Below are 72,089 nucleotides of genomic sequence, written 5' to 3'. Positions count from 1 at the left end.
TCGAGGTCGGCATTATCAGCCCAAAGTTTGTACATGGCTTGGTCGACCGCTTTCTCCTTCTGCTCCTTAAACTCATCCAGGAGGCGGGCCTTCTCGCTCTCCATGATGTCGAAGGTAGCAGATTTCTCCTCTTCGAGCTTGGAATTGGCCTTCTCAAGACGAGTCTTCGCCTGTTCAAGCTCGGCATTCGTCTTCTCCAGCTCCTCGAGATGGGTCTTCATTTTTTCAAGTTCAGACTTCGAGTCCTTGAGTTCGTCAGCCATCTTAAGCTCGAGATCCTTCAACTTTTGGGCCAGAGACATGCTCGTGTGCACCTCGTTAGTCAGCTTATAGTTAAGCTGTGCTGAGACGACAAGGGCCTGAAATACAAAGAACGAATTAGTTCGCGAGCTGATACACAAACATTTAAAGGAGAGTTGTGAAGGCTACCGCGGCAGTGAGTTTGATACTCTTATCATAAAGAGTATTGCAGTTCGAGGCATTGTGCACAAGGTCCCAATGGTCGGCGCCGAAGCCTGAAAAGCTTTGACCCACTCGAGAGAGGACATCCGAGCTGAGCACAGCCCCTTGGGTCCCAGCGGTGCCATCAAGCACGAACTCCTCAATATGAGGTCGGGCCGTCGGCAGCTGAACCTTGGAGACAGAAGGTTTCTTCGGGGGCTGACCGACTGTTATTTGAGTACCGGTCGGAGGAAGCGAGATGGGCGTGGTTTAGCCAGACGCATCAACCTGAACAGTCAGTTCCTCGGTTGTGCTCGCAGTAGTCTGGGCCGTTGGGGTCTTCTCGTGGCGTCTGGGGATCTTGGATGGTCGGTCGGACCTCCGCGGGATTCTCGGATGTTTACTCTTCTGAGCTTCGGATCCCTCATCGCTAAAAAGCACAGCATCGAGGTCGGAGTCCATGGCACCTGCACAATTCCAATCAGAGTCAGACATAATGATAATAAGCTTGGAAAAAAAAAAAACCAAGTGAAGAAAAGACCTAACTGGAAATCTTCCCCGAACTAGAGCTCGGGGACCATGAAATTCCCCCATCTTCAGAAGAAGCAGGGGGAGTGCCTTCCCTATAGGTGGGTGATAACCTCGAAAGGTCCCTATAATCGTTGGTCCCGTATTGGACAACTATCCCGTTCCACATTTCGTCCGAAGTATACATGGTGCAAACTTCCCGAGCCCACTATCAAACCTATGGACACAGTCGTCTACCCAACTCCATATGTAGAAGTGGTATCTATCATGTGGGCATGAGACTAACCTATTGGGCTTATGCCATAGTAAGGTGGGGGACCACATTCTCGAAGTATGGAGGGCTTTACCTTCATCCGAGTCTGAGCTCGAGGCTTCGTCATTAGCCTCGTTCCCCGACGGCGGACTCCTTATGCGAACTGGAAGTGGGGACCTCACCTCTCTCCTCGGAGGGAGGACGCTTGTGGGCAACGGCACCTGCTCCCAGCGTTCATACTTTTTATTGGACCAGTCTGAGGTAGACTGGCCCTCCCCCAAAAGTCCGCATTTTCGGAGCTTATCCTCATGTAAAAGGTACAGGAGAGACCTCCTACCATGAGGGAGTTGGGGCAGGGTCTCCTTATGTCCCTTCATTGTCTCGTCAGGAGTGGGACGCTGAAAGTTGGCTGAAAAGCAAGATACATTTCAACTAAGTATGGATCTAAGAGCTAAAATCTCGAGCACAGAGATAAAGATAACGGGAATACTTACGAATCCGACTGAACGAGTAGTGTCGAGACGGGGATAGACCGTCTGTCTAGAAGAAGGCCTTTTTGAAATCAGGCGGATGATTGGGAAGATCTTCAAAGACCTTCTTCTCTTTGGGATAGCTCGAAAGATAATAAAAGCCATCTCCTCCCCGAGCTCGGGAGGGGTTGCTTTTCAGACAAAAGAGATATAAAATCTCTTGAGGTGAAGGCCCTTCCCACGTCAGCTCGTGGTATAGCGACCTCAGGGCAGACAGCACCCTGTAAGAATTGGTGTTGAGCTGGAACGGAGCCAACCCAACGAAATCCGTGAAGTCCTTGAAAAAAGACTTCAAAGGCAGCAGTGCCCCCGCCCTCATGTGTTCCTGGCTCCATGCCGCGTATTTCACCTTGGCATCGCGGCCCCTAGGGGCGAAACAGCTTCGTTCGTGGTCGGCCGGAGCTCGACACTTCAAAGAACCAGACAAGCTGAGGCCATGGTGGGCCAAGATGTCAGTTATCTGACTAGTCGAGGTAATCGAGCTCCAATAGTGCTCAGCCTCGAACATTTCTTTCCTCGGCTGTGAGGAAGAAGGTTCCCCCATCAATGAAAATTGAAGTTCTCCTGGACTATATGCGACAGTGACCTTTAGTGCAGGGTCGAGGGGAATCGGCCTAGGCCCTGAATTGGGTTCTGGATAAAGGGCCTCCTGAAGAGTTCTCCTCTTCCCCTCTATGACCTCGTCTATTTGGCGGTGGTAATGAGCTCGAATATCCTCCTGCTTGCGCGCAAGCTCGTACTCCCGAATCCGGCGTTGATTCCGAGCGAACAGCGACTCCGGGCTCGGGGTTTTTGGCTCATAAGGGATTGCCAGCAACGACCCCCACCGTCTTTCTAGATTCTGTGACATCTAGTGAGAAAGAATAAATGGTGAGGGCCATGCATGCACGAATTATGAGTTCGATAGAACGAGCTCGTAGTTTAGGAACAAAACAAGCTATATACTAAAACCCTTATTAAAGAGTCAGGACGTGCGTTCCACGAGAAAGGGAGGAGAGTGGATAATTTTTTGAAAATCCCGAAAATCAGGGGAAAAAGAGTGGCGGATAACCAGAAAAGGCAGCCTTGGGTTTCGTGCATTTGTCAAAGCCAAGGTTTTTTACCCGAAATCTTGGTGTACAAGAAATGTCTCTTAAAATTTTAAAACCCAGAAAACAGGAACCTTGCTCAAACATCAAAACTGTGTGTGAACCAGTGATGTAAATTCAGTATGGAAGTCTAAAAAACATATGAGCCTATCGGATAAAAATCCCCTAACGTATTATGCTAAGAAAATAAACTAGTACATTAAAAGACACAGCAAGAACAGTACGAACAAAAATTGGCAAAAGGGAAAACAAAGATTGCATACTTACACAATAATGGCGATTGCAGGGAAATTGCTGACTGAAGGAGAGGCTGCAAATATGAACTCACGGACTCGAACAAACCGGGGGTTCTTTGCTTCTTTGGCAGAGAGAACATGCACGGGATAGAGGTTTTCTAGGATGGCCTCTGGTTTCGTCCTTTTCTTTTCTTGCTCCTGGTGAACGAAAATAAAAAAGAAGATGATGAATGGGGTCTCATATATATAGATGGAAAAAGGGGATTAATCTGGGGCGTTGAATAAAATCCTTGCAAGATCCAACGGATGGGGATTACTGATAAGATGGAACCGAAAAGGCGGCAGACGAATGATCGTGGGTATGTTTCCAAGGTACTCAAGTATCATAAGTGAGCAATACCCAACTGACGCGTGTCCATTTTCAGGAGTATGACGGTACGGTTCCCGAAGAAAGTAGTTCAAAAGTTTCCTTCTCTTAGGATTCGAACAAATACTATTCGAACAAATACTTTTGAGGGGGCAAGATGTTATACCCCGATTTCGAGCCATGTTAAATGTGACCTCGAAAGCTGGATTTGCAGCGAATGAACCCGTAAAGTTCGAAGTATGCTCCAGGATTGAATATCAAGCCTGCAAGACTCGAGACGACCTCGAATGTGGTGGCCTCGAAACGTTCACGATCTCGCAAGGTAGCTCCCGAGACGCCTCTACCCTCAGGAATGACCTCGGATCAGGGGGTCCGAGCCTGACGTACGTACGATCTCGAAGCCATGTGACCTCATGAGATGTCATTAGCTCGAAAGCTGATGAGAAACCTGGGAGATTAAGGCCTTGGAGATATATGACAATGACTTTGAATATCTATAAGTGTTGTTTATAAGGGGCGTATCCTGCTTTTATTATTGTAAATCCCATAAAATCATGGGATATTATTCGATTAGTTATACGCCCCCTAGTCTTCAGGGGACGTTTCCTTTTATATCGGATTGCAGGCATTTAAAGCCATTTAATTTATTTACACAAAAAGAGTAACTACCCAAAATATGTGGGATAGTATTCTGCATCCTTCTCTATAAATAGAGAAGTCGTGCACCATTGTAATGGACCGAAATGCTAAACCTGGAGAGAAAACTCTGAAGAATTCATGCTTAAGAATTTTCAGAGATAATCTTGAGTTTAATAACAGAGACTCGTGGACTAGGCAGATTTAACTGCTGAACCATGTAAAAATCGTGTTTTGTGTTGTTATTTTTTAATTGGTCATTACTGTTTGTTGTTTACGTGCTCTTCTTTCACTGTTGACGAAAAACGGCGTCAACAATAAATATGTTAAAGAATAATAAATTTAAATTTTGATATAAATACAAAATTTAATAATATGAAAAATTTAGAAACAAAAAAAAATCTAGTTTTAAAAGTGTTGACGCGGTTCTTCGCCAACAGGTAATTAAGAGAGAGAGAGAAGAGGATTAGTGCCAAATATAGAACCGTAACAGATATAAGATCTTAGTGAATGAAATAGGTGACTCGAGACACGTTTTTAAGTGGTTCAAAGGTTAAAATCCTTCTACTCCACTAGTCAATATTATTGATATATTCTGGGTATTTTGTTACAAAGTATATCTCTCCAGAGACTATTTGTTCCAACCCCTATCAACTCCCAGGGTCTCCATATTTATAGGAGAAGGCACCTGGAAGTTGGTAAGGAGGTCATCCCGTGACCTTCTTATTTGTCATATCAACTCTGTGACATTCATGATTAATTCCTAAACCTGACACATAAGTATGGTCAAATCGATAGATAAGGAGATAATGGGCCGCACGGCCCAACCCAGCCGTGGGTGTCTGAACACGCACGTTCCTGCAGCGTGTCCGAGAAGTCAGGGAGATATCGGACACGTGATGTCAGATATATGCACGTTTATCTTGCATGTGTTGACTTTACAAAGGGTCATGGCCTCCATATCCAGCTCGTACCACGAGCTGTGCACCTGACCCGACCTTTGGCCTTTCGATTCCTCGCTCCAGTCTTGGGAGTCTTGGCGAGTCCTTGAGGATTCCTCGAGCTAAGGGGGTACGACCTCAAGACAGGATCTCTGACCTGGGGGATGTTTATAGACTAACCATGATTAGTCCAAAGCTCGACCTGGTCATCAGCCCGTGGGAAAATCAGGGCGTACATCTGCCCCCCAAGCTCCTGCTCGTGGTATATGACGTCATATATAAGACCATAGTAGGGGCTTTTAGAATTCCCCACAACTCTTTGCATTCCACTCTTTAAGCAGGTGCTTGACACGTGGCACATCGTGGGAGGTGACAGTACGTCTCACGAGAACCGCATTTAATGGCCTAGCCTATGCCCAGCCGTTGTTTCGTATTTTGAGTGGAAGGCCTCGGATCCCTCATCAGGGCCATCCAAGAGCCTTCTACACGTGATCCTCCACGCATATAAAAGGGGGTGGCCACCCTACGCACGGACCACCCTTTCACTCGAAATTCTTCAAACCTCTTTTCTTCTTTCCTTTCCATATTCCAGAAGAACGAAACCCTTGACTCGGTTGCTGCCATTTTCATCGTTCAAGAAGCTCAGGCGCATGGATTTCTCCGAAGCTTTGGAAGCTACTACACCGACGAAGCTCCTGTCAACGCAACACTCCCGTTTACTTCCCAGTCATACACAGTAAGTTTCCTGACCCTGCGTACTTCGAAAACATGCTACTGTAGCTTAGGTAAAAAATTTCACTGTAGCCGCATGCAAGGGTTTTTTCTGGGTTTTGTGGATATGGAGGGTGACAGCCCTTTTTAGGTTAGGGTATATTTATTGTAGGAAATCGCTTTAGAATATGGGTTTCAGGATACTTTTTATGGGGAAAATTTCTGGGTAGGAGTTTTGGGAATTTTGGGTGCAAAACCGGGTAGCTTAGGGAACACGCCTTATAAGCAGTTTTGCAATTTTCTGCCTATTGAAACTTTCCCCCCAAGGAGAATTCTTTCTGAACCCCCTGACACACGAATTCCGAGTAATCTGGGATCTGTTGGGAACATACGCGCGTGTTCACTGAACCGCGTGGTTCCACTCTCCACGAGCTGGGCTTACCTCATCTCGTGCTAATAATAATTGCTTCTTCCTCCTGCTTGGGTCGCCTTTTCTAAAGTGTTTTCTTTTGTTAGCTAGGCGACCAGATGGCTCCAAAAAAGAATCTCCCCCAGAAGAACGTTGGAAGCTCGGCCTCCCAGCAGGAAAAAGGAAAGGCGGTGATGCCTAGCTCCCCGATCCCCCGTTTCGGGCCAGCAGTGGAGAAGGAGGTCGAGGTGGCCCCTGACGCATTCTTTGAGGTGGAGAGAATCGTCTCAAAGATAACCGATCAGGCGAAGATTAACAAGCTCTTCCTCACTCACAACATCGCGCTGGGGAAAGCCTCCGTCATTGCCCGACCTGCTGCGGAGGGCGAGCGGAGCTGCTCGCCGCTCAAAGAATCGTTTGCGGCCTGGAGCGGGGAACACTTTAAGGCAGGGGCCTTCCTCCCCCTGGATCAGTACTTTGCTGATTTCTTGAACTTTGTGGGGTTGGCCCCATTTCAGCTCCCCCCCAACTCCTACCGTCTGCTGGCAGGGTTGAGGTACTTATTCCAGAAGCATGAGTGGGAGGTCCCCACTCCTGCGGATATTTTATATTTCGTTTGCCTCAAAGCCAGCCTGGACCAGCGGGGGCGAGGCGACGGGTTTTACTATTTAACCCATTTTCCCAACACGGCGGCGGTCATCGAGCTACCTAGCCATCCTAATGATTTCAAGGACCAGTTCTTCATGTCAACTGGGTTCCGGAACTGCGAGCACCACTACTTCAATCGTCCTCGTAAGTGCTCCTGTCCTTAGCTCGCCTTTTTAGCATTATTTTAGCTCCTCCCATACTCCACTCTAACTCGAACTAATCTTGCAGCCATCTTCGCGAGGACCGAAAAGTCTGTGACCCTCGGGGGCCAATATGACACGCTGGCGGGCTTGCCCCCCAGCGAGAAGGATTATCGCGCGCTCGTGATGGACGAGACGATGGTGTTCTGCAAGCTAATTTTTCCAAATCAAACCTTGAACCTGAAGAGGCCCCGGGGGCCGCCCCCAGCTTGGGACACCAGACCTGTCATCGTGGAGGAGGTCGCGGGCGATGAAGACGAGGAGGACGAGGGTGACGAAGTTCCACTCGTGAGGAGCAGGAAGAGGACTTTGGACGTCGCCCAGGGCATGGGTGAGGAGAGGATCCAATCCGGAGCAGCCGCGGGTCCTTCTGGCCAAGGTAACTCTAACTTGCTTAGGAGTCTAGATAGGGCCGCTGCAGATCCCCGGCTGGCTAGGTTCAATCCTAGGCAGATCGTCCATCGTCACAGGAGCGATCCGGACTTGAACACACTTCTGCTCCATTGTGTCGACCGGCTCGTGCTGGATCACCAAGAGAGCCCGCCTAGGGGCACCGTAGTAGTAGATAATACCCTAGCTTTTAGGTCGATCCTATTCGAGGAGTATGGGACAAACCTACGCACCTGGCCTTCACTCCAGAGAGGTATCTATGCTCCGGGGCTTAGGCAGTATGTAGAAGAATCTAGCCCCGAGTCAGAACCGGACCCAGAACTTGCGCCAGTTTGGGAAATAATCGTCTTAGGCTCTTCCAGCTCGGGGGGTAGGGTTTCCCTTAGTAATCGTATACTTTTTTAGCTTTAACCTTTGTATGATTGTTAACTTGTAATAACCATGTTCTTTGTTTGACAGAAGAGATGTCTCAGCCTGAGGGGAGCTTGCGAGGCGCAGTCTTCAGGGGAAACCCTGCAGCCGGGCCAAGACTGAAGAGGCTCCGGGGGTCCAGGAACACTGCTGGGACCTCCACCAAGTCCCCGGCAAAGGAGAAGGAGAGAACCCCGCCAGCCCAGGACGCGGGAGCGATTCTTCTTGCTGCCGGGGCAGGCCAAATGCCTCCGCCCCCTCAGCGAACTCCAACTGTCACCCAGGACGCAGGGACGGAGCTCGGGACTCCGTCTGTGGTGGCCTCCGATGTACGCATCCCGGTCAACCCCCAGGACCTGGAGAAGATCCCAGAGGCCTTCTGGGGAACTGTGTACGAATCGGCGAACTACGCCGTTAACCATATCTATAAGTTCACCTAGAAGGAACTCCGGGCTATTGAGACAATGAGCCCGGTTGACGTTATGGACTCTTCAATGAGCATGACCCTAACGGTAAGCTGCCCTATTCTTTTAAAGCTTTTACCATTATATTCCTTCTTATTTTTCCTTTGAGCCAGTTTATCTTCCATTCCTCGCAGGGTGTCGTCGCCCTTCACCAGAGCATCATCAGGGCCAGAACTCAGCTTGATGACATGAGGACCGAGCACCAGGCCACCCTTCAGGAGGTTAAGGCGACTAAGGATGCCCTGACGACCTCGAAGGTCGAGTTGGAGAAGACCCAGGTCGATCTGGAGAAGACTCGCCTGAAGGTCCAGGAGTTCGAGACCTCCCTTGCCACCTCGCAAGCAGACCTAGAGGCGGCGAAGACTGAGTTCCAGGCCGCCCTGGAAGCCGAACGGGCCACATCGGAGCAGTCCCTGCAGGACCTGTTCTATCACTGCTGGGCTTTCAACTCGGAGGCTGACTTCTCCTTCATGTCACCGAGCCTTTGGGTGAACTTGGTGGTGAAGTTTCAAGCTCGCCTTGATAAGGAGGCGCCACCTTCGGAAACTGAGGAGGCCTCTGGCGCGGCGAAGTAGGGTGAAACGGCAACCTCCAAAGGGCCGACTGACGGGGCCTAGGGCACTTTTTCTTTCTGCTTTTGAGTATTTTTAAGTTCCCCTCTTTTTTTTTTTTTTTTTTGTATGTAACCTTTGCATGAGGTGTTTTCACCTCGAGACAATTTTATTTACACCTTTAACTTATATTTTTTCATGCTTTTGGCTACGATATATATATCTTTTTGATAAACTTAGTTCGTGTTAACCGCTATTTTTATCTCGAGCTCTTTTGAAAAGAGCAGCGATAAATAGATTTACATCAACTTCTAAGTTTTATGACCCAGTTAAAAACAGGAGCTTATTTGGAAAACTTAGTTCGTGTTAACTTTTATCCAAATCTCGACCAACGAAAAATGGATTTATATTAACTTCTAAGTTTTATGACCCAGTTAAAACCAGGAACATATTTAGAAAACTTAGTTCGTGTTAACTTTTATCCAAATCTCCCAACGAAAAATGGATTTATATTAACTTCTAAGTTTTATGACCCAGTTAAAACCAGGAACTTATTTAGAAAACTTAGTTCGTGTTAACTTTTATCCTTATCTCATGCTCTTTAAGAAGAACAAGGAGAAATAGATTTAAATCAACTTCTATGTTTTATGACCCGGTTAAAACCAGGATAGGACTTAGTTAGCGTTAACCCTTATCCATATCTCGAGCTCTTTAAGAAGAGCAACGATCCATAGACAAGGATCAACATCCAAGTCGTTAAGGAGACCTGGTTATATCCAGGTACCATATGCCCCCCAAGTAACTGGGAAAGGGTCTTTCGTGGTTACTTTAAGATTACCATTGCAAATATGCGTAAAAAGCTTATTTTTATTAATACATAGAAAGTAGCTTTCCAGGCCTTACAAGTAGATCATTGATAATATCTCTTTAAGTGGACGGCGTTCCAAGTCCGTGGGACGGTCCCTCCATCAAGTCGAGATAACTTATAAGTTCCCTCCTTGATGACTTCGATGACCTGGTAGGGTCCTTCCCAGTTCGGTCCCAAGACTCCATCTTTGGGATCTTTTCAGGCCAGGAAAATTCTTCTTAGGACCAAGTCGCCAACACTAAAGGCGCGTTTTCTGACCATGGTGTTAAAGTAGCGAGTGATCTTCTGCTGATAATGGGCGAGCTGGAGTTGCGAATCCTCTCGCCTTTCATCAACTAGGTCTAGGGAATGGCATAGGAGTTCATGGTTCCGACCTTGGTCGTAGGACTGGACTCTATGCGACAGAACCTTAACTTCCACGGGGAGGATTGCTTCACTCCCGAAGGTTAGGGAGAAAGGAGTATGACCCGTAGGAGTCCGATGCGAGGTCCGGTATGCCCATAGGACCTGGCGGAGCTGTTCCGGCCAGGCTCCCTTTGCTTCATCTAATCTTTTCTTAAGGCTCACCTTTAGAGTCTTGTTGATGGCCTCGACCTGGCCGTTCGCCTAAGGATAGGCCACGGAAGAGAAGCTTTTCACAATTCCATGTCTGTCACAGAACTCAGTGAACAGGTCGCTGTCGAACTGAGTGCCGTTATCGGAGACGATCTTCTTGGGCAGACTGAAGCGACAGATGATGCTTTTAATCACGAAATCAAGCACCTTTTTAGACGTGATTGTTGCTAATGGCTCTACCTCGGCCCACTTAGTGAAGTAGTCGATGGCGACCACGGCGTAACGGACCCCGCCCTTTCCAGTGGGCAAGGCGCCCACTAAGTCTATTCCCCAAACGGCAAACGGCCAAGGGGCCGAGATCATTTTTAGCTCGACCGGAGGAGCTCGGGCAACTGCAGCTAATCGCTGGCACTTGTCGCACTTTTTCACATATGAGATCGAGTCTTTGGACAGAGTCGGCCAGTAATAACCTTGCCGGAGAACCTTTAAGGCCAAGCTTTGCCCCCCAGTGTGGTCTCCGCAGAATCCTTCGTGAATTTCCTGCAGGATGGCCTTCGCTTCACTTGGAAGAACGCACCGGAGGAGTGGTAAAGAGTGCCCACGTCGGTACAACACTCCATCGAGTGTCGTATATCTCGGAGCTTGATATAGGACTCGCCGCGCGTCGTTACGTCCCTCGGGCAGCTTGCCCTCGACGAGATATTCAAGAATGGGGGTTATCCAGGTCGGCCTGGCGTCGATCATCTCGACCTCTACCCGATATCCTTCTATACTTGGTTTTTCCAAGAATTCTATTGGCACCAGCCCCAGTGTCTCTGTCTCTCTCAAGGTGGCGAGCTTGGCAAGAGCATCTGCATTGGTGTTCTGTTCTCAAGGTATCTGTTCAATCGATCCTCGCCCAAACACGGACAGCTCGGCTTTTACCTTTGCCAGATAGGCGGCCATCTTGGGTCCCCGTGCTTGATATTCGCCCAGAACCTGGTTAACCACGAGCTGGGAGTCACTGAAGCACTGGACGGAGCTCACCTTTAACTCCCTGGCTATCCTTAGGCCGGCCAGCAAAGCTTCGTATTCTGCCTCGTTGTTGGAGGCCTTGAACCCGAACCTTAGCACCGAGTGGAACCTATGTCCTCGGGGGATATCAAAATGATTCCAGCCCCGGAGCCGTTTTCGTTGGATGAACCATCTACAAAGATTTTCCATAATGATTGGGGCGAGGTGAGTTGAGATGAGTCCTCCGCTGGATTCTCCTGGAATCCCGTGCATTCTGCCACAAATTTGGCCAAGGCCTGACTCTTTATGGCAGTTCGTGGAGTATAGAAAATCTCGAACTGACTGAGTTCGATCGCCCACTTTAATAAATGTCTCGATGCTTCAGGCTTTTGCAAAACCTGCCTTAGAGGTTGATCGGTCATGACGTGTACTGAGTGAGATTGGAAGTACGGCCTGAGCTTTTGCGAGGCCGTAATTAGGCAGAAAGCCAATTTTTCCATCAGCGGGTATCGTGATTCTGCCCCGAGGAGTCTCTTGCTGATGTAATAAACTGGCTTCTGAGCTTGGTCCTCTTCTCGTACCAGTACGGTGCTAGCTGCATCCTGAGTGACAGCTAGGTAGAGAAAAAGAGGCTCGCCGGCCTTGGGCTTGGATAGCACAGGCGGTTCAGCCAGATGCACCTTCAGGTCGAGGAATGCACTTTCGCATTCTACTGTCCAGTCGAACTTCTTGTTTCCCCGAAGCAGGTTGTAGAAGGGAAAACACTTATCGGTTGACTTGGAAATAAACCAGTTCAGTGCGGCCACTCTCCCTGTCAAGCCTTGGACATCTTTCCGCGACCTAGGCGAAGGAAGCTCGAGCAATGACCTGATCTTGTCGGGGTTTTCTTCGATTCCTCGGGTATTAACTATGAACCCCAGGAATTTCCTGGATGCGACGCCAAAAGTGCATTACTGGGGATTGAGCCTCATGCCATATTCTCGTAGTATTTTAAAACATTCTCCCAGGTCGGAAACATGGTTGTCGGCAATCTTTGACTTGACGAGCATGTCATCAACATACACTTCCATGTTCTTTCCGATCTGGTCCGCGAACATTCTGTTTACTAGCCTTTGGTAGGTAGCTCCAACGTTCTTCAGACCGAACGGCATGACCTTGTAGCAATAGACATTAGTCGGGGTCATGAAGCTGGTGTGTTCCTGGTCCGCCGGATTCATCGTGATCTGATTGTAGCCTGAGTACGGTCCATAAAGGACATGAGCTCGTGCCCCGCCGTGGCATCCACCAGCTGATCGATCCTTGGCAATGGAAAACAATCCTTGGGGCAGGCCTTATTCAGGTCGGAGAAGTCAATGCAAGTCCGCTATTTCCCGTTGGGCTTTGGAACTAGCACGGGATTGGCGACCCAAATTGGAAATTTGGCTTCACGGATAAAGCCACATTTTTTGAGTCGGGTCACTTCTTCTTCGAGGGCTTCAGCTCGGGTTGTTCCTAAACGTCTTTGCTTCTGAGACTTGGCAGGAACGCTTTTATCCAGGTGGAGTGTGTGCATGATGACACTCGGGCTGATGCCTCCCATGTCCTCGTGCAACCATGCGAATACATCTGAATTAGCCCGGAGAAACATAATTAACTCCGTCTTCCTCTTGTTACAGAGGTTTTTCCCGAACTTGACCATCCGTGATGGATCTTATGGATCAAGGTTCACCACCTCGAGCTCCTCAATAGCCTGGAGCTCGGACCTGTCTTCGCCTATTCGGGGGTCAATGTCCTCACTAAGGGCGACACTTTCCCCTTTGGCGTTTCGAGGTTTTTCAATCTCAGGAGCCGCCAAGGGTTCCTGGGATTCCTCTTCACTCAAAATGGCCATAGCCAGCTGCCCGTTTTTAGATTTTCCCTTCATGGAAATGCTGTAGCATTCCCTGGCAGCGAGCTGATCGCCCTTGATGGTGCAGATTCTTGTTGAAGTAGGGAATTTCATGGCGAGGTGTCGAATGGAAGTGACAGCCTCGAAAGCTATGAGCGTAGGTCGGCCCAAAATGGCGTTGTAGGCAGCGGAGCAGTCAATGACCAAGAACTCAAGTAGTTTAGAGACTGTCCGAGACTCTTCTCCTAGGGTGATCACTAGCTCGATCATCCCTATCGCTGCCGATCCTTCTCCCGAAAAACCATACAGCATCATGGAGGTTGCCTTTAGATCGGCGACAACCAGACCCATCTTCTCTAAGGTGGATCGGAATAAAAGGTTAACCAAACTCCCGTTGTCTATCAGCACCCTTCTTACTTTCTGGTTAGCGAGCTGGACTGCTACAACCAAGGGATCATTGTGAGGGAACTGGACATGGCCTGCGTCTTCCTCCGTAAAAGTGATCGGTTGCTTCTCTAATCGTTGCTGTTTTGACTGACGCTGCTCCGGGACGAACTCCACTCCGTTGTGGGCTTTTAGTTCATTCACGTATCTCTTCTGGGCGCCTCTGCTCGTGCCAGCCATATGCGGACCTCCAGAGATGGTGGATATCTCTCCTCCGACCACGGGAGGGGGGACGTCCTGATCTATCCGAGTCCCGGGCTGACTGGCCGGGGCTTCCGGAGCAGGTCGACTTGCTGGAACCTTGTTCCGTGAGTATTGAGCCAAGGGGCCGGCTCGGATGAGAGTCTCTATTTCATCTTTGAGATGCCTGCAATCGTCGGTATTGTGTCCGACGTCGTTATGAAAACGGCAGAATTTGGAAGTATCTCTCTTTCCCTTGTGGTGTTTCAACGGTTCCAGCCTCTTCCAGGGGACCCGAGTAGAGTTGGCCAGGAAAATACTTTCCCTTGACTGAGTGAGTTCGGTATATGTCGTGAACACGGGCTTGAACTTGTCTACAGACTTATTCTTCTTTTGGCCGTGCTGATTGTTTTCGCCATTCCCCTTTCTTTTGCCTCCACCGGGCTGGTTGTTCTGTGTGACGTCTGGGGTCGCTACCACGACCTTCGTCCCCACTCCAGCGGGCTGCTCGGGAACCTAGCTGGTTCCCGTGGCTTCGGCTTCGGCTTCTTCCAAATTTATCCATTCTTGGGCCCTATTAAGGAATTCGTTGACCGAACTGACTCCCTTATTTTGTATATCCTTCCAGAGATCTCCTCCGACAAGGATTCCGGTTCTCATAGCCATGAGCTTGGAGCTTTCATCCGCGTCCCTAGCTCGGGCAGCGAAGTTCGCGAATCTGCTCAGATAAGCCTTCAGCGTCTCACCGGGCTGCTGTCTCACATTGGCCAGGGAGTCAGCCTGAACACGGGCGGCCTAGGAGGCGCGGAATGCCCTTTTGAAGTTAGCTGAGAAGGTCTTCCAGGAGCTGATCGACTGTCTTTTACTTTGCTTGAACCACTGTCTGGCAGGTCCGGTCAGTGTGGAAGGGAAGATCAAGCATCTCAGCTCCGGGCCAATGTTATGGGCCATCATCAGGGTGTTGAACATCCCTAAATGGTCCGACGGATCTCCGTCCCCGTTGAACTTTGATAAGTGAGGCATACGGAAACCAGATAGGTATGTCGTCGCTGCTATGTTGGGGGCGAAGAGTTCCATCTCATCTCCCAAATCATATTCGTCTTTCTCCTTTTCTGACAGGAGCTTCCTCAACAGTTCCTCCATCTGAGTTAGGCGCTCGAGGGTTTGGTCCTGAGATCCTTGGTTATTCCGGGGCTGTTCAACAGCTCCGGATCCATTGTACATATTAGGTGGGTTATTGCCCCTCCTATCTTGAGATAGGTTGTTTAGGGAATTCCCTCCGTTACGTACTTCGGATCGGCCCCCCCGAGCGAGCCTGACTACCATCTCTAGCTCGATCCTCTCTGTGAGAGTTGAGGTGATCTCGAAGGTCGCCTCCCTGGGTGGTCTGGTGGCTTTGTGCCGAACTTAGTCGCTGACGTAGGTCTCCTCCAGAGAGATCACTCCGGCGACTGCCGGTCCAATGACTCCTGCTGGATAGGCTTAGAGTCCGTCTTTGGTGGTGAGGACCCGAGCTTTCTTCCGGCGCCCTGCTACGCCGGGAAGGTCCCACTGATGGTGGGTTTCTCCTACTACTCCCGTAAGCTGGGATGTCTCGAACGGGCCGAGGAGGAGACGGATATCTGATCGGAGATGGAGGATGCCTGATTGGAGAAGCGATCCTGGTTCCGTCTGGACGGATTAAATTTGGTGGGGGCCTTTCGGCCCTGCCAACTTCCTGGTCCCGCCCCGGGCGATCTGAACGGGGCGCAGGACGGTCTTCGGGGACGGGCTGATGTCGTGGGCCCTCCCCGGATCTCCTCCGGGAATTTCCTCGAGCTCTCCTGGGCGTCCTCGAGGATGGTTGAGAGCTAGGAGTCGACGTCCTAACCGAACGGCTGTATTGCTGTTGTCCGGTCCCAGGCATTTCCCCGAGGTTTGCGTCTCGATGGTGCGATGAAGGGGTGAAGTTGGCTGCTGGAAGTCTATCCGAACGGCTATGCTTGGATCGATTACCCCGGTGAGACTTAGGAGCCTCACCTTGCCTCTCTCCAACGTTAACGTTGGTTGTGAGAGGGGGTAATCGGGCTAGGATATCCTGGATCTGCCGACTAGTAGTTGCTAACTGGCTCCTCAGCCGAGCGTTCTCCATCTCCACCGCAGTATAATAACACGGGTTTGGATTAGGTGGCCGGGGCGCCGAACTACCAGTATCGTCTTGGCCCGTCGGCTGCTTTCCTGGCCGCTGCTGGACTTCAGGAATTTGTTCATCAGGGATGGCAGTATGATGAGCCTCCTGCCCATCATGTTGTTGTGTCTCGTTGCCATGCCTGGATCGAGTAGTCACCATAGTTAGATGTTTGTAGCAACACTAATCGAACTTGCTCTCAATGAAAGCACCAAACTGTTGACGCAGTTCTTCGCCAACATGTAATTAAGAGAGAGAGAGAAGAGGATTAGTGCCAAATATAGAACCGTAATAGATATAAGATCTTAGTGAATGAAATAGGTGACTCGAGACACGTTTTTAAGTGGTTCAAAGGTTAAAATCCTTCTACTCCACTAGTCAATATTATTGATATATTCTGGGTATTTTGTTACAAAGTATATCTCTCCAGAGACTATTTGTTCCAACCCCTATCAACTCCCAGGGTCTCCATATTTATAGGAGAAGGCACCTGGAAGTTGGTAAGGAGGTCATCCTGTGACCTTCTTATTTGTCATATCAACTCTGTGACATTCATGATTAATTCTTAAACCTGACACATAAGTATGGTCAAATCGATATATAAGGAGATAATGGGCCGCACGACCCAACCCAGCCGTGGGTGTCTGAACACGCACGTTCCTGCAGTGTGTCCGAGAAGTCAGGGAGATATCGGACACGTGATGTCAGATATATGCACGTTTATCTTGCGTGTGTTGACTTTACAAAGGGTCATGGCCTCCATATCCAGCTCGTACCACGAGCTGTGCACCTGACCCGACCTTCGGCCTTTCGATTCCTCGCTCCAGTCTTGGGAGTCTTGGCGAGTCCTTGAGGATTCCTCGAGCTAAGGGGGTACGACCTCAAGACAGGATCTCCGACCTGGGGGATGTTTATGGACTAACCATGATTAGTCCGAAGCTCGGCCTGCTAATCAGCCCGTGGGAAAATTAGGGCGTACAAAAAGTTTTTAATAAATACATAATTTTTTAAAATATATATTTACATAATTTAGTTTATTTTTAAAAGTATACTATTCATTAATTTTTTTACAATATTTTTACAATTAATAAAACAACTCTTTTTTAACTAATACAAATTTTTTAAATATGTTAAAGAAGAATATAGTTAATAATGTAGTTAATTTTATAAATATTTTAAAGAATGATAAATTTAAATTTTGATATAAAAATTATTATAAATATAAAAGTTAATAATATGAAAAATTTAGAAACAAAAAAAATCTAGTTTTAAAAGTTTTTAATAAATACATAATTTTTTTAAATATATATTTACATAATTTAGTTTATTTTTAAAATTATACTATTCATTAATTTTTTTACAATATTTTTACAATTAATAAAATAACTCTTTTTTAACTAATACAATTTTTTTAAATATGTTAAAGAATAATATAGTTAATAATGTAGTTAATTTTATAAATATATTAAAGAATGATAAATTTAAATTTTGATCTAAAAATTATTATAAATATAAAAGTTAATAATATGAAAAATTTAGAAACAAAAAAAATCTAGTTTTAAAAGTTTTTAATAAATACATTTTTTTTAAATATATATTTACATAATTTAGTTTATTTTTAAAATTATACTATTCATTAATTATAATTTTTTATTTGAATTTTGGCGACATTTTATAACTGTCAGCATTGGACTTTTATTAACTGTCGGCGTTGGGGTCAATAGCGACAATGCTTAACTGTTGTCGTTGGTCTTGAATTAACTGTCGGCATTGGGGTCAATAGCGACACCTTTTAACTGTCGGCATTGGTCTCGAATTGACTGTCGGCATTGGGGTCAATAGCAACACATTTTAACTGTCGGCATTGGTCTCGAATTAACTGTCGGCATTGGGGTCAATAACGACAGTCAAAAGCAACGGTGACAGTTATTAGTTGTCGGCGTTGTTCTCTATGCCTACAGTTTTTAACTGTCAGGGTAGAGTCCTGCTAAGCAATTATGTTGACTGTCGTGGTTGGGTGTCGGGAAAGCCAAATTTTGTAATAGTGTTGATAAAATATTATTGGCCAAATTTAGGTATATGGTACCAAAGTATGTACGATTTCGAATTAGAGGTAAGAGATGAGTATTTTGAAAAAAATGGCATTTTAATAAAAGATTGGGTAAGGGGTATTTCCCCAAAAATAAATATGAAATATTTTTGGTATTCTTCATAATCGATTTAAAATTCAAACTTTATTATAGTCTTACTTTTAATGTAAATAATGGGTTTATCCGAACCATCTATAGTATACCGCCACCATTGATTTCAATAGGTCACAAGTTTACAAATAAATTAGATCATCTCCAAAATTTACTATCAAGTTTCTCATCAACTGATCAACTTGATCAAGATCATCACCAGCATCACTAACCGTATTATAGTTGAAATCATCCTTGGCACTAGGAATTTCCTCAGAGAACAAGTCTTGAGGGTCGAATCCCATGTCATGGAGCAGCCACACATCGTGACTTGATTGGGAAACTGGTGACTCAGCCGGGATTGCTGCTGCAGGTGAGCCCATGGGCTCGCACAGAACACCTCTTGCTCGCCAGTCAGTGCTGCTAAGCAACGCAGGACGACGTCGTTTCATATGAGCCAGCTTTGAAGCCATCTCATTCAATACTAGTACCCGAGGTGACGTGGCAGAATTGACATACTTTGACTCTTGATCCATTGATCCTGTCTCTGCGTTAGGACTTTCCATACAACTAGTATTATTGGCCCAATTAATGTTCGGAATTGAAATACTATAACTTTCACTATGATTGGTGGCAGCTTCACGCGATGGTGTGGAAGATTTAGATAGAACTGTCTTTACAGCTTCTTGAATTGGGCAACTTTGTAGTTCATTGTTTTTTAAACAAGTTGTGGCCACCTTGTTAAGTACAGTGGCCAAATTTAAGACCTTTTTATCCCTGCCTTCAGCGTTGTCGCTGCAGCCGCCGCTGCCACCGATTGGTCGGGATAAGAGTGAAGCAAGGCAATTAGAGGATTTGAGATTGGGAGAAGCAGCTAGCTCGTTGAGTATTTGATGCGCTGATGTAGTAGTAGTAGTACTAGTAGTGGAAATGTTTGAGCCTTTGGAATTTGGTGGATCAGTTAGATCATTTTTTGCCAATTGAGTACTTGTAGTAGAAGAAGAATTATTATTAGGATTATGATATGTTCCCAATTGGATCAAGCGTTTCCTAAGTCGAGTATTCCAGTGATTCTTGATTTCGTTGTCCGTTCGCCCAGGTAAATTTTTGGCTATGGTGGACCACCTGACCGGCCATGCAAATATAATCCAAATGTTTATTAGTTATTTAATATAAATATTCGTGATGAAAAAGTCACATCCATACCGTTCAAAAAGAAAAACTCACATTCACACATATATTAGGACATGTAATTACCTACAGTAGCTAATGAACTTAGTAATGTATTATTAGGAATGCCAAATCTAAGAATAATCCAAAATTTTCAAATCTAAAATCTGGAAAACAAACTAAAAAGCTAATAATAATGATAAAAAAATAATAGTTTACCTGTTGCCTAAAATAGAATGAAGTCGAATAATAGTCTGTTCTTCCTCTGGGCTGAACTCCCCTCTCTTAATATCAGGTCTTAAATAATTAGCCCATCTCAATCTACAGCTCTTTCCACATCTCGAAAGCCCTTAATTTACATCATTCATGGTATGCATATATAATTACAAATATTGATATATATATATATATATACGCAAACATATATTACAAATGAACTAATTAAATCAAATAATTACCAGCTTTATGGGGCAAGGAACGCCAGCCTCCTTCGCCGTGTTGTTGAATGTAAGAAAGAAGCTTCTGGTCTTCCTCTGGTGTCCACGCACCTTTCTTCAACCCTTCGACGTTGTAGCAAGGATTCCTTCCCATGTCCGTACTACGATCAATCAGAACGACAGCGTTTGGTGGAGAGGCTTAATGTGCTATAGCTCGGTACTGATGAGCTATCACACACAGATGATAAGATATAGCGATTTGCAAAGAGACAAATTTAACCCTTCATATAAATATAAATGTATATAAATAGAAGAAATGAAAAAGGAATGAAAGCTTAAAAATTGTAAAAAACAGAAATTGCAATCATGACAGTGACAAATATTTTTATTATTGTAGGGATTTTTGTAAATATTAAATTATGTGTCTTTTGAACAGATATGAGCTTACTGTATAGGGTTTGGACTTTGGACCACCAATAATTGTACATACAAATAATTAATTAGTTTTAGTTATATAATTGGGTTATCAATAATAGCATACCTAGAAAAACAAAAAGATAGGTTAGACAAATAAGATGTCACACACAAAAGAAAGACCTAGTTTTTACTTTTTTTATGTTATTTTGTCATGCTATTTTGTCCACATGTAATTATTTCAGAATAAAGTATTAGTGGCGTTGTTATTGTTTTCAGAAATTAAATTTTAAAAATAAAGTTACAAAAACAAAAAACTTTGAGAACAAAAGGTTTTACCTGTTTGGTAACCATTAAAAAAAAACAGTTTTTTATTTAATTAATTAAAAATTTGACAATTAAATATAAAATACTATTTGGTAACTTTATTTTTATTTTTTATTTTTTATTTTTTAAAATTTTAAACAAAATTTATTAAATTTTGAAAATAGAGAAGTTTCACCTTCAAATTTTTTTTAAATTGTTTTCAACTTTTAGTTTTTTTTTTCTTCTCTTCTTCAAATCACCACCTCATTTTATATTGCTAAACAAAACATAAAAATAAAAGTTATCAAACGCATTTATTATTTTTTATTTTTAAAAACAAAAAACAAAAATAGTTATCAAACATATTTTTATTTTTTAAAAATAAAAATAATATTTCCATTTTTATGTTTAAAAAATTCAAAAACAAAAATTTTACCAAACACAAGTTGTTTTTAATTTTTTTGTCAATTTTTTTTTCTCTTATAACATTTTTAATTATTATTATCTCATATTATTTTCTCTCTCATTAATTTATTTCTCCTCACTTTCTCTAATATTATTTTTAATCTCCTTATTTTCTCGTTCATCGTTTATTATCTTATTGTTTATTCTCTTACCACTTCTTATATACTCATTTTTTTTCTCTCCTTATTTTTTCTATCAAAAAATTCTTAGTCTCATCACTTTCTCTCCCATTTTTTTTTTTGCATCAATTTCTCTTATCTCATTTTTTCTTCTTCAAAATTTCTTTCCTTACTTTTTCTCTCCTTATTTTTCATTATTTTTTCTTTCACATTACTTTATCTCATTATTTATTACAAACTTTTAAATCATTTTTCTCTTTGTAAATATATTTATTAATTTTTTATTTAAGATTATTTTTTAATACTAAAACTAAAATATTATGTTTAGAAAACATTAACCAAACATCTGATATTTTTTTAAAACTACAAAAGCAGTTTTCTGTTCTCATTTTTATAAACATAATTTTGAAAACAAAAAGCAAAAAACAATACCAAACAGACTACTTAGAGGGTGTTTGGCACCTTAACTAAAAAACGGTTTTTTGTTTTTAAAAGCTAAAAACTGTTTTTTGAAAACAAGTTGAGGTGTTTGACGTTGTTTTCATAAAACAATTTTTAAAAACAAAGTTACAAAAAACAAAAAATTTTGAGAACAACAAAAAGTTGTTTTTTGTTGTTCTCAAAATTTTTTTGTCTATCTTTTTGTTGACGCCGTTTTTCGTCAACAGTGAAATAAGAGCACGAAAACAATAATCAGTTATGGCCAATAAAAATATGATAACACAAATGAGATTTTTTACGTGGTTCAGCAGTTAACTCTGCCTAGTCCACGAGTCATTGTTATTAAACTTAAGATGATCTCTGAAAATTCAAGGATGAATTCCCCAGAGTTTTCTCTCAAGATTACAAAAGTTCCAGTCCTTTACAATGATACATGACCTCTCTATTTATAGAGGAGGTTTCAGAATACTATCCCACATATTTCGGGAAGTTATTCTTTATATACAAATAAATTTAATGGCATTCAAAGCCTGTAATCCTATATACAAGGAAACGTCCCCTGAAGATCAGAGGGCGTATAACTGAACAATTAATATCCCTTGATTATAGGGGATTTATAGCAATCAATGTAGACCGCGTCTCTCATTGATGATTCACAAAGATATTCAAAATTGTTATCTTATATCGCCAAGGCCCTATTCACCCAGGTCTCTTGTTGACTTTCGAGCTATAGCATCTTCCCGAGACCACATGACTTCGAGCTCATACGGGTGTCAGGCTCGGAGCCCTAATCCGAGGCCATCCCGAGAATAGACGTACTTCGGGGTCTGTCTTTCGAGCTTGTGAGGATCTCGAGGCTACCATCTTCGAAGTCGTCTCTGCTTCGCAAGCTCGATGCCTAGACTTCGGACGTGTTCCAGATATTACGAGTCCATTCATTACGAATCCAGCTTTCGAGGTCACAATTCTCATGGCTCGAAATCCGGGTGTAACACTTTTTTTTTTCTCATATCATTTATTTATTTATTATTATCTAACATCATTTATTGTCACATAATTTTCTCTCTCATTAGTTTCTCTCTCTTCAGTTTCTCTCACATCACTTTCTCTCTCATTACTTAATATGTCTTCATTTTCTCTCTCATCATTTCCTCTCTCATCATTTTCTCTCTACTCACTTCTCTCTCTTCACTTTCTTTCTCATCATATTCTCTCTCATATTTTTTGGATCAATTTCTCTCTTTTCAATTTTTATTTCTTCAAATTTTCTCTCCTTACTTTCTCACTTATTATTTTTCATGATTTTTTTTCAAATCATTTTATCTCATTATTTATTACAAACATTTAAAATATTTTTCTCTTTGTAAATATATTTGTTAACATTATATTTAAGTTTTAAAAAAAATAAAACAAGAAAATCATTTTTAGAAAATATTAACCAAACACCTCTTGTTTTTTGAAAACTACAAAAACAGTTTCTGTTCTCATTTCTGAGAACACAACTTTTAAAACAAAAAACATAAGACAATGCCAAACAGACCCTTATTTTTCAGAAAACAGTTTTAAGTTTTAAAAACAAAAAACTGTTTTTTAGTTAAGAAGTCAAACACTCTCAAATATATCACATCATCAAGGCCATCCTTGACTAAATACTATATATAAGTTATTATAAATGATCATGAAGAATAGACTAGTACAATTGAGATAAATTAATTAATTGGTTATTTTCATGCATGTTCATCCAGTCTAGTGTAATATTATAAACAAAAGAAAATAACTAATTACGATCAACTAGATAAGTTAATTAATTGATTAATGTGATGCATGTTCATCGTGCTAATTTTAATCAAGCTTACAATGATATTTCAATTTCCTAAAAAAATCACTAATTACGGTCATACAAAATCTCTGAAATAGACATTTTAGTAACTTTTGCAACTAAAAAAAAAGCTACTTAATTGTAATATTTTAAATTACTTACTAACTTTTACCAGCAAAAAATCAATTTATTGATTTAAGTGCAACCTTTCAGCCTTCTTATTGATAACTATTGTAAAAAAAAACTACTTAATGACTTAAGTGCAACTTTTCAGACTACTTAATAGTTTTTGTCGCAAATTTTCCTTTAATTATTGATTAATGTAATACATATGTTCCTTGTGGTATTAATAGAAAATTTAAGGATATCTAATGTGAAAGTTCTTAATTTTTTTCGATTTGATACACTTATATCCTTAATATTTTTTTACAGCAAAATATTTTAACTTTATCTTTTTGCCACAAAAATTCATAATCTTCTGAATTTATTACACCTTATTCTTATTCTTTTTTATTTTACTTTGTTTTTTAAGGAAAAAAGTATAAGATTACGTTTGGGATAGAAACAAATAAATAAATAATTCCTCTAAGAGATAAATTAAATCTTTTTTGACATTTAAAAAAATTTAAATTCTTAACAAAAATTTATATAATTAAAAACAACATTAAATAAATCAAAATATTATTAAACTAATCAGCAAAACTTTTTATACAAAATTTATTGTTGAATTTTGTTTATTATGTTTTGTTGATTTAACCATTAATATTTTAATAGATATATATATTTAAAAAAAACAACTCTTTTAGGGTTTAATTATTTCAAAAACATTTATTTAATATTTAAAAAAAAAACTACACCTTAAATATAAAATTAGGTAATTTAGTCACACACAATATTAATAATATAATTTCTTCACAAAATTATATTAATTTTTATATGAATTAAAAGTAGTTTTAACAAAAATAAAATTGTTACACCAACAATACCGCCACATTTATTCATATAGTCGCTGCAATTGATCAATCAAATTTAAAAAGATTTTTTAAAATTATATTATGCCCTTGTTAAAATGACTTTTCGCCAAAATTGATATTATTAAAATTTAAAAAAAAAATCATAATTACATAAAAAGAATTATTGATGAATAATACTTTTGGTCTTAAAATAGTAAAATTTAGAAACATATGGTTGTTTGAGTAATTTATTAGGGGATCGCATGTGGGTTGACTTTAAAAGACCATATTTTTTTGAGTAATGATATGTGTACCTAAACATTACACATAGTGACGTGGCAGACTAGCTTAGCCAATCACATATATTAAAATTGGGACCCATTTTTTAAAAAACACTGTCACGCCACTGTGTGTAATGTCTGTATACAGATTTAGGGTGCACATGTCATTATTCTAATTTTTTACTTGGATTAAACTATGGAATGTATAGCATGTTGACTGCTTTTTTCTCTATCAACATAATCTAAGAACTTGACAGAAAACAGAAGAACATAACATGGAGGTTTTACGTGGTTCATGCTATAAAAAAGCCTTAGTCCATGAGTCTTTGGTATTAGTGAGTTTGAAGCTTGTTTAAGAAAGTTTCAATGGAGTCTCAGGCAGCATATGTATTGCTTTTGGTGATTAATTTCATTAATGGACAATTAATACAACATTCCTCAGTATTTGGGGAGTAAAATGCTAATTAATTATATAGGGATGCACTAATGAAGACCTGTGGTCTAGGCAGATTGTACGAGGCTCATTTGTAGAAAGCTGCCCACCAACTTTACGGGGAACATGTATGTGACAATTTCAGGATATGACTGCACATTCACCCATGTCGGGCATCGTTATGGGAAGTGTCGTTTGTCGACTATACGAACTCTACAACACTACGCGAGGCTCACCAAAATTTGTCAGACGAAATTTTGGTGGGCCACAGCTGCAGCGATTGACACCTGGCAGCTACTCCAGGCCTAAGGACAAGAGTCTTAAAACTAGGCGATTGGTGAATGAAGAAAGCGAGAGGTCCACCTGAATGGTCCTTGGGTCGTGGCCTTTTGTTGGGACATCCACATCTTGGAAACAGAGCATGGGATGTGGCATCGCTTGGAGACAAGTGCGCCTCGAGGACGGACCTCGGGGTGTGACCACACTTTGAGGCATCAATGTATGGGTGGATCACATCACTTGGAGGTGTTTTACACTCTGAAGAACTCTACGCAAGTTGTACGAAGCCTCATCAGAGATCAATGAGCTTAATTACTCCTCTAATTACTGCCACGTCTAGTGGTGAAAATACGAACAACATTAGCCCCCCAAGTCTTTGGTTGTTCTTGGACAATGGAGTCTTAGACTAAGAAGGGAAATTCGAAAGGTCTTCAGGAGGACATGCTTGAGCTCTTCATGACGTCACACTCTTGAAAAGGTAGTGCCACGTGTTGACTCCCTATTGTTGGGTCCATCAGTCTGTGCCATTAATGAGGAGTCCACTCCATGAACAAAAATGTTTAATCCGTACCCTAAGTGTCCTTTTTCCCCATACCCGAGGCATCCCTTTCACATGCAAATGATCAAAATCCATGCATTTTGGATCCTGACCATTGGATTACTCTTGAGAACTGCCTCTCATAAATCAGTTTTAGCATTCAAAATTCAAAACCTCAGAACCTTAAAACCCTCTCTTCTTCTTCACTTCATTGCTTCTCACATGTCCCCCATTTTTCGAGTTCTCGATACTGTAGACAGTTGGCGAGAATCATCCTAATTCTGGTCAAACAACAAACTATTTTTAATGTCCGGGCTCACTTCAGCACATATAAGCACTTCATCTCGAGTAAGTCTTTAATTCTCCTTTTCTTGTTTGGCTTTGAGTTTATTTTTAAATTCTGTTGAGGGTATTATATGCATGCCTATGATTTTTAATTTCTGGCACCACAGGATGGACACCAGTGACATATGGGTGCGCCTGCTTCGGGAGGTCGAGAAAGCACATGAGAGCGTCCACGGCCTCGGGGCCTGGAGTGCATCTCATCTCCAAGATGGTGCAACTTTGCCACAAACTAGTACTATGCCAACTTTTAAAGTTTGTTGGCATAGCTCCATTCTAGCTATCCCTGAATGGATATCTGGTGTTGGCCGAGCTTTTTGTTCTGTACAAGAGATAGAGCTGGCTTTTTCCTTCTCCAGCTAAGATATGGTATACCTACAGCTTTCGACAATGCCGAAGAAGGATGAGCGAGATGGGTACTATACTTTGATGAAGTATACGTACCCGGGTATGAATTACAAGGCTCCGAGTGGTAATGAGAACCACGCGAGGGACTATAAGGACCACTTCTTTTAGCCAAGTGGCTTCCCCATGTGAATCAACCCGACTCTTCTCCTAGACTTCGCAAAGGTTGTGTAGCATCCTGAATTTGCTAATAAGGGTTAGGGCCTTGATTAGTGTGCCTAGAGGGAAATAAGAGATTTATTATTATAATATGTGAATTTGATGAGTATGTGATTAGAGATGCATGTTTAGGTGACCTAAATATGCATGTGGGCCCCGTTTGGTTATTAGAGGCATGTTTGTAATTTTAGCCCGTTGAGGGCATAAATGTAATAATTGTGAATAGTGTGATATATTTGTGATATATATGCGTTGCATGATCTGAGACAGTCCTAGGGAGTGGTTTAGCTAGAAAGTCACAACGGGGTTGAATACCCGACTTGGGGTGAGTCAAGGGGTATTATGAGCATTATATGTTTTATTGGGTTATCGGGTTATAAAAATAAATATTTGGAGATATATTTGAAGTTAGAATGTTCAGGGGGAATATTGCAGAAATTTACCATTTTGTCCTCGAGGACGTTTTTGGTACCCCGAGCCTTTGAGGTAACCTTAGAGACTTAAGTTAAATAAAACAAAATTGAGGAAGCACTCCAAAACTAAGGAACCAATTCTCTCTCTCTCTCTCTCTCTATCTATCGGTTCATTCTTCTCCATTGGAAGCTTGGAGGTTTTGGTGAAAAACTAACCAGAGACTAAGGAATCAAGTTGGAACTTTGGGGGCTAGGAGCTTGGAACTTAGGGGATTAACTCAAAGGATTAATTAAGCAAAAAGGTAAGCTTTTAACTTGATGAATTATGTTTATTTTCTGCTGGTATTTAAGAGTTATGCATGTGAGCTAAGTGAGGAATCATTCTTGAGTTTTAGATGAGGTTTGGGGTGAATTCTTGTTAGGTTTTGTTGCTGAGGTTATAGTAGAGTTTTTGTGATGATTGAATTGAATTGTTAGGTTAACTTTGGGGTTAATTGGCTTGGTTTTGATGGTAAAAATGGAGGATTTTTCTGGGTTCGAAGGGTCAGGCCACAACATTGTTCTTGCTGAGCTGAAACCCTCTAGAACATTAGGGAGGCTAGGAAGGAAGGAGGGCTGTGACACTTTGTAGCTTGGGCTGCGGCGCGCATGCCCTGTTTTGGGGGTTGGGGTCTTTGGTTGAGGCGGGCCGCGGCATGGGTTCATGGGGCCGCAACACTTAGTGTGTTTTTGGGCTTCCAGGAGGTTTTAGGCTCGGGAATCCAAAAGTTAAGGCCTGGGATGGATTTTATCACCTGGATTGATAGAATTAAAGGTCCCGGAGACTAGAATTATGACCAAAAGTAATTTAATGGATTAGAACTTGATGGATGGATGTTGCTGATACGTTGTGACTAGGTTTTAAGCGAGGCTTGGACTATGGGACCGTGCTCAGGACATCGGTGCCTGGAAAGCTCGGGACACAGGTAAGAAAACTGTTGTAGCCGTAGAGCAGGGCGAGGCCCTATAGTTTGTGTTGCAGGGCGTAGGCCCTATTGAATATGTTTATACATGTTTAAGTATTTGTTTAATCATGCTATGTGTGCATATATGTGAATGAATGGCAAGAGCCAGGTACAACGAAGGTCGAGAACGGTGAGGGCTGGGAACGACGAAGGCCGAGTATGGCGTGGGTCCAAGAACAACGTTAAGCATGCGGAGTGCGAGTTTCCAGGGTGAGACCCTATAGGATATCTGGGATATCCTCACGGTGTAGACCGTGAACCCAAGGCTTGGTAAAGCGCCTGGGACGGCATGGCCGTTATGTGTTAAGCTTGTTGGTGGTTTTGTTACGTGTTAATTGATGGTTATGCATGTGTTATTTGCTTGTGTGGAGTTTTCTTGCTGGGCTTTGGCTCATGGGTGCTCTATGGTGTAGGTAAGGGCAAGGGGAAAGTCGACCAACCATGAGTACGGAGAGCGTGAAGCGACGTGTACATGTTTGGCCAGCCTGGCTACCATGACCAGGGGTATTTTTTGGAGACGTTTGTATTAAACTTAATGTTGACGCCGTTTTTTGTCAACTTAAAATGTAGAGCACGTAAACAATAAAAACTATGGCAAAGACGAGTAATACAGTAGAACAATGAAGGTTTTTTACGTGGTTCAGCAGTTAACTCTGCCTAGTCCACGAGTCTTTTTTATTAGGACTTTGGAGTTTTCTGGAAATCCTTCAGGGATGAATTCTCTAAAAATTCTCTCAAGATCAAAAAAATTTGGTCCTTTTCAAGTGTTCATGACCTCTCTATTTATAGAGATTTTTCAGAGTTCGTTCCCACATACTTCAGGAAGATACCCCTCTTCATTAATGGGAATAATGACATTAAATTTTGTAACTCCTTTATACAAGGAAACGTCCCCTGAAGACCAGGAGACATATAATAGACTAGTTAATATCCCTTTAATGTAGGGAAGTTACAACAATAAATATCTTTTGAATGTATGGACTGCGTCTCATCAGATGCCTCACTAAGCCGTTCGAGGTCAGCAATCAGCATCATGTCAGTCCAGGTCTCTAGGTAAATTACGAGCTGTATAACTTTCCCCAAGACCAGCTTGGAGCGGGTAAATACCACCGAGGCCATTACATTTCGAGCTCATACCCATGCCAAGCTCGGGCTACTCAATCCGACGACACCTGACAATGTATATACTCTGATGTTATGTCTTCCGAGCTTAGAAAGGAATTCGAGGCTACCTATCTTCGAGGTTGCCACCTGTTTTCGAGGTTTTGGCATCTAGATCACGAGCATGCACTTTAGTTATTGCAAGCTCACACCTGACGAATCCAGCTTTCGAGGTCACAACCTCAGGTCTCGAAATCTGGGTGTAACACTTAATTTTGTCATTTAGACAACTTTAGTTATATTTTTGAGTTGTAAATATTTCTAAAACAGTATTTTGGGATTCCAAATGTTTCACGCTTTATAATATTCAATGAATGGATTTTTTTTTCTCAAACTATGTGACTTTTGTTATGATTAGCTACACTTTTGTCTTAAAACCTTGATTAGCGAGTTAATTGCACATTTTAAACTCACTTAGTAACGGCTCTAAGGAAGTAGGGTGTCACAACTTGGTATCAGAGCGTGCCAAGATTTATGGTTCCTGGAGATTGACTGAACATGACGCTCGATGTCAGTGACAAGCTCGACTCTGGGTTAGTTGGTAATGGTTGACTTAAATGCTTGAATATGTGCTTAGCTTCACTGTTTTCTTGCTTGTTTTATATAGAGCATGATGAATGAGTTAACATATACATGATGCCAGGGCATTCCCTGTTGAGTGTTATATGATATTTGTATGTTATGTCGATTGCTGTTATTGTTGGTTGATGTTAATTGGGAGGTGGTTTTGGATGTTGTTGTCATGCCTGATGAGCGGCGTCGTTGATTGAGATGCCTCGACAATCATCGAGACTCCGCGGCAGTAGGGCCGAGGATGACAACCAGGGCCAGGATCCTCCACCTGCCCCAAAGAACTGGCAACAAATGTTTTTCGAAATGGAAGTGAGACTGCAACAAACTGAGGAAGAACTTCGACAGTTGAGGAAGCAGGCCCCTCCTCAGGCCACTGGGTTGTTAGTTCAGCAGGTTATGGTGCCAGTGCCGGTTAAGACTGTTATGGAGAACAGGTGGGAACCTTTGTATGAGAGGGTCAGGTTGCAGCATCCTCCCACCTTCGAGGGTGGACCAGACCCACTGCGGGCAGAGTAGTGGATGAATATGATTTCCTTCGTGTTGGATTTTATGAGGGTGGAAGGGAACGAGAGGGTAGCTTGTGCCAGCTACATGTTCAGAGAAGATGCCCGCATCTGGTGGGATGTAGTGACTCAGAGGAGGAATGTGGCAGTTATGACCTGGGAAGAATTCAGAAACATCTTCAATGAGAAATATTACAGTGTTGCTGTCTGAGCTGCGAAGGTTGACAAGTTCATCAACCTCACTCAGAACCGGTTGATTGTTACTGAGTATCCTTTGAGATTTGACCGGTTGGCAAAGTTTGCACCGGATTTGGTGCCGACTGATGCGGCAAGAAGGGATAGATTTGTACGGGGGTTGAATGTTATGATCATCCGTGATGTGAAGATTACATTGGATCAAGAGACTACTACTTATGCCCAGGTTGTGGACAAGGCCCCTACAGCTGAGGGGCCGAGGATCAGATATGGTGAGAGAGCGCTGTTAGGCGCGATGCCAGGAGGACGATGCTTCCTTTTATTGGATCCAATCGGGGTGCTGGCTCCAATGAGCAGAAGTGAAAGGCCCCAGATTCTTTTGTTCCTCCTAGTTCGGATAGGAGGGCACGGGGTGCTTTTGGCGGCCGTAAGGGCAAAGGTGACAATTGGAGGAGTTTTCCAGTGTGTCCTCAGTACAGACGACGACATCTGGGTGAGTGTAGGATTAGGGCCTGCTTTAACTGTGGGAGTGTAAACCATCTGAAGAAAAACTGCCCACAAGCCAGGAAAAAGAAGCCGAAACATGGCGATAGTCTCGCTCCGGCTAGAGTGTTCACCTTGACTCAGACTGAGGCAGAGGCTAGCCCCTCAGTTTTGATAAGTCAGATTTCTAGTGTTGGTTCTTCTTAATCTGCATTGATTGATTCGGGAGTTACTCATTCGTTTGTGTCTGCTAGAATGATAGATCAGCTGTGTAGACCTAGTGTTTTGTATACTAGGGTTTTTCAGACTTTGTTGCCGACTGGGGAACTGGTAGTCTCTAGGTGACGGATTAGAGCATTGCCATTAGAGATAGACAGTAGGGAGTTGTCTGTTGGTCTGATTGAGCTAGTGATGGATGACTTTGATATGATCCTTGGAATGGATTGGTTATCGAAGTATGAGGCAACGATTGACTGCAAGCGCGGGATGGTCACTCAAGGCTAGAGACATGATGTAGGAAGGTTGCATAGGGTTCCTAGCGAATATTGTGGATATCTTTAGGGTTGTTTTGGTTGGACCGAATGAGACCAGATTGGTATGTGAGTTTCCAGATTTATTTTCAGTAGACCTGCCAGGGTTGCCGCCGCAGCGGGAGATTGAGTTTTTTATAGAGTTGGCGCCAGGGGCGGAGCCAGTATCCAGGACACCTTACAGAATGACTCCGGCAGAGTTAAAGGAGTTGAAGATTCAATTGTAGGAGTTTTTAGATTTGGGGTTCATCAGACCGAGTTTCTCGCCATGGGGTGCTCTAGTGTTCTTTTTCAAGAAGAAGGATGGATCTCTTAGGATGTGTATTGACTACAGGGAGTTGAACAAGTTGACCATTAAGAACAAGTATCCACTACCGAGGATCGATGATCTATTTGACCAGCTACAGGGAAAGACAGTGTTATCCAAGATTGATCTCCGGTCAGGTTACCATCAGTTAAGGATCAAAGAAGAGGACATACCAAAGACCGCTTTCCGCACGAGATATGGACACTATGAATTCCTAGTTATGTCCTTTAGATTAACCAATGCCCCAACAAATTTTATGGACATGATGAATAGGGTTTTCAAGGACTATCTGGACAAGTTTGTGATTGTGTTTATTGATGACATTCTAGTGTACTCTCAGTTAGAGACATAGCAAGAACAACATCTATGTTTGGTATTGCAACAGTTGAGGGAGCATAGGTTATATGCTAAGTTCAGCAAGTGCGAGTTTTCCTACCGCAAGTCACGTTTCTGGGCCATATTATCAGTAAGGAGGGGATTCTGGTTGACCCAAGTAAGATTGAAGAAGTGAGAGATTGGCCTAGACCAAGCAGCGTTCCTGAAGTCAGGAGTTTCTTGAGGTTGGCAGGGTATTATCGGCAGTTTGTTGAGGGGTTCTCCAAAAAACCTACACCGTCGACTGATTTGATAAGGAAGAAGACTGAGTATGTATGGATAGACAAGTGTGAGAACAATTTCAAGGAACTGAAGCGGCGACTAATCACTGCGCCAGTGTTGAGTTTACCGACAGACAATGATAAGTTTATGGTTTACTGCAATGCTTCTAGACAGTGTTTAGGGTGTGTGCTGATGCAAGCCAGAAAGGTGTGCATTGAGACAGTTAAAGGAGCATGAGCAGAGATATCCCACGCATGATCTGGAGTTGGCAGTGGTGGTATTTGCACTTAAGGTTGGGAGACATTATCTGTATGGTGAGAAGTGCAAAATATACACCGACCATAAGAGTTTGAAGTGCTTCTTTACTCAGAAGGACCTGAATATGCGCCAGAGGTGGTGGATGGAGTTGGTAAAGGATTATGATTGTGATATCCTATACCATCCTGGGAAGGCTGATGTAGTGGCTGATGGATTGAGTTGGAAGGGCCCAAGACAGTTGTTCAGTTTGAGACAGATATCTGATAAAGTAGCTGAGAAGATGACTAGAGCGGGTATAGAGTTGGTGGTTGGTCGGTTAGCCAACTTCACTCTTTAGTCTTTACTCCTTGAGAGGATCAAGGAGGCTCAGGGGAAGGATTCCCAGTTGAGAGGGCACAGAGAGAGTGTCTTAGTCAGAGCTGCTAAGGACTTTTCTATCTCAGAGATGGGGTTACTAAAGTACAAGGGTCGTATTTGTGTTTCGATGGATTCTAATATTTGGAGAGAGATCTTGGATGAATCTCATACCAGCCCCTATTATTTACATCCATACCAAGATTTGAGAGCCTTGTATTGGTGGTCGGGAATGAAGAGGGACGTGGTGGATTATGTGGCCAAGTGTTTAACTTGTCAGCAGGTAAAGGCTGAACATCAGAGGCCAGCAGGGTTATTGCAACTGTTGACGGTGAAATCTCGTCAACGAAATTAGATCGGAAAACTCAAAGGTAAGTCAGGCGAAGTTTATATAAGAACTGAAAATAAACTTTAAGGAAAACTAAACATAGATAAACAATGGAGCAACCCTTAGTATATTTCTCAATAGCCTCTGCATACAATGAATTTTCCAACCCCTTCTCATGTGGGAGAGGGGTCCTTTTTATAGTAGGCTCTGATGGCCTGGGATACATGGTGGTCCAGGAGACCAAATGGTACATAAGTACTCTGTCAGGAGAGTGGTTTTAGAAGCTGAGGTCTTGCATCCAGTACAGGGGCAGGCGTTAGGAGGATGTCTCCACTACTTGTCCGTACCCATGTCAGTGGAGTGGGGACAGACATAGTGGCGCAGGTGGTAGTGGTGTCGACTCTGACTCCTGGACGTAGACGTACGGGCCATAACTCTTATTCCGGCATTCCCACTCCCCCACTGGTACGGGTGTCCGTACTTCGACATACAGGGTCTTAAGGGCCGTACCCATTACTAGATCGTACATGAATGTTCCATTCGACTCGTACCCGGACGTCTAAGCATTGAGGTCTTCAAGGCATAGGGAATGAGACACTTGGTGCATGCAGTGGTCGTGACGTGAGGCGAGGCTCTCGGGTCCTTGGCATGGGATGCCTGAAGCACCCCGAGGTCACTCATGAGCATGGGTGATGGGCATGTGGCCTCAACAGATGTCTAAGGGTGCAAGGCGAGACGCCTTCCTTGCGAGTCCCTTGTGGACACGGCTCCCTTGGCGTGGCTCCCATGCCACTCAGACTTTGAAGTCCATGACATGGCTCCTATTCCTTCACGAGACCTCCTTGGAAGGCCTGTTAATGGCGTGGCGCGCGCGGGATGCGGGTCCTCGCATGGTGCTGGGCGTGTGCGAGGCAGGGGGCCTCGCTTGGTGCTGGCGTGCGCGAGGGGGTGGCCTCGCCTAGTGCTGGCGTGCGCGAAGGGGTGGCCTCGCCTGATGCTAGGCGCGCGCGAGGAAAAGGGCCTCGCCTGGTGCTGGCGCGCGCGAGGGGGTGGCCTCGCCTGGTGCTGGCGTGCGCGAGGGGTGGCCTCGCCTGGTGCTGGCGCGCGCAAGGCCATCAGGGCTGCCGCGCGAGAGGCAACAGTGGCTCGGGGTCACCCCAACCCAGCCATATTTTTGGGCGTTTATGGGGCCTAAGCATACACTTTGAGTCTTTTATGGGCATGGAATATTGAGCATCCACAAAGGCCACACTTCATGGCTCACTAAGTGATGCTTCCCTTGGGACAATCTCTCAGTTTCACAAGACTTATAGGTCTGAGCCTGATAATGTGACTAAGTGACCTTTAGCCTTGTATTTTCACCATGCACTGGGGATTTTTTTCTTGGTGGATTTTTGGCATCCACAGCAGCCTCGAGGGATTCTAGAGTGGAAGTGGGAAGATATCACCATGGACTTTGTGGTTGGTTTGTCGAAGACCGTGGGACAACATGATTTGGTGTGGGTGATTGTGGATAGTTATACCAAATCTGCCCACTTTTTACCTGTCAGGGCGACTTATACTGTGGAGCAGTATGCCGAATTGTATGTGAAGGAATTGTTCGACTTCATGGGGCTCCGAGGTCGATAGTATCTAACAGGGACCCCACCTTCACCTCTAAGTTTTGGGAGAGTCTGCAGAAGGCTATGGGCACACAGTTGCATCTTAGTACCGCTTATCATCCTCAGACAGATGGACAGTTTGAGAGGACGATTCAGATACTGGAAGATATGCTACAAGCCTGGGTGCTAGATTTTGGGGGATCTTGGAGTAAGTATCTCCCTTTGATTGAGTTTTCATATAATAACAGTTATCAGGCGACTATCGGAGTGGCTCCGTATGAGATGCTATATGGGAGGAAGTGCAGATCACATATCCATTGGGATGAGACGGGTGAGAGAAGATACTTGGGTCCTGAGATGGTTCAGAGGACCAATGAGGCGATTGAAAAGATTAGAGCTCGAATGCTCGCCTCCCAGAGTCACCAGAAGAGTTACTCGGACTTGAAACGCAGGAGCATAGAGTTTCAGGTCGGTGACCATTTGTTCCTTAGGGTTTCACCTTTGAGAGGAGTGAAACAGTTTGGTGTTCAGGGCAAGCTGAGCCTTAGGTTTGTTGGCCCCTTTGAGATTATGGAACGGGTTGGAGAGGTAGCTTACAAATTGGCGATGCCTCCAGCTTTATCAGGGGTTCATGATGTTTTTCACATATCCATGCTCCAGAAGTATGTATCATATTCGACGCATGTATTGAGTTGGATTAGGATTTGTCATATGATGAGAAGCCAGTTCAGATTCTTGACCGGAAGGACAAAGTCTTGCGGAGCAAGACCATCGCCTTGGTGAAAGTCTATGGAGGAACAGCAAGGTTGAGGAGGTGACGTGGGAACTTGAATCACATATGCGGAAGCGGTATCCCGAGATGTTCAGGTAATTTCGAGGACGAAATTTCTGTAAGGAGGGGATAATTGTAGCATCCCAAATTTGCTAATAAGGCTTAGGGCCTTGATTAGCGTGCCTGAAGGGCAATACGTGATTTATTATTATAATATGTTAATTTGATGAGTATGTGATTAGAGATGCATGCTTAGGTGAATTAAATATGCATGTGGGCCCCGTTTGGTTATTAGAGGCATGTTTGTAATATTAGCTCGTTGATGGCATAAATGTAATAATTGTGAATAGTGTGATATATTTCTTATATATATGCATTGCACGATCCGAGACAGTCCTAGGGAGCGGTTTAGCTAGAAAGTCATAATGGGGTTGAATACACGACTTCGGGCGAGTCGAGGGGTATTCCAAGCATTAGATGTTTTATTGGGTTATCGGGTTATGAAAATAAATATTTGGAGATATATTTGAAGTTAGAATGTTCAGGAGGGAATATTGGGAAAATTTACCATTTTGCCCTTGGGGACGTTTTTGGTACACCGAGCCTTTGAGGTAACCTTAGAGACTTAAGTTAAATAAATCAAAATTGAGGAAGCACTAAGAAACTAAGGAACCGACTCTCTCTCTCTCTCTCTCTCTCTTTCTCTTTCTCTCTTTCTCTCTCTTTCTCTTTCTCTCTTTCTGTATATCTCTAAATTCTTTCTTCTCCCTTGGAAGCTTGGAGGTTTTGGTGAAAAACTAACCAGAGACTAAGGAATCAAGATGGAACTTTAGGGGCTAGGAGCTTGGAACTTAGGGGATTAATTCAGAGGATTAATTAAGCACCAAGGTAAGCTTTTAACTTGATGAATTATGTTGATTTTCTGGTGGTATTTCAGAGTTATGCATGTGAGCTAGGTGAAGAATCATTCTTGAGTTTTAGATGAGGTTTGGGGTGAATTCTTGTTAGGTTTTGTTGTTGAGGTTATAGTAGAGCTTTTGTGATGATTGAATTGAATTATTAGGGTTACTTTAGGGTTAATTGGATTGGTTTTGGTGGTAAAAATGGAGGATTTTTCTGGGTTTGAAGGGTCAGGCCGTGGCATTGTTCTTGCTGAGCCGCGACCCTCTAGAACATTAGGGAGGCCAGGAAGGAGGGGGGGCCGCGACACTCCCTAGCTTGGGCCGCGACGCGCATGCCCTGTTTTGGGGGTTGGGCTCTTTGGTTGAGGCGGGTTGCGGCATGGGTTCATGGGGTCGCGACACTTAGTGTGTTTTTGGGCTTCAAGGAGGTTTTAGGCTCGGGAATCCAAAAGTTAAGGCTCGGGATGTATTTTATGACCCAGATTGATAGAATTCAAGGTCCCGGAGACTAGAATTATGACCCAAAGTAATTTAATGGATTGGAACTTGATGGATGGATGTTATTGATACGTTGTGACTAGGTTTTCAACGAGGCTCACACTAGGGGACTGTGCTCGGGACATCGGTGCCTGGAAAGCTCGGGACACAGGTAAGAAAATTGTTGTACCCGTAGAGCAGGGCGAGGCCCTATAGTTTGTGTTGGAGGGCGTAGGCCCCATTGAATATGTTTATACGTGTTTAAGTATTTGTTTAATCATGCTATGTGTGCATATATGTGAATGAATGGCAAGAGCCGAGAACGATGAAGGCTAAGAACGGCGAGGGCCGGGAACGGCAAGGCTGAGTACAACGTGGGGCCAGGAACAACGTTAAGCATGCAGAGTGCGAGTTGCCAGGCATAGACCCTATAGGGTACCTGGGATATCCTCACGGTGTAGACCGCGAACCCAGGGCCTGGTAAAGCGCCTGGGACGACATGGACGTTATGTGTTTAGCCTGTTGGCGGTTTTATTATGTGTTATTTGATGGTTATGCATGTGTTATTTGCTTATGAGGAGTTTTCTTGCTGGGCTTCGGCTCACGGGTGCTCTATGGTGCAGGTAAGGGCAAGGGGAAAGTCGACCAACCATGCGTATCAAGAGCGTGAAGAGATGCGTACATGTTTCGCTTGCCTTGCTACCACGGGCAGGGGTATTTTTGGGAGACGTTTGTATTAAACTTAATTTTGACGTTTAGTTGACTTTAGTAATATTTTTGAGTTATAAATATTTCTAAAATGGCATTTTGGGATTCCAAATGTTTAACACTTTATATTATTCAATGAATGGATTTATTTTCTCAAACTATGTGACTTTTGTTATGATTAGCTACACTTTTATCTTAAAACCTCGATTAGCGAGTTAATTGCACATTTTAAATTCACTTAGCAACGACTCTAAGGAAGTAGGGCATTACAACTTGGTATCAGAGCGAGCCAAGGTTTATGGTTTCTGGAGATTGATCGAACATGTATGCTCGCTGTCAGTGACAAACTCGACTCAGGGTTGGTTGGTAATGGTTGACTTAAATGCTTGAATATGTGCTTAGCTGCCCTATTTGCCTGCTTATTTTATATAGAGCATGATGAATGAGTTAACATATGCATGATTTCAGGGCATGGTCCGTTGAGTGTTATATGCTATTTGTATGTTATGTGGATTATTGTTATGGTTGGCTGATGTGAATTGGGAGGAGGTTTTGGATGTTGTTATCATGCCTAATGAGCGGCATCGTTGATTGCAGGCATATTATTGAGATGCCTTGACAATCATCGAGACTCCGCGGCAGTAGGGCCGAGGGTGACAACCAGGGTTAGGACCCTCCACCTGCCCCACAGAATTGGCCACAGATGTTTGCTAAAATGGAAGCGAGACTGGAAAAAACTGCGGAAGAACTTCGACAGTTGAGGTAACAGGCCCCTCCTTAGGCCACTGGGTTGTTAGCTCAGCAGGCTATGGCACCAGTTCTGGTTCAACCTGTTATGGAGAACAGGTGGGAACCTTTGTATGAGAGGTTTAGGTTGCAGCATCCTCCCACCTTCAAGGGTGGACCAAACCCACTACGGGAAGAGCAGTGGATGAATATGATTTCCTCCATCCTGGATTTTATGAGGGTGGAAGGGAATGAGAGGGTAGCTTGTGCCAGCTACATGTTCAGAGAAGATGCCCGCATCTGGTGGGATGTAGTGACTCGGAGGAGGAATGTGGTAGTTATGACCTGGGAAGAATTCAAAAACATCTTCAATGAGAAATATTACAATGTTGCAGTCTGAGCTGCGAAGGTTGACGAGTTCATCAACCTGACTCAGAACCGGTTGACTGTTACTGAGTATAATTTGAAATTTGATCGGTTGGCAAAGTTTGCACTAGATTTGGTGCCGACTGATGCGGCAAGAAGGGATAGATTTGCACGGGGGTTGAATGTTATGATCGTCTGTGATGTGAAGATTACTTTGGATCGAGAGACTACTACTTATGCCCAGGTGGTGGACAAGTCCCTTTCAGCTGAGGGTCCGAGGATCAAATATGGAGAGAGAGCATTGTTAGGTATGATGCCAGGAGGACGGTTCCTCCTTTTATTGGATCCAGTCGGGGTACTGGCTCCAATGAGCAGAAGTGAAAGGCCCCAGATTCTTTTGTTCCTCCTAGTTCGGATAGGAGGGCACGTGGTGCTTTTGGCGGCCGTCAGGGTGGCGGTGACAACTAGAGGAGTTTTCCAGTGTGTCCTTGGTGTTGGCGATGACATCAGGGTGAGTGTAGGATCAGGGCCTGCTTTATCTGTGGGAGTGCCAACCATTTGAAGAAAGATTACCCACAAGCCAGGAAAGAGGAGCTGAAGCAGGGCGATAGTCTCGGTCCTACTAGAGTGTTCACCTTGACTTAGACTGAGGCGGAGGCTAGCCCCTCGGTTGTGACATGTCAGATTTCTAGTGCTAGTTCTTCTTATATTGCATTGATTGATTCGGGAGCTACTTATTCGTTTGTGTCTTCTAGAGTGATAGATCAGCTGTGTAGACCTAGTGTTTTGTATGCTAGGGGTTTCGAGGCTTTGTTGTTGACTGGGGAACTGGTGGTCTCTAGGAGATGGATTAGAGCATTTCCAGTAGAGATCGATGGCAGGGAGTTGTCTGTTGATTTGATTGAGCTAGTGATGGATGACTTCGATATGATCCTAGGAATTGATTGGTTATCGAAGTGTGGGGCGACGATTGACTGCAAGCGCAGGATGGTGACTTTTGAACCAGAAGGGGAGGTACCCTTTGTATTTGTGGGGACAATTAGTGGACCATGGTGTAGACCGTGAACCCAGGGACTGGTAAAGCGCCTGGGATGGCATGGCTGTTATGTGTTTAGCCTTGAAGTTTTGTTATGTGTTAATTGATTGTTTTGCATATGCTATTTGCTTGTGTGGAGTTTTCTTACTGGGATTCGGCTCATGTGTGATCTATGGTGCAGGTAAGGGCAAGGGGAAAGTCGACCAACCATGAGTACGGAGAGCATGAAGCGACACGTACATGTTTGGCCTGCCTTGCTGCCACGACTAGGGGTATTTTTGGGAGACGTTTGTATTAAACCTAATTTTGTCGTTTAGTCGACTTTAGTTATATTTTTGAGTTGTAAATATTTCTAAAACGGTATTTTGGGATTCCAAATGTTTAATGCTTTATAATATTCAATGAATGGACTTATTTTCTCAACCTATGTGGCTCTTTTTATGATTAGCTACACTTTTGTCTTAAAACCTCGATTAGCGAGTTAATTGCACATTTTAAATTCACTTAGTAACGACTCTAAGGATGTAACAGCTCGGGGCATCCTTAGACTGATGAGGAGTACTATGACTATCAAGATCTTATTTAAATATTTCTTCGCCATCCAAAGTGGAGGAAACACCCTCAAGGGTTTGTGCCTCTGGACAAGGTGACGTCCATTCAAATGGTATGGTTTTGTCAATACGACACCAACATGACACAGAAGATGGGATGACTCATCCGTTAGTTTGCCAACTCTGTTCTCCACCTAGGGAAGCCTTATTGTGGTAGCGAGGAGACTTCTTTTATGTCTTGCATGCATGTGTTGTTGCCTTTGAAATTTTCTTTCATTTCTTTCCTTCCTTTTCCATCCGAGGACTAACCCGATTTGTTTCTTTGTGAAGAAACTATGAGCCTATCTAACATGGTCAGGCTGAAGTGCCAGAGGGTTTCGGGACCTTCTCGAATAGACACTCCAGAGGCGTCAACTATGGTTCTTCTGTCCCTGAATGCTATGCTTCCAGCCTTGGTGGCTCTTACAGCTTCTGCAGCTACCACTCCGCTGCGGCCATTGGTTATCAATGAGGTCATTGACCTTTAAGTTTCTATTTTTTGAGATGAGGGGTCCTCTTGTAAGGGAAAAGAAATCCCTTCTAAGATGCTTGACTGTCCTTCATTTAGGACACCTTGCCTTGTGGTCTTTCTCGAGCACTTTGAGGGGGAGGACTTCAAAAAGCATAAACAAGTGATTGAGTACTTCAACGCTCTTATTGACGAGGGAAACGAGGATTTCAAAGTCCTCTCAAAGTATCCGCAGGAAGACAAACCACATGGTCCCGTAGCTCCTCTTAGCTGCGAGCAGCTAGAGCCTCTCCTTGTGGAGAGAGTTATAGAAAGGACAGCTCTGCTTGCCTCGAAGCTGCTCCATGGATTGGCCGAGTCCCTATGAGACATGCCCTTTTTCAACTTTTTTCATTGTGGCAACGACAACAAGATCTCGTTGATAGCTGCCACTCGCCACATCTCACTAAGGGTAAGTCTCAATTCTCTAACTCTTTTTTTTTATCTAATTTTTTCATCGATCTAACAAGTATTGTTTTGGTGCAGAGTGTGGCCTTCAACTAATGACTCGGGGACATCATTAGCATGAAGTCCATTGAGTTGAATGAGCTTCGAGAGGAGATGCCACAACTCAAGGAGATTGCGTTCTCGTTGGTGGAGCACTTGCAACTCCATTAGGAATTGGAGGAATTCAAGGCCCGTGCCTTAGAGTTTGAGACCCAGCTGTCCACGAAGCAGTCAAAAATGCCGACGCTCGAGGACACCTCCGCGAGGCTACTGGAAGAGGTCGCGGGTCATACTTGGACCGTGGAGGAGGCTAACGACAAGCTCTTAGTGGACCTCATAGCTACTCGAGAGGAACTCCGCCTTAGCCTTGAGCAGTATTCTACTTGCACCGCAGATCTGGCCAAAGTCTAGGAGGAGGCCACCAAGACAAAGGATGTTAACGCGCAAGTCGCTACCTGCACTTAGAGCCTCGATTGGGAGAACGAACACCTCCGACATCGAGCAGAGGAGCTGGAGAGGGGACCTCATTGTGATGCTAGATGACACCCTATTTGTGGCATAGCAGGGAAATAAGGACATGGATTAGTCATTCACGAAGAAGCCGAACATGCAGATGATGCTTGAGGAGCGCCTTCTTGCCGAGGTGACCAAGCCAGCTCAGAAAAAGGAAGCTGTGGTGGCTGGTCTGGTTCCGAGACAGATGCCATCATGGAAGTGGTAGCATAAGTTCCTCCGAGCGACAATCCAAAGTGATTTTGCTTTTCTATTCTTTGTTTTAATTAAGTAGGCTTGCATGCCTTTTTGTTTATTGGGGTATAAATAATTTAATGCTCGATTCCCCAAGCGCGATTGTAAATACCTTTAACCTTTATGCAGCTTACACTACTTTTTTTTGCCATTATTGCCTCTTTACTAACATACTAACACTTAGTAATTATGCAATTTGGTCTTCTTGATTTGGTTGGGTATTAACGCAACGCAACGCAACTCAACTTAACGTAACGCCACGAGCGTCCAAAACGTCAATCCGTCCATGAGCCTCAAGTCTTAGAGACTTAGGTCTTGTGCTCGAGTCTTGGTCTCGAGACTTTATCGACTTCTCTTAGTATTTGGACAATTTTAGGAACTTAGTGTTGTCCCCCAGGCTCATAGTCCTCGGGAGTACCTTTTAGTGCGATTCCCAACAACTCGGGGCCCAGGAAATCTGCCATACATAGAGCTTGAAGATATTATTCTTAGTGCTTAGACAGATTGGGCAAATAGTGTTGTCCCCTAGGCTCGCAGTCCTCAAAACTAACTTTAATTCTTAGTCAAATGGAACACTTTATGTACTTCCCAGAGTATAAGGATGGAATCTTGCTTTGACACACATCGGAAGAAGAGCAATGAATATCCTCTCCTGTACAACTTACTATCAATGATCACATACCAAGGTTCATGATAAAGTACCTTCCATGCTGCTTTCTTGTCCAGCCATCCTGGGGTTGGATTGCTTCTACCTCCTCGGGGCTAAGATGCTTGGAGCTGCCAAGTAGTCAATAGGGACCATGTTCATTAACTCAACGTCCTTGGCGATAGCAAGCTTGGCCAGGGCATTAGCATTATAATTTTATTCCCTGGCTTTTTGCCAGATAAGCAACCATCTTTGTCCTCCGGGATGGTACTCTCCGAGTACCTAATTGACTACGAGTTGTGAGTCACTTAAGATTTTGAGGTCCTCGAACTTAAGCTTAAGGGCCACCTGGAGTCCAGCAATAAGTTCTTCGTACTCACCCTCAATGTTGGAGGCATCGACTACAAACCTCAGGGCACTATGAACTATGTGCCTTTCGGGGGATACCCAGATAAAGTTCGCTCAGGCTCCGTTTTCATTGGAAGACCCGTCTACATACTTTTGGGGTTTTATGCCCTAATTAAAACCCAAATTCTTTGTAATCTCATTTTATTATCAATAAAAGAATAGAAATCATTTTTTGACTTGGTCAATCCCTTTGCTCACATGTTTTATTTTCATGATTATTTGTGTAATATAAACTTCTACTAAATCTCGAGCATATAGATAATCTTATTTATAGTGACGTAATCACAGTGGAATATAAGTATGATTATATGTTCAAAATAAGTTAGTCCTAAGATTAATCAGTGCACGGGATTTACATTGACTTGCCAATCTACGATATGATCTACTTACACATTACAGTGTTATGTTCTTTCCAGAACATTAGCAAAGTAGATAAGATTGGATGTATTTATTACATCGGACTGGACCGATATTGATAGTTGATAAGATAAGTAAACATACCGTTATTATCTATTCTAGTCATATCATATAGTTGACCATAGGTCAATTCAATCTCAATTATGAGTTGTTAGTATTCTAACTGATTGTATTATTTGAGTTCTTTGACTTGTTCATTACCAGCTTACCCTACGGACTAGCCCATACTTACATCTTGGGAACTCGGTAGTATAATGGAGTGGGAGTGTTAATCATAGATATGAACATCTATAGCTTCTGATGAAGAAGTGAGACAATGGTTTCCTTTTAGTTTGGTTCAAGGTGTTAAATGATAGAGATCACATTTCAGTAATTAAATTAGTTTACTGAAATATCATTTACAAGGAACTAAGTGTTTTAAGGATAAAATACAATGAGGGGTGTACGCCCTGATTTTCCCACAGGCTGATTAGCAAGCCGAGCTGCAGCCTAACCATGATTACCTCATGATCATCCCCAGGGGTCGGAGCTTCTGTCGTAATGTCGTGCCTTCTTAGCTCGAGGAAGCCCCAAAAGCTCGCCTTCACTGCCCAAGGCTGGGGCAGGGATTCCGAAGGTCGAAGACCGAGCTAAGTATGAAGCTCGTGGTACGAGCTTCATATGGAGGCTATGACCCTTTGTGAAGTCAACACACGCAAGGTAAACGTGCATATATCAGGCATCACGTGTCTGATATCCCTCTGACTTCTCGGACACGCATCAGGAACGTGCGTATTCAGACACCCACGACTGGGTTGGGCCGTGAGGCCCATTACCTCCTTACCTATTGATTTGACCACACTTATGTGTCAGGTTTAGGAATTAATCATGAATGTCACAGAATTGATACGACAAGTAAGAAGGTCACGGGATGACCTTCTTACCAACTTCCAGGTGCCTCCTCCTATAAATATGGAGACCCTGGGAGTTGATAAGGGTTGGAAAAATAATCTCTTGTAAGAAATACTCTATAATCAAATACTCAGTATAGATCAATAATATTGACTAGTGGAGTAGAAGGATTTTAACCTTCGAACCACTTAAAAAACGTGTCTTGAGTCACCTCTTTCATCCTCTAAGATCATATATCTATTTCGGTTCTACATTTGGCACTAATCCCTTTCTCTTCTTCTCTTAATTACCTGTTGGCGAAGAACCGCGTCAACAAGGGGTAAAATGGAATTTTAGTCCTATCTCATTCTAGACCGTCTTATAGAGGATTGAGTGAAAATTATGGTTGTAACAATGGATAATAAATAGCGTATCTATATTCGTTATAGAGCATTCTGTGAATTTAAGAGTGTAATTTCGAGTCTATAGTGGAGTCATGAGGAATTAATAAATTAGTAAATTTATTTGTTAGATTTATGATAATTTATTGGAGCTTGATTTCATATGCCCATGGTCCCCATTGTACCTTGGATAAATTCATCTAGATAGTCTCAATTAATAGATATAAGTATCAATTAGAACTATCATAGTTGACCAGGTCAATTTTAGATAGTTTCACAGAGTTATGTATTTTTTAGAAGAAAAGAGAAATTATGGAAGATTTATTAACTAAGATAAATTGGTATCTAAATTAATAAATAAGTTTAAATCAATGTTCAAATTATAAATAATTATTTAATTAATTAAATCAATAGAAAATAATACAGGCCTTGATTTTAAGTTCAATGAGCTTATAATCAAATGAGAAATTTCACGGGCCTAAAGCCCATGATAATTTCGACCTAGGGCCTCAAATTGGCTATTATTTTATTGATTTTTTAATTAAATTAAATGACATAATTGAGTCTATAAAATAAGTACTTAGAGAGAAGTAAAAAAAGACGACAGATAAGTTTAATAACTAGTTTTCTGATAGTTTTAGAGTCTCTCTAAACACAAATCATTTTCTAAGCCTCTTTGTTATTTTCTCTTCTTCTCTCTGTATCTATCTCATGTGTTGAGAATTGTCTATACTAGTCTAGGTGATTCTAATGATACATTGGAAGACTGTGAAGAAATTAGAAGAACGGTTTAGTTTCTTGATAATACTCTACGACATAAAGGATACAAGAGTTAGAGAAACTGAATGAATGACTCTTTCATTCCGCTGCGTATACTGTAAGTATTCTTACCTTTGTTTCTCTTTGAATTCAATTTTAGAAACATGTTCTAGGTTATCTCATATTTATTTGTTTAATATTAGATCTACATAAAAATAAATAATGATTCTGTATAAAAGTTTTCCTAACAACTCACCTCAGAGCCTTTGGTAATCTTTATTTTCATGCATGAACTTGTTAAAAATTGGATTATTTGATGTGTTTGAATAATTGGATGGTTTTCATGTTTTTATGTGATTATTAGCAATTTTTAGGTTATTTTGTAGTGTTTTCTATGCTATTAATTTTTATATATGCTTTATTTTGTGTAAAACATGTTAAAAATTAATTAGAAAATAGTTTTTGTTTGAAAAATTGTTGAAATTTTTTTTGGAAAAATTTGGCCTTGCTGCCCATGCGCACATGTACTATTCATCCAAAAAAAAATTAATTTTTTTTAAATTAAAGAAAAATAAAATTTGTGGAAATAAATTATTTATAATCAAAACAATTTTTTTTTAATTTTTCATTTAAAATTGTTTTTTTAAATAAGATATTTTTGTCAGTTCAGATTCAAATAATTAAATATTTTCTACAAATATGCAAATTCAAATTTAAAAATAGACTAACAACTTAATTTTAAATCTTTTAATATATTAAAATATTAGAATTAAGATATTAGATATTTAAGATATTTTCTTTTAAATTCTTGATATTTTTATTAAATCTTTATTTGAAAATATAAATATCTTTTTATTCTATAGTTTTTCATATTTAAATTATTTGAAATTTTAATATTGTTAGTTAGATATTTTTATGGATATTTGAATTTGATTAACTGTTTTAAGATATTTTAGGGTTGTTATAACTATTAATATTTTATTTTTTTAAAAATGGTTAAAATATTTGTTTATAGTTGTACCAACACAAGATATTTTTGAAAAACAGTTTAGATATTGATTTTAAAATTGGTTAAATTTTGATTAATATCAATTTTTTTTCAGCCAATTAATAAAATATTTTGTTAATAAATGAGATTTAAATTAACTTTGGTTAATTGTTGATAAATCCTATTTAAATTAAATTAATATTTTTTTTTTCAAATTAACCTAAAACCAAGTTGATTGTTGATAAAAGAAATTTAAATTGACTTAAATTTGAATTTTTTGATAAATTCTAGATAATTAATTATGGTATTTTTGAAAATGAAATTAATTGTGGTATTTTTGCATAAATTCATAGAATTGCTCATATAGTAACATGATTAGGCCCATCCAATTATAACATGTCTGTTTGCACTATATGTGGTATTTTTGCAATTGGGCTAAGATGCATATAGTGGCCCATATGTTTGTTAGATATATGGTTTTTGCCAAATAAAATATTCATAAAATGATAGGTTTTATTTGGGCCCATTAGAAAATATAAAGTTTAAATTCCTCTCTTGTGGATGATTCCAGTTGTGAAGGCTCATTTGCTTTGCTTGACTATAGTGGGCCTAATCAATTAATAAAACAAATATTTAAATTCCTCTCTTTTGGACCTTATATGGAAGATAGGGGGCCTTTGTAGTGGGAACGACATACTGGACCCAGCCCTCCTCCATACAAGCCCAATTGTTAAGGCCAATTTACCTGAGCTGGACTTAATTGTATATGTTTATTATATTAGTTAAACCTGAATATTGATTAGCAACAAATTAATTCTAAATTAATTGAATTTGTTTCAATGTGACACTTTAGAATTAATAGGAAATTATAGGACTTTGGTTTTAAAAATTTTAATCTGTTTAATTTTTTTTGGGAAAACCATAGTCATTAATTTTATAAAAATAAATAATAAAATAATATTTTTTTAATTTAATAATGAGCTTATTTTAAGAATTATATTTGATCTCCACCATTGGTTTAACATAGTCAATAGCTTAATGGGGCGTTGAGGCACTTTGATTTGTCCCCCTACGGAAGGTGTTCATTAGCGATTTTGATAAGGTTAGATTTTGAAAGATAGATTATAGGTCAAATTCTACTAGACTCACCCCTACGGTGACTACTATGACTAAATCTATGATTATTGAAACCGTGGGTTTAGCTCATAAAATAAGAGATTTTGTTTTCTTATTTTGATCTAATAGTAGGTCATTAATAGTGGTGTCCATTATTAAATGAGTTTACAACTCTATTTAACTAGTGCTATTTTTGACTCTCGCCAACTGGGACAAGGATATCATAGATTAGTTAAAAACCTAAAGAAATAGAGATAGGATTGTTTTTGGTATTTTTTCTCATATCTTACATATTTTGGTATATGTTGTGCTATTTCTTGAAATTTGTGTGAATATAAGTTTTATTGAGCAAATGCGATTGCTTTCTATTTTATTGGTAATTTGTAGTATAATAGTGTCTGTGTTTACTCCCATCCTTTCTCAACTTTCGATGGAGAAACTCACTAGAGAAAACTTCCTTAATTGGAAGCAGAATATCAACATAGAGTTGATTGATGACAACTCTGAATTCGTCATGATTGAGGAATCCCCAGAACGAGCACCGTGTCTGCACATTCGTGATGGCACCGCCAATGCTCGTGATGGCACCATCAATGCTTGGATAGCACCGTCTCTGCACATACGTGATGACACCGTGAATGCTCGAATGGCACCATGTCCGCACGTTCGTGATGAACTCAACTATGGACTGACGCAGCTCATGAACAAGATTCACACTTTTGAGTCTATCATGGGTGGACCTAGTAAGGGAGGAGAAAATAAGACTACTGTTGTTGCTGCTGATCCAGCTAAGGCTGAAGCTAACCAAGGTTCGTCTTCGAAAGCTGGAAATAAGAGAAAAGGTGGAAAAAATACCAACACCAAGGCTTCAAAGACAAGTGCACAATCAAGTGCAAAAATGCCTAAGGGGAAGAACAAGAAAAACAAGAAAGGTAAAGATAAGTGCTTTCACTGCCAAGACCGTTACACTGTGTATTTATAAGGGTGCAGGACTTGCTAATCAAGTCATTTTGTTAAAAATGTGTCACTGATACCACTAATGAACTAGGGTTAAAGGAGTTTGGTCATAAAAGTTATATTTCATATAATTAAACGTTTTGTACAAGGGATCCCAAAAGAAACAGTGTTTGAAATTCAGTTTACAAATTTCCAGAGTACAAACAACCGCTAGCCACTCTAAGGGCAAAATAGACATTTATGGTCCTCCCGTTCCTGTCCCTTCCTTAACCGTGGCAGCTGAGCAGCTGATCATGTACATTCTGCCCTCAGAGCTCTTCGATTCAGGGCTGATCAAGCTTGCCCTTGCCTTTACCTGCACCACGTAGCACCCGTGAGCCAAGGCCCAACAAGAAAATATAACGTTATAGCACAAACAATGATAACAATTGAATAACCCTTAAAGCATGTTCATATACTTAGCATACCACATTAATCACATAGTCTATAGACATAGCCAGAGAATCAACAAACCAAAACTCAGCTATTCAACATAACAAATTCATCAATCAATAATATTAATCAAATCACATGATAATTAGGGTCGACGCCCTTAGGTCGCACCCTCTGTTTACCCCACTAACTCCGGTCCGCTTAAACTGAGCTCAGTGAATAATAAGTTGTCCTCAGCTACCAGTGGCTGAGACGCCCCCTGTGCGCCAACGTAAACTCTAGCACTCTTAGGCCTTTCGTTTATTATTTACATGGCATAATACCATCCTTCATAAAACATTTACAACAGGGAACCCTTAGTCCCATTATAAATTCACAACCGGGTGCAGTTTTCTTACCTAAGTCCCAAGCTTCTTGAGCACAGAAATCCCAAGCGCGGTCCTCTAACCCGAGCCTCGTCGAAAACCTAGTCACAGCACATATACATTGCATTCTCATTACTAACCAATTCATAATCATCTACCAGAACCAATCCCGTGCTCTCGGGACCTCCCGTTTCCCCAGACAAGGTAGCGGAAGCGTCCCCTGAGCCCCATGATCCAAAACCCTAAAAACTCAAATTCCCTTTTCCTAAATTTAGCCTAGCACCGCGGCACATCCCTATGGGGGCCGCGGCGCCCAGAATGGTCCCCAACTCCTGTTTCAATCTAGTGCCGCGGCACGGAAGAACATGACCGTGACGCTCATACGCGAACCCTGAAAACTGGGTTTTTCCTAGCATTTTTCCCGAGCCAAAACTCTTCCAAGTCAACCCCAAGGTACACCCAAGTCCCAACTCAACCTAAAACTCCAAATAAATAGTATGGCAACTCAGAAATAACAACCACAAGCCCAATCATACAATCAAACCCAAGATTCACCTAGTGGCTTCAATTTCAAAAAAACTTAAACCACCCTTTATAAAACTTAAACTACACCAGAAAATAAGCTTATGAGATATACGAAATTCTTACCTCAACCAGGGATTCGACCTTGAACCACCTCCAAATCCAATTCCAAGCTTAATTCTTTTGATTCCCAAGATGAACCTCTCAATCTTTAAGCTACACATCCAATTTCTAGTACTCAACCCAAACTCTAAAACATGAAAGGAGACTCAATGAGAAGATGAAGCCTCACCTCTGAATTATTGTTGGCTGATGCTTGACCCAATCTCAGCCCTGAATTCCTCCCTTGATCTCAAGGATAACTAGCTCCTCCTCTCCTTCTAGCTTCTTGGTTCTCTAAACTTCCAGCTGAACTAATTTAAGCCAAAGTGTAGAAAAAGAAACGTAAATGACTTCCTCTTAGCCAAGGTTATCCTCTCCTAAAGCCAGATTACCACTTTGCCCTTTCCCTTAAATAAAAGTCTTATACAATCTCAAGGGCAATTCTGTCATTGCACCTAAATCCCGCTAAATCCTCAAGTATTCCTATAAATCCACATTTAATCCCGACATGTCCAAACCATTACTCAATTACTAACCGCTACCTTATAATTCTCGAACACTTTATAATATTCCCAAAATACCCCTAAGCTCCTCCTGAGCAGGGTATTTGACCCCGTTGTGACTTTCTAGCTAGACAGCTTCCTAGGACCGTCTCGGGTCGTGCATCACAAGTGGTATCAATCACAGTATATACAGATATCACATTTATGCCCTCGACGGGCTAAAATTACAAATATGCTCCTAGCAACCAAATGGGGCCCACATGCATTTCATATATTCATATAATCATACAAGCATGCTTAACACAGAATCATGCATTAAACTGTTTAATTCACACATAAACCATTCGTACCCTCCTGGCACACTAATCAAGGCCCTTAAGCCTTATTAGTGATTTTGGGTCGTTACAACTATCCCCCCCTACTGAGAATTTTGTCCTCGAAATTTACCTGAATAGCTCGGGATACTGTTCCCGCATCACCAACTCAAGCTCCCAGGTCGTTTCCTCGACCTTGTTATTCCTCCACAATACTTTAACTAGCAGAATTGTCTTATTCCGTAGAACTTTGTCCTTTCGATCTAATATCTGAACCAGTCGTTCCTCATAAGAAAAGTCTACTGCAATTCCAAATCCTCATACTTCAGCACATGTCGAATCAGAGACGTACTTCCGCAACATAGAAACATGGAATATGTCATGAACTCTCGACAATGACGGTGGCAAGGCCCACCTAGAAGCCACCTGTCCAATCCTTTCTAGAATCTCGAAAGGTCCAACAAACCGTGGGCTCAGCTTGCCCTTTTCTCCAAATCTCCTCACCTATTGCAGTGGTGAAACTCGCAAAAACACGTGGTCCCCAACCTGGAACTCCATGTCTCTACGCTTAGGGTCTACGTAGCTTTTCTGTATACTCTTTGAAGCAAGCATTCTAGCTTGGATCTTCTCAATAGCTTCATTTTTCCTCTGAACCATGTCTGGCCCCAAATATTTCCTCTCACCCATCTCATCCCAATGAATGGGCAACCTACACTTCCTTCCATATAGCATTTCATAAGGAGCCACTCCAATCGTGGACTGATAACTGTTGTTATACAAAAATTCAATCAACGGGAGATAGTTACTCCAAGATCCCTTGAAGTCAATCACGCACGCCCTAAGCATATCTTCCAATACCTGAATAGTCCTCTCAGACTGTCCATCAGTCTGAGGGTGAAAAGATGTGATAAACTTCAACTGAGTCCCCATGGCTCTCTGTAGAGCTCCCCAGAATTTGGAGGTAAAGATAGGGTCTCGATTAGATACAATAGACTTAGGAACTCCATGGAGATGAACTATCTCCCCCACATACAACTCTGCATACTGATCCACTTTGTAAGTCGAATTCACCGGCAGAAAATGAGCAAACTTGGTGTATCTGTCTACTATCACCCACATCGAGTTATAAAGTCCCACTGTCCTGGGTAGACCTCCCACAAAATCCATGGTATTGTCCTCCCACTTCCACTCGAGAATATACCCAAAGGCTGAAGCAGTCCTGCTGGTCGCTGATGCTCAGCTTTCACCTGCTGACATGTCAAACACCTAGCCACATACTCCACTACATCCTTCTTCATCTTGGGCCACCAATATAATCTCCATAAATCCTGATACATCTTCGTGGTACCCGGATGAAGCGAGTACGACATAGTGTGAGACTGATCTAGTATTTCTCGTCTGATCCCTTGATCTGCCGGAACACAAATCCACCCCTGATATCGAAGCATACCAGCCTCAGAAACAAAGTAATCCTTAGCTACCCCTGCTAAGATATTCTGTCAAACTTCCTATAACTGCACATCCACCAATTGACCCTCCTTGATTCGCTCAAGTAGGGTCGACTGAAAGGTAACATTGGCTAATTGGCCCACCACCAGCTCTATCCTTGCCCTGGTCATCTCATCTGCTAACTCTCTGGAGATCTGAATAGAACTAAATGACTGCCCCGAGCCCCTCCGGCTCAATGCATCTGCCACAACATTGACTTTCCTTGGGTGGTAAAGAATATCACAATCATAATCCTTAACCAACTCCAACCAATGCCTCTGCCTCATGTTCAGATTCGTATGGGTGAAGAAATACTTCAAACTCTTATGATCAGTGTATATCTCGCACTTTTCCCCATACAGATAATGTCGCCACACCTTCAGTACGAATACCACTGAGACAGTTCTAAATCATGGGTAGGATACTGCTGTTCATACTCCTTCAGCTGCCGCGATCCATAAGCTATAACTTTCTAATTCTGCATCAACACACAACCTAAACCCATACTCGATGCATCATAGTATACCACAAATTTTCCTTCCTCCGAAGGAAGATTCAACACAGGTGCAGTAATAAGTCATCGCTTCATCTCTTGGAAACTGTTTTCACATTTCTCTGACCAAACAAACTTATGATTCTTCCTTGTCAACTCTGTCATTGGTGTAGCAATATTTGAGAATCCTTCTACAAACCGCTTGTAGTAACCTGCTAACCCGAGGAAACTCTTAACCTCCGAGGCATTTTTTGGCCTCGACCAATCTCTCACTGCCTCCACCTTGGACAGATCCACCTTAATCCCCTCTGCGCCAATTATGTGTCCAAGAAAAGTCACCTCTGGCAACCAGAACTCACACTTCCTAAACTTGGCATATAACCGATGCTCCCTTAATCTCTGTAAAACCTGACGAAGTTTCTGCTCGTGCTCTGCCTCTGAACTGGAGTATACTAAAATGTCGTCGATTAAGACGTGACGAACTGATCCAAGAAGTCCTTGAACACCCTGTTCATTAGATCCGTGAAGGTTGCCGGGGCATTGGTCAAACCAAAAGACATGATTAAAAACTCATAGTGCCCATACTGCGTTCGGAAGGCTGTCTTCATTATGTCCTCATCCTTGATCCTCAGTTGGTGATAACCAGATCGAAGATCAATCTTTGAGAACACTGTCTTTCCCTGCAGCTGATCAAACAAGTCATCGATCCTATGTAGAGGGTACTTATTCTTGATGGTCAACTTGTTCAATTCTCTATAATCTATACACATCCTCAGAGACCTGTCCTTCTTCTTAATAAAAAAAAATGGAGCGCCCCATGGAGAGTAGCTAGGCCTGATGAATCCCAAATCCAGAAGTTCCTATAGCTGTATCTTCAGTTCCTTCAACTCTGCTGGTGCCATCCTATATGGTGCCCTTGATACTAGTTCTGTCCCTGGTGCTAACTCAATAACAAATTGAATCTCCATGCGTGGCGACAATCCTGGTAACTCCTCAGGAAACACATCCAAAAACTCACAAACTACCTTGGTCTCTCTCGGCCCTGCTGGGAAAACCCTGGTAGTATCCACCACACTAGCCAGAAAACCTATACATCCTCCCTGTAATAAGTCTCTGACTCTCAGTGCTGATAGCATAGGTACGCGGGGTCCATATACCGCACCCACGAAAACGAAAAATATAATTTTAAGAAAATATTATTTACAATTTTCTAGATTAATGTTCAAATATTTTAGTCACAACAAAAGATAACTTGAGACTAAAAAGAAATATCACTACTACAAAATACCCTTTCTAGGACACTCTTTTACGACACGCACCTAAATGCAAGTCCTTAAAAATGTTTATGAAATTTTAGGACACTCATTGAGAGTCCTGAAAAAACACAATTTAGGACTCGCAATGAGTGTCCTAAAAAAGTATGCGAGTCCTAAAAAGTTCTTGGTTGAAAAATTAGAAATGATGACTTTGTAGGACTCGTAAAGTGAGTCCTAAAAAAATATTAAGGACTCCCAAAGCGAGTCCTTAAAATTGTTAGTAAAAGGGACAAATAAAACTTCATTTTTTTCAAAAATTGGGGGTCAAAATTGTTCAGCACAAAATAAAACAGAGTAGAAAACTCAAAATAACATAAAGACAAGAAAAATCAGTCACATTTGGGGATTTAAGTTTGGTCACATTTGGGGATTTCGGTAGGGCTTGCTGGACGGAGGAGCGTGGGTGAACGATGGCTGCTGGGTGGTGAATGGCGACGAAGGAGGCGAGCAGCAAGCGTCGGCTCTCGGGACCCAGAGAAATCTTCTTCGACATCATGGGTTCTCGGCTCCTGCATCTCGGTTTGTGGCGGCGGCGCTGGTTCTTGGCGGAGGCACGGGTTCTCGACGGCGTTGGTTCTCGGCAAAGGGTTCCCGTTCACGCATGGTTCATGCCCAGCAGGTTTTCTTTTTAATTTTTTTTTAAATATTACATTATAAATATTTATATATATATAATAAATAAATATATATATATATATACAGCAACATGTTTTTTCTTTGGTTTTCTTTCTAATTTTGATCTGCCGCACCTGAATCTTGTGAGGCCATGACCCCAGTACTATTATTTACAACCAGAAAAATCCTTCCTGCTCCTCTCCTCCATATTCCTTTTATCATCGTTGTAATAGTGGTGTCTTTGTTTTAAACCTTTTGTAAATCTATTGTGATGCTGCAAGATTAAGTCAATAGCTTAGATGGGGTCGGGAGGGAATTTTTTAGCTATTCTCCCTGTCTCGATTAGCAATGGCCATTATGGAAATCTACTTGAAACATTGAAAATCAATCCTTAAATTACATCAAAACACATTACACAAGCAGCCATATCCCCAAAATTGCATTAATTTGTGATATAAACTAATGTTATGGACTTGTTGATTATTAACCTAGTTGGTAGAACTTGTTGTTGTTCTGTACACTCATTCACCTATAGAGGTTTGAGTGACTTCTACATCTGCTAAGGTTCCCGATATTATTATTTACCATGTACCAGCTTGATATTTGAAAGTATGAAGTCATAAAAAAAAAAAGGTATGAAGTGATTATATTTTAGAATTGGTCTCGGTAACAGTGGACTTGCACTGAGATGTAATATCTGTAATACTTATCCCTCCCTTCACTAGGCTATTTTGTTTATTTTTATGACCATTTTTCTTCTTCTTCTCCTCCTTATGTATCTGTATATTTCTCTCTATGCAGTCTTTCATTGATTTGCAATTTCCAAATGGGCAATTGACTTATGTCTCTGGTGAGGGGTTAAGTACAAGTGCTTTCTTACCAGTTTGTGGAGGTCTTCTTCAAGCTCAAGGTCAATATCTAAGAGAGATGAGATTTAGTTTCTCTTGCAAGGTTTGCAAACTAATTACGTACTTTAAGATTTTTATTTTTCCTTAATGTTGGTTGAATTTGTTTTTTTACTCATTAGAACTAAGAGTTTTTGGTTAAATGTCGTATTAGAATAAATGGGGAACACGCATCAATCCAACGATACAATGGCCAGACAAGTCTTTTACATTAAGTCTTGCACAAGCTTTGGCTTGGCAGAGATCTGGTCTCATGGTGAGGCCTACAGTTCAAGTCAGGTTAGTTTCTTCTTTATTATACTTATTTTGAGATTTGAAAAATGTAGATTATGAAAAGAATCATGGATGGGCTCCAAGTCAAAGCTACTTCTTAAACTAATAAATTAGGTCCATATATATTATAAAATTTATTAATACTAATAAATTGCATATGTACATATCAGGAAAAAATATTATATATATTTTATTCTAAATAAAAAAAGCTCTTAAATTGTTCATTAGACAAATGATAGTTGATACAAGTGTGACATGTAAAAGAATATACAAGTATGTATGCATATATTTGTTGTGTTGATTTTAACCTTTTTAAAAGAGCATGTCAACATCAGACATTTTCTTTTTTTATAATGTTGATTAAAATGAATAGGTTAATATTTTGGTTGGTCTTAAAGCAGTGGATTGGTAACTAATTGCAAGAGGTATGTTGCATTTGATTTAGTTTTAAAAAATTTCAATATTTTACAATTTTGAATGATAACTGTACTACTTTAGTGGAGTTTGAATATCTTAGATATTCATCCGTAGTGAAGTAGGTTCTGGGAATTCTGTGTGCTGCGGTGATAACGGAAGATTGAGAACTTGCATGTCTTAGTGAAGTAGGTTCTGAGAATTTTGTGTGCTGCGGTGATATATGGATGAAAACCTGTGTGTTGTTTGATTTGATTGACATGATGGTGTTGATTGTGACAAATGGCTAGGCTAGTAAATTAGGGGATATGCTGTCCGATTTTCTATAAATTTTTTTGTACTTAGTTTTGTGTGGAAATATAAAAAAGATGACTGCCACAATGATAAATATGTGATCTGGATATTTAACATTTGAACCCTCATATGAACTTGGTTATCAAAATAATTTTTGATCCCCTCTTATGAATGCTCAGCGTGCCCTCTTTAATCATAGAAATGAATAAAGTATATGTTGCACTTGTTTAGTTTCACAACGGGTACAGATCTAAAAGCTCACTATGTTCTTAAAAAGACAAAGATAAGCAAATAAGTTGTCCCATAAAAAATTAAAATCACACAACTGCATTAGGCTAACATAAGTGACATTTTGTGTTTACTTTATTCATTAAGTTGGATTTGTGTAATTAAAACAATATTCAACCATGTCAATAATAATATTGGTTAAAAGCATTTTAAAAGTAGTCCCAATATAATAGGTGAACTTTTAGGGGAGTGGTCCAGTAAATTAATTCAAAAAATTTATGTAATGGTTGGCTCAAGTAAATGTATACCAAAAAAAAAGTATGGTCCAACTTTACTACATCACCAGCTTTGTATAAATAATTTGGTTATTGCATTTTTATGACTATTTTATTCAATAAAATAAATTAGTTGCTTCAGACAATTAAAGGATCCCCTCCTATAGAATTAGAACAACGTTAATCAAAGATTAGATTTAATAATTGGTTAACTTTTGTGAGTCCCTATTGAGTAATTGATTATATACTAATCTCTATAATATACTAATACAGCATATTGAATAAAATGATGATAATTTCTATGTCTTGTTGTTTCATGAGAAATGAGAATCCAAACTTTTTAGATAACATGACAAATTGTGTGATGTTCAACCAAATATTAATATATCATATAAAGTTTAGTACTCATCTTGTCCGTGAGGTTTGCTATTTTAATTGTCACATCAGTTTTGGTATCAATATATATATATATATATATTAATCAAACTTCCTCAAATATGTCTCAAGACATTTTTTATGCTTAGATTGATAAATATCTTTATTTTGGCTCACTTGTTAATATGAATATATATAAATTTTCATGTTATAACAAATATTACAGGAATGATTTGTGTGTGGTTTAGACATTTTGTGAGGTATTTTGATTGATCATGAGCAAATATTAGTGAGCAGAATAAGTTGATTGAACACATGACTTGGTTTTTGGTGTCGTGGTGCACCTTTGCTTGTGAGATTTGGAATGATAGGAATCAAATAGAGCATAATTGTAGTTTACTTGGATATGATCAAGTCTACTTTTTATGTCCTAATTTAATATAAATGTGTAGTTTAATATATTGTTAGGATGCACATTGCCCGACATAATTGTTTACCTTCTTAGCATGTGAAACCACCATGGACATAACACTAATTTCATGCTCTATTAGACTCCGTATAGACTTTGTGTTGACAGACTTTATGTTGATTATTGTATACCTGTATTAATTTAGTGCTCTGTTAGACTCCAAACAAAAAGGAAATTAATATATAATTAAGCATATTATATCTTGTAATACATTATATAAAATTTTGCGCAAATAACTTTGAATTGTGATTTTCTATTTTGCGTAGACTTTCAAATGTGAATTAGATTTATAAATTTGGATTAGGCTTATTCACAACTTGTTGTGCTACTTTAACAACTTTGTAATTAGATCTTCTAAAACAGTTGTGTTTTTTCTTTGCAGAAAAGTTGTAAATTTAATTGAAAATTTCAGTTTAGGTTTGGTCCTTCTATTTCTCTCACATTCTCAATGCGGTATGCTTGTGTTACATATTAATGATCTATTATATTTATGTTCTCGGTGCTCTTATTTATAACTATATTATCTTTTCTTTTCTTGCTAAGTACTATGGACTTAGAATCTGATGCATATTACCTACACAGTGCATGTCTTTATATGTGTGTATATATGTATATTAATTTCTCGTTGTTTATTGTATATTTGCTAATGTGCTATGAATGATTAGTAATTTGGTTTATTAATGTCTATGTGATTTGATAAACTAACTAGCTTGAGCACTTTCAAATTGATACTGACAGATATGTATTCCTTAGTTTAAAGAACTAAGACTAACTACTTAAGCCATGAGAAAGTGTCGATATTCATAGCTGTACAAGGGTTGTACAAGGGTCTTGTTTTTAGAACTTGAGAATTTCTTATTTTGATGTTCTTTACATTTTAGTCAAATTTGCTTTACTTGATAAGAAATATTGAGGGGAACTATGGTATATGAGTGGTTGAAATGACCATGGCTATATATGCTTTGAATTTATTACCACCAATTTAATTATAATTAAATTTTTGTTTTTTTTTCAGTTCACCTCCGACAAGCCATATACTACTCAAGAAATTGACGAAGTTAGAGAAGAATGGGCAATGTTATTTTTACAATTGGTTAGAGCAAAATGAATGATGTTATAGCTAGCTAATTACAATACATGTTTAGAAATTTTAAACTTATTTCGTAAAAAATTTTTGCCATTTTTTTAGTATTTTCTTTTAAAATTTCTTTTGATACATATTCGACACTCAAATGGATATATATTTTTAAATCAAAATTAAAATTGTAGCTGTATTTAAAAAAAAAAAAAATACTTTTAAGGTCATGCAAAGCGAGTCCTAAAAAATTACTTAAAGGCACTCAACCCGATTTTTTAGGACTAGTGTTGCCAGTCCTAAAAAGTTACTTAAAGGCACTCAACTAGATTTTTTAGGACTCGCATTGCGAGTCCTAAAAACATTTTTTTCGGACTCGCGTTGCGAGTCCTAAAAAGTTACTTAAAGACATTCAACCAGATTTTTTAGGACTCGCAAAGCGAGTCCTAAAAACTTAATTAAAGGCACTCAACCATATTTTTTAGGACTCGCAACAGTTTTTTAGGACTCGCATTGAGAGTCCTAAAAGACCTTAGTTTTTAAGGCTCTCAAATAGAGGACTCGCGCCCCGCGAGTCCTAAAAATTTTTTTAGGACTTGCAATGCTAGTCCTAAAAAACCCTTTTTGTAGTAGTGTATTAAGACAGAAAATCCCCATTTTAAAAATTAATAAATAGTAATTAAAATACAATTTCTTACTTTTATTGTCTTACAAAGGAAGACATAAAATGCTCACTCAAACTTTTCGTGTTAGGCAAGTATAGTGCATGACATAAAATTGAGCCCTCTTTTCTATACATTGTAGTAGTGTATTCTCTTCTCTTAATGAGAAAACAATTGACTCACTCATCAATTTCTAAAACTGAAAGCCATCTTAGTGGGAATAAAGTAAAAAAATTCAACCCTTGTCTTCAATCAAACATTCTTGATGTCATGTGTTGAGTATACTAAGATTGGTTAAATATAATGGTTATGTTTTTTACACAATGTAGTGCAAAAGCCACTTAACGATTCCACATAATGAAAATGTTAAATTTGAGATGTTGTGTTAAGCATCTAAACTTGATCTCTTTGGGCCTAATGCGATACAATGAAGAATCTAAGCATTCTCAAAAAATTTGGGAATATTAAGAGATGTATTGGGCACAAAATGGGGCGATAAGGCAATGGGAGGGCAACATGTCACAAGGCTAGCTGCGACATGTCACCAAGAACTTTGCTAAAAGAACCTTAAACGAGTTGTCGCATCAAACGGATAATATGTCACAACTATCAGGGGAAATGTTGCAGCCATTAGAAAAAATATTGCATAGAGCTCCGATTTTTCTTTTTGTGGGAAATGCCTTTTTATGCCCTAATTTAATTTGTTGAAGCCTAATTAAGATGCTAACACTATATATATATGGAATTATATTGTATAAAAGCCTTAAACACACTTTCTTAGTCTCTCTTTAATACTTATCTTTCTCTAGCTTTGTAAGATTACTTTTTTTCTCAAAGAAAATCACTGAGAATTACGTGACCTGTGTGATTTTCAAGGCTTGATAAATCTAACTTCTCATTCAATCTTTGTAGAAGCTTCAAGAAAATTTGGAAATGTTTGGAATTGAGATTTTTGAGAATGATACTTCTCGTGTTTAAGTCTTGGTTCTACATTTTGTAGTTTTATGACGTAGGCGGATTTGACATTAAATTTTGTATTTCCCATTACACTTTGTTATTTCTTTTGAAATAGTTCTATTATATTTTGTGTGTTGATTATATTTCTCTATGTTGTGTAATTTCACTATCCATTTTATGTAAATTTCTAGATTATGCTTTAATCTTTGAATAATCAAGATTTACCTTCATACTATAAATGTAGTTCTTCAATACTTTCTAGGGCTTGTATTATTGAGATAATCTCATTTATTCATTATTGATTTAAAATTTTATGCAATAAATTCCTAACAATGAAAATCTCTATCCTAATTATCTTTTATGTATTTCATAAATCAACAATGGATAAAAATTACTTATCTCCTACAAATCTCAATCTCTTGGTTGAAAGACATTGCTTGCATAACTTTATGATATAAATGCGAATTATTTTTTAATAAGCTTGACATAAATAGAAAGGTAGATTCAAGGTCTTCATCAACTAGGGATGAGACTTCTCTATGGGATCCTAATCTAATGGCGAATACTATCATCAATATATATATATTTTAATTCTAAATGTGTAGATTTCAAGAATTTGAATGAGAAATACTTGCTGCTATTTTTCTTTGAGAAATAGTTTATTGTCAAATGCATGAGTAAAATTTTGAATGTTAATGAATAATTCAAAAACCATTATTGTGATTCCTTTGTTCGTGAAATTGTTCACCATCATATGATTTATTGTAATTTTCAAATGAACCATAATAAAATTAAAGGTATAACAATTGATGACGTGATTTGTAACGCCCTACTACCTTAGAGTCGTGACCATATGATTTATAAATTTACCATTAGCTCGCTAATTCAGGTTTTAGTTTAAAAAGTGTGATTAAATTGAAATAAAGACTCATTTGACAAGATTGGATATAAAAGATTTGGACATTCATTAAAATCATAAAAGTTATACATTTGGGATCCCATAATATTGTTTCGAAAATGTATTACTACTAAAAAATGTACATACAGTCGACCTAAGCGACAAAATCAACTATTACAACATATCCCGCAAAACAACCCTGGTCGTGGCAACCAGGTAGGCTGAACATGAACACGTTGCTCCACGCTCTCTAACTCATGGTTGATCGACCTGTCCCTTGCCCTTACCTGCATCATAGAGCACCCGTGAGACGAGGCCCAGTTAGAAAACTCAACGCATAATATATTACAATTCAATTCAGTTATTAAACAATTCAAGCAGACAATAGATTAAACATATAGCAACATTTGTCGACCCAGGTCCTTTACCATGCATTGGGTTCGCGGTCTTCACTAAGCAAGTGAAAACAACACTCTTAGAGAGTCTCGCCCTAGTGGCCTACACTCAGTGTGCTTAATGCCAATCCCGGCCCTTGTCGTTCCCAACCTTCGTTGTTCCTAGCCTTTTCCATACTCGACCTTCGCCTTTCCCAGCCCTTGTCCTTCTCGGCCTTCGCCGTTCACCCATAATCATGCACAAAATAGCAAAGTACTTACAAGTATTCACACATATATTAAACAAAAATAATAGGGTCATGCCCTGAAACACAAATAATAGGGCCATGCCCTGCTTTACAGGCACAAACAATTTTCTTACCTGAGTTCCGAGCTGGTAGACTAACATGATCCCAAGCACGACCCCTTAAACCCGAGCCTTAACATAAAACATAGTCACAATGCCATAATAAATAGATATCCATCAATCCCTAAACCGGATAGTAGAATCCTTCACGAGCCTTAACATTTGGGTTCTCGAGCTTAAAATCTTCAATTGGCCTTTTCCCCTAATTTGAGTCGTGGTCGCCCCCTAGGGTCGTGGCCCACGGCAAGTCGGAGAGCACGACTCTCTCATTTGGGGGACACGGGCCACGCCGTGCTGCGCCCTTCTTGTGTCGCGGTGGTTAGGAAAAGTTAGAGGCTTCCTAGGCCTCTTCGCACACACGGGTCGCGACGCCTGAAGAAAAAGGCCGCGATGCGAGCCCCAAAAACCCAGAAATCCACCATTTTTCTGCGTTTTTCCTCGAGCCTAAACCACTAAATCACACCCAAAAAAAATATCTAAACCTAGAAAGCTCGTCAAAAACCCACAAACCAGACCAAAGTTCCAACCTCATGCAAACCTATGGATCACAATAGAATTCAACAGAAAAACATCAAATTGAAACTCTTACCTCACTGAAAATCACTACAAGAAAAAACAGAATCCATAACACTTAAAAACTACTAACCGGGAGTATTGATAATGCTTCTGAAAACATTAACATAGCCCCTGCTATTAAAAGACCTGTCTTTTTTATAACAGTATTCAAATGTTATGTTTGATGTTATCTTAAACTATTCAATAACACATTTTTAGTTGCTATAATATTCAAATAATAATATTTAGTTAGAGTATTTGGTTATAAATTTGAAGTTTAATCTTATACTTTTTGCATAACACTTTTCAACTGTTACATTTGATTATTTTGATAGCATTTTTAGTTTTTTATATTATATAAATCATAACGATTTGTTATGCTTATAATATGTTTCTAAATCATAACATATTAAAAGTCCAGTAATAAAATTTTGTTACTTTAGTCTGGATAATATATTTTAAATTTTATTGTGATAAGGATACTTATAAGGTTTTTTATAATTAAAATATTTTCATTATTGTATTTTGATAAAAAAATCAAAATTAATCATAAAATGTAATTCTCGATAGATTGATAAACCATAAGTATTACATTAAACAATAACTAATTCAAACCATGAATGTGTCTACTTCATGAGATCTTAGTTCTAACTTATGTTTGAAAGCATAACATGATAAAGTTTTCTAATCTTGAACATTTTTTACTTCAAAAAGAAAAACAGAAACATTACAAGATACACAAAAGTAAACCATGCATGAAACTTGCTCCATCCTTTAATTCATCATCCTCACTTGTCTTTGCTGTGAGGCCATTTGCTTAGCTACAACAAAGTTTAAATAATTAATGCTTCAACTTAAAGTTAATAGTAAACTAAAAGAGTAGATAAAAAAATTTAATTACCTAATTATGACTTTATCAATTGGCCATGCAATTATACTACCTATAGCATCTTCTATAATAGACATAACTGTTGAAAGCCTCCACAGAAATGAATCATTCTTTCTCACAAGATCTATCCCCACTTTCATAACACTAGGTCCAAGAGGAACATGGTGAACCTCATCCTTTCGGTCACTTGAAATAAAATAGCCTTCTGCAATAATTTCTCCATATCCAATCCAATCAAATATTTTTCATTTGGAGCCAAATGTGTGGTTCTTGACACTCTAACAAAATATCAATAAAACAAATTCAACAGCAGTAAATGATTTTATCTTTCAAATCTTTGCATTGACCTTCTATCATCATCATCAGATGGTCATCTCTTTCTGACACAATTTGCAACTTTGACCGAGTAACTCCTCTTCCAAAAGCTCTCATGTATGTATTTTTTTTCAGGACCAATGACTTTTGTGAGAATGTCTTCATTAACATTTGTAGTTGAAGACATAGTAGGATCTTTCTTATATTCTTCAACAAAATCCTTAAAAAATAAATAGTATCAATAAATGTATTCAAACAAATGAGTAAGTTAAAACTAAAGTCACATGATTTTGAAAGGGCAAGGTGTATACAAAAGCTTCAGCCACTTCTGAATTTACTGGTTCACCATTTTTCTTCTTATGGACTTTGGTCCAAACATCAACTCTAGAAGGTGGTGTTTTGGTTTCACTTTGGTTCATCTATCCAAATAAGAAAATAAGTTAAAAAAATATCTAAACCAAATTCTATAATAAAACAACTGTAAATATATTTGGCTTTACCAATTCATCAATCAATCTTGCATAACATTTATGACTACAAGTGTGGGGTAGTTGCTTTGTCCGTATTTTTCTATATTTCTCACTTGTAGCCTAAGAATATAAAGTTAATAGAGACATTAAACTATAAATTTCAATCATAAATATATTTGGTTATAAGATGTTAAGAATAAAATACCTTAAACTCAACATTACTTTTTTCCTTAACAAAACTTTTCCACTCAGTCATTGATTTAATATTATCAGGTTTTAGTTTCAATCTTGCTTCTTCATCTGGTGCCTTTGTTATTTTAGTAACTAGCCTTGATTTTGAAGCTCTCCAAAGATCTGCCATACTTTTAAATATATAGCTCTTTTTCCAATCTTTGTCAACCTTATATCTTGCCTAGTAAAAATAATGATAGGTTAGTATTAATGTAAATGAATTTCAACAAATTTCATGTTCATAAATTGAAATAATATATTTATAATGATTAAAATATATACCTGAATAGATTTCCATAAGACCTCTTTCATTCCTAAAGGAATCTTCCTCAAATATTTTATTGTTACTAGTATAATTTCTCTAACAAGTGCACCCAAAAATGAAGACAAAGATATTGATGTTGCACCTATTGGTTCTCCCTTTGAGTTAAACTTAACTTCCAAACGACCATCACCGTCTATTGCAATAGACTTCATTTTACTAGGGCCTCTAGTTCTCTTTTGGGTAATAGGTGCAACAACTTCTTCAGGTAGTTCTTGTTTGTGTGGAAAGTTTTCAACAATTGTTTCATTTAGGTTTTTAGGGATTTGTAAGCGATGTGATTTTCTTGTGGCTGTTGGTGAGATGGCATGGTCATTTGTATGAGTTTCAAGTATTGGTTTGGTATTTATATTTTTCTTTGAAGGACTAATTTATACTTCAACCACTCTTTTAATAGATCCCCTAGTGTTGGTTGTCGGTGAAGCTAAGAATGGAGAAATTAGGTCATTAGTAGGTGGTCTCAATATTTTTTCAGGAGAGTCTATTGGTTGTTCAACCTCAAATAGATTTTTAAGAGATTTCCTTGTCACAGGGGAGATGGGTACTACTTCTTCATCAGAAGAGTCATCTCTTACAATCATTCTACGTCGTGTCTTTTCCTTTGGAGACACATCCTTAGTATATCTCTCTTCAACAATCTTATCCATTTCCAAATTTAGTCTAAAGCTCTTCCTCTTTTCATTGAGGAGTTTAACTAATTTTCCTGTAGGTATGTGCTTTCGTCTATTTCCTTTTGTAGATGGAGGTGGCATATCTTGTACTTGGCAAATTCTTTGACTAGTTTCTGATCAACCATTACTATAATTAGTATGAATTTTGATGAGTCACAATAGATCATCATATATAACAGCAACATATTATCAATTATCACAAAAAAACTTATAATAAAATTCAGAAAGGAAGAAATAAACAGTTACTCTTGGCAGCAAAGAAATAAAAATTCTAAGTGTATGAAAGAAATAAACACTATCATTCCTGGAAAAAAAAAAAAAAAAAAACTCTAAAACAACCAATTAATGAGCTGAAGTATAAACTGAAATTTCCATTGATTACAACTTTAAATGTCAAGTGCAACATATTCTACAATTTACAAAAAACACAACAATAATCAAACTAATATACCCTCACAATCATCTTTAACATTTTGATCATCTTCCACTACATTATATAACCTAGATTCACTAACTTCAGACATTATAGGCATGGATTCCCGCTCATCATAATTTTCTATGTCATAAAAACCTCTAAGGGGTGCCCTAATCACCACATACCAATTGGAAGAATCATGTTCTCTTGAGTAGAAGACTTGTTTAGCTTGTGAGGTTAAAATAAAAGGGTCTCTACCAATAGATCATTGACTTTGGTGTAAATTAACTAAAGTAAGACTATCCTCCACCCTAACACCGTTAGGGACATTTGCCCAATCACATTTAAAAATTGGAATCTGAACTATGTAGTAATCTAACAAGATTATCACCCTTATAACCCCATAGTATGAAACTAAATTAGGAACTTGAGATACATCACTGGCACTAGATCTACACATAGTTGTTGCTTCAATTGAGACACCACTATTCTGTGTGGACTTCTCAATGTAATGTATATGGAATCTTTGACCATTGATAATATATCCAGTGTAAGAAGCAGCATGTTTTCTGGGTCCATATGCTAGCCATTTCAACAAATCAGCTTCGTCACAACTTGAGGAATGCATAGGAACCTATAAAAATAATAGCATGGCATTGTTAATTTTTTGAATGATATTTAAAACAACTGATATGAACCAGTTAGTTTGCATTTAATTTACCATTTTCTTCATCCATGTTGAAAAAGTTTGTATATGTTTCTTCCAAAGTAATCCACTATTTCTCTCATATATTTTGTTTGTTTTTTTCAACTCATCTAGGTGAATCCTAATTTATAGGACCAATGAGTTAGTATTACTACAATTTTAATATAAAATAATAATAATTTCTAAAATCACACACTTACTCTAGAAAAGGCTCCACAACAGATGTATTTAACAAAATGTATCGATGTGCAATTTCTAACAACTCATCTATCAATATAATTTCTTTCCTCCTAGAAATTGGACAACCTTCAATTATCACATCATTTGACCACTCTTCATTTTGACCTTCTTTTGTGTTTAGTTCAATTGAATGGTCAGTGAATTCATTACAAAAGCTCACACACTCATCTGCAAGATAACACTCCGCAATACAACCTTCAGGCCTTGCTCGATTTCTAACATAATCTTTCAATATCTTCATGAGTCTATTAATCACACAATTGCTCGTCATTAATAGAATGTCTACCTAAACTAATAAGAATGAAAAATAATAATTAATTTTTAGTGATTCACCTCTCAAATGGATACTTCCATCGAAATTTGATTGGTCCACATAGTCGTTCTTCTCGTCCGATATGAACCACTAAGTGTTCATTTATTTTGTTACTAAAATCTATCTATTTAAGCCATTGCCAAAGTGGTAAATATTTCTTTTAGTTAGTTCCTTGTAATCTCATAAAGACTGCTGGTTTTCATTTCACTTCTTCAGATTGATACAGAATTTTTGGAGATATTAGCATTCAGGTAATGAAGTTTATATTATCTAAAGTAATTGAAATTTTGAGTGGAAATGGAGTAGGTGAAGACTGGAAATGGAGTTGTTCTTATAATGGAAATAGGCAGTTAGAATTGCAATAATATGAGATTCTCTAATGCAAAGAAATGAAGATGGAATTTATACAGAGTGGCCTGACTCCTGAGATACAAAAAAAATTGTATAACCACTTGTGCATGGCATGCACTTGGCCAAAACTTTTATTTCACTAGTTGACTTGGCCAATTTCATTAGATGACTTGGCTATTTCAGAATGACATAGTTGAGCATGTGGTTTTCTCTCACAAGATTTAAGTTTCGAGTCCCTCATGAGCTCCTACATAGGAATTGTTGTAGTTTTTAGGCCCCCAAATAATATAGGGTTAGATGGGGAATCTAGTTTAAAAAGATGAATGACATACCTAGGCCATCATTTATAGAAGCTTAGTTGCAACTTAAAATACATGTTTTAGATGGTCTTCTAATGCTTTTATCATCTTGTACAGGGTATTACAGTGATGTAGACTAGCCAAATGAGATTCCAATTCATTTTATCGAGTCGGCTATAACAATTTAATGCCAATATTGTGATTTACATAAAGAGTTCTATGTCTCAAATATTTGAATCTCTAATGCATTGAAAATTATTTGATTCTTTTAAAGTTTTTGTTATATCTCTAATCCCTTCATATCTTTTGCTTGTAGGCAAACACACGAGGCATACTTTGGAAAATCGGATCTACTGTTTATGTGCATGTTGCGACCGGTGTCCTTTGACATACAGAACCATGATCTAGAAATTGAGGCAGCACAGGTGCTCCTTGACTTAGAATGTTATATGCCTACTAAAAGTATTTGGAAATTATTTTAAGTACAAAGCTAAGCACACACAAAATAAAACACAACTAATGAAGTGACTATCCTCTTATTCCTAGTTTTGGTTTCTTTTCTCACTTATCCCAAATTTCAATTTATTTTAATTTCTTTTGACTTTTTAAGCCAACTCACTTATCTGATAGGTTCAAAAGTTTGTGTTTGAGACTTTTCTTCCTAGTTCTACATAAAACCATGCACCAGCCATTTTTTTTCTTCACGAGGAGACTCTTACAGCAATATTATGGCCTACACATCATTGATATCTTTACTTTGTTTGTGGCTGCTTAGCTCAAGTACACATGGGAAGATTGTCCTCTTAAATTCATATTTCAAAAGTAGGGTAGCTCTCCACTAAAGAAATAATGCTTTGTATGTTTAATATTAGATACTTAAGAGAATTCAAGAAAGATAGCTCTGGAAGTAACTCATGTGATTTGCTTCCACAGTTTCACATATACTTAGGTTTAGCTTCTTTAAAGTACTTAATAAGTGTTGTTTGTAAAAAAATATATTGGGTGATTAGGTATTAATCAAAATGTTTTGTACAATTTCGTTATGTTATATTACCTTCCTGTCACATTCACTTTTGACATTTCATTGTCACCAAGGTACTGAGTGAGGTTTTAATGCCTCAGTTAAGGAAAACACCTCAGTTCTATATAAAATCAGAAAACATTCCAGACATATTTATTAACCAACCATCTACCATTATCAATTCAAAATATTCAAACAACACACAAGTTTTCTTCATTGTCTCGCCGCAACACACAAATTTCTTAGAACCTACTTCACTAAGACACACAAGTTCTCAACCTTCCATTATTACTGCAGCACACAATAATAATAATCTCAGGACCTACTTCACTATGGATGACTATCTAAGATATTCAAACTCCTCTAACATTTGCAAAATATTTTAACAAAAATAAAAGAGAACATACCTCTTGCAAACTGTTGTAAATAAAGTTTCCTTCCAATTTGAAATCCAATGAAGCCACTAAAATGAAAGAAAAATTACATACCAATTAATAAACTATCAACATCATTCAACCTTTAATTAGGAGTCATCATTAAAAAAAATTACAACTCTTACAACCAAGATACTATCCAAACCCACTACAGAGTCCTTGGAAACTAGAGCTCACAAAAGAAAAAGAACAACAAAACTCTTCAATACAACGACAAGAGGCAGCAAAAGCAGCAAAAAAACTAATAGCAAAGGCCAACAATAATGCAACAGTTTGAAATAAAACCAACAATAAAAAGAAAAGCAGACAGAACACACATAGAAAGAACAAAAAACCAAAAACAGTTTGTATTCCAATTTAAAAGGATGAAAAAAATCAGATTTATTATCAATACAAATAAGGGAAATGATAAATCCATGAAAGTTTGTTATATCTTGAGCATATTCTCTTCAATAATGAATACCTTGAAAGTGAAAAAATAGCCAAATGAACCAAACCTAGCTGAGATGAAAATATGAGATCCCTTTATAAATGCCTCAGTTCCCTAAAGTTGCTCGTCTTCTTTTCTGAATTTCTGCAAGAGTCCTAAAGAAATTTAGAAACTTATGTAGAGAACCCAATAAATCAAAAATTCATGTCACAATTATCTCATATTGAAAGAACACCATGCTTATAAGATCAAAATAAAAATTACAGGAAAAGAGACATAGAATGAGTTTCATGGATTAATATGTGTGTTTTACTTGCAATTTTGATCAAACATGTGGTACACCATATAGTTATTATCATGCTCAAACTAATTTATTTATTTATTTATACAATCTAGCCATGAATTATTTATTTTATAGAGAAAGAGTATAGAGAAAACACAGCCAACTATCTCAAATGATCAGCAAGAAATTAATGTTACAGTTATGTGAGAAGAGGATCATAATTATCTGATAAGAAAACTTATTAATGTTTTTTTCCTACATACATAATACTTGAAAACCAATTATGAAATAAAAATACTAAGTGCATTATAATAAATTAAAATATTAAATTTGAGATTTCTAATTTTCTACACAACCACGTTATGTAGAAAAATAACCACATTTGCACCTTTCTTTAACAATGCCTGCAAAAACCAATTAATAATACATCATATAAGAGTACTGAGATTTTGAATACACAATGGTCTGCACTAAAGTCATTAGGACTAGCTTAAAGGTGTTTGTTGAATGGATGTGAGTGGGAACCTTCTATCTAATAAATGAAATTATACCATCACCACCTATATATGTGACACTACAAAATGAGATCTCTATTTTCTATTCTCTTAAGTTACTACTTTTGTTTTAAGCGGTTGAGCCAGGAGCATATATTTATTATAGTACGATGTGTTTTTATAGACAGAAGTCACAATGCCTATATCTACTATTTATGTATATAGTGAGAAAAGAAACATACACTAATTTAAACTACAAATCTAAGTACTTTTATTTGTCAATATAATCAAATTTTCATACATTAATGTTAAAAATAGATTTTTCTTTAGCTAAATAAAGTATATGATATGTGAAAGACTAGTTAGTTGGACAGCTCAAGAAAAATGATAGATATTGACTATATTTCTTTGCCTAACGAAAAGCAAAACTATATCAATACTAAAGTACAAAACTTAAAGACTGTAATTAGTATACATGAGTAATCATCTTTCTCTAAACGCATAATATATATGTGTTTGGTAAAATAGATTTTTTTTCTTATTCTTTGCAAAATAAAAATTTTCGGACAAATTTTTGCAAAGTGATACTAAAACAGAGTAATTATCATTAAAAACCGAGTATAGCTACTGATGCCAGCTTCCGAATAGTGTCACTGGAAACAGTGAATCCACTCAAATAACTTTACAAAGAAATAAAGAAAGCTTAATACTACCTACTCAATTAAGCATACTCTTATGTAGAACTATAATCCTTTTTCCAACATCCTAAGGACAACCTTAGAATCTAAATAATGCTAAAATTCGAAATTATATAACAATCAATCGACAATAGTTTAGCCTACATGCAAACATTCATTCCTAATTTATTCTTATTCGAAAAGACACTAAATCTAAGCATTAAAATAGAGAAAGATCCATCATTGTTAAATATATCTGAATGGAATGACTCAAAAAAATTCACAATCTTAGTGACTCAGATGAAGACCTCATTCAACAACAATATATATATATATATATATTCATATATACAAGTATATATATATATATGAATGTAATTGTTTTACCAGGAGAGAAAGAAAATGAAAGAGAGTGAATGAGAGAGTAAATGCATGGAGGGACATCACAAAACCATCAAACACATTATAAATACATAGACACATATATATA

General features: G+C 39.7%; 2 protein-coding genes across 3 annotated transcripts; one reads left to right on the top strand and one right to left on the bottom strand.

Moving 5' to 3' along the window:
- Nucleotides 1-18,146: 18,146 nt before the first annotated feature.
- On the bottom strand, nucleotides 18,147-19,942 carry LOC133830591 (transcription factor MYB41-like). The gene is made up of 3 exons (XM_062260600.1): nucleotides 19,687-19,942; nucleotides 19,448-19,577; nucleotides 18,147-19,183 (listed from the first exon to the last, which is right to left on the bottom strand). The coding sequence occupies exons 1-3, from the start codon at nucleotides 19,817-19,819 to the stop codon at nucleotides 18,202-18,204; spliced, it is 1,245 nt and encodes a 414-aa protein (XP_062116584.1). The 5' UTR covers nucleotides 19,820-19,942; the 3' UTR covers nucleotides 18,147-18,201.
- Nucleotides 19,943-54,633: 34,691 nt separating this feature from the next.
- LOC133830590 (uncharacterized) lies at nucleotides 54,634-59,420 on the top strand. Of its 2 annotated transcripts, XM_062260599.1 has the most exons (5): nucleotides 54,637-54,921; nucleotides 55,719-55,868; nucleotides 55,977-56,101; nucleotides 56,469-56,520; nucleotides 59,166-59,420. In XM_062260599.1, exons 1-4 carry the CDS (start codon nucleotides 54,904-54,906, stop codon nucleotides 56,509-56,511), a joined length of 336 nt encoding a protein of 111 aa, XP_062116583.1. In that variant the 5' UTR covers nucleotides 54,637-54,903; the 3' UTR covers nucleotides 56,512-56,520; nucleotides 59,166-59,420. The 2 variants fall into 2 exon arrangements, with proteins under 2 accessions (XP_062116582.1, XP_062116583.1); XM_062260598.1 differs by lacking the exon at nucleotides 56,469-56,520 and having other exon boundaries at nucleotides 54,634-54,921.
- Nucleotides 59,421-72,089: the final 12,669 nt, after the last annotated feature.

This window comes from Humulus lupulus, chromosome 4 (genome assembly GCF_963169125.1).
Source record: "Humulus lupulus chromosome 4, drHumLupu1.1, whole genome shotgun sequence".
In the NCBI taxonomy this organism is placed as follows: domain Eukaryota; kingdom Viridiplantae; phylum Streptophyta; class Magnoliopsida; order Rosales; family Cannabaceae; genus Humulus; species Humulus lupulus.
The sequence above is the reverse complement of the archived record's forward strand: the minus strand, read 5'-3'. Positions and strand labels throughout refer to the sequence as shown.

Bases quoted from the DNA above. Each gene is read 5' to 3' on its own strand.
- LOC133830591 (XM_062260600.1), bottom strand. From the start codon at position 19,819: ATGGGAAGGAATCCTTGCTACAACGTCGAAGGGTTGAAGAAAGGTGCG. The intron at 19,578-19,686 runs GTAATTATTTGA...ATGTAAATTAAG, and splicing joins TTCCTTGCCCCATAAAGCTG to GGCTTTCGAGATGTGGAAAG. The intron at 19,184-19,447 runs GTAAACTATTAT...ATGGCCGGTCAG, and splicing joins CATTCTATTTTAGGCAACAG to GTGGTCCACCATAGCCAAAA.
- LOC133830590 (XM_062260598.1), top strand. The intron at 55,869-55,976 runs GTTTGCAAACTA...ATGTCGTATTAG, and splicing joins GATTTAGTTTCTCTTGCAAG to AATAAATGGGGAACACGCAT. The intron at 56,102-59,165 runs GTTAGTTTCTTC...TTTTTTTTTCAG, and splicing joins AGGCCTACAGTTCAAGTCAG to TTCACCTCCGACAAGCCATA.